General features: G+C 37.9%; 2 protein-coding genes and 2 long non-coding RNA genes across 4 annotated transcripts; 1 reads left to right on the forward strand and 3 right to left on the reverse strand.

The window, feature by feature from the left end:
• Positions 1 to 14,494: 14,494 nt before the first annotated feature.
• LOC119082479 lies at positions 14,495 to 33,135 on the reverse strand. The gene is made up of 5 exons (XR_005088647.1): positions 32,930 to 33,135; positions 28,425 to 28,427; positions 27,419 to 27,424; positions 20,037 to 20,039; positions 14,495 to 14,505 (listed from the first exon to the last, which is right to left on the reverse strand). It is a non-coding gene; the product is annotated as an uncharacterized LOC119082479 (long non-coding RNA).
• LOC119082480 lies at positions 26,657 to 27,117 on the forward strand. The gene is made up of 2 exons (XR_005088648.1): positions 26,657 to 26,839; positions 26,910 to 27,117. It is a non-coding gene; the product is annotated as an uncharacterized LOC119082480 (long non-coding RNA).
• Positions 30,805 to 32,306, reverse strand: LOC119082478 (odorant receptor 2a-like). The gene is made up of 4 exons (XM_037191998.1): positions 31,503 to 32,306; positions 31,243 to 31,342; positions 30,916 to 31,179; positions 30,805 to 30,858 (listed from the first exon to the last, which is right to left on the reverse strand). The coding sequence occupies exons 1-4, from the start codon at positions 32,240 to 32,242 to the stop codon at positions 30,805 to 30,807; spliced, it is 1,158 nt and encodes a 385-aa protein (XP_037047893.1). The 5' UTR covers positions 32,243 to 32,306.
• Positions 33,136 to 40,166: 7,031 nt separating the features above from the next.
• On the reverse strand, positions 40,167 to 41,709 carry LOC119082477. Its single transcript, XM_037191997.1, has 3 exons — positions 41,568 to 41,709; positions 41,103 to 41,511; positions 40,167 to 41,042 (listed from the first exon to the last, which is right to left on the reverse strand). Exons 1-3 carry the CDS (start codon positions 41,648 to 41,650, stop codon positions 40,194 to 40,196), a joined length of 1,341 nt encoding a protein of 446 aa, XP_037047892.1. The 5' UTR covers positions 41,651 to 41,709; the 3' UTR covers positions 40,167 to 40,193.
• Between the last annotated feature and the right edge of the window lie 29,649 nt (positions 41,710 to 71,358).

Below are 71,358 nucleotides of genomic sequence, written 5' to 3' on the forward strand. Positions count from 1 at the left end.
AATCGACTTTTTATTATATTATTAATTCGGTGTATTTACCATTTACGCTAGTGTACATATTGTACCTTAGTCATGCGGAAATTTTTTTCAAATTTTTCTCTCATTTCTACAATCGTATTGCAGGAGGTATGTACAATTTTGCTTATCAGCTGAGGACAACATGACATGACCAATGTACATGTTATTAACTTGCCTCGATTTGAAGGATTCTCATGTGAGCTCAAGACCTATTTGTTAGGTCATAACGATTTTAATTTTATTATTTTTGATTATCTAGAGCTTAATTACATGTTTCATTATTGTTGTGAAATTACTCCTAATAGAAAACTTTAACTACGACTGATTACGCACGAGCATTGTGAATTTTTACTTCCTAATTGTTGTTTTTTTTTCAATTTTAATTATGAATCTCGCAATATCCATCCTTCACCCTCACCCTTGCTTTAGTTAAATTTAATTTGTTTCGATTCGTTTATTGAATTTTTATATTTTTTGTTCAGTTGATTTTTTTAAAAAGTTTTTTTTCGTAGCTCTTTCGAATTGACTTCGTCACACTAGTACTACGCAGATGTTTTTGTATTTGTAATCACTTTAAACTGAAATAAATGAAATGAAATGAAATGTACAATGTACATTGTACGGATGAGATGTAGTATGGGAGTCTCACACATAAATTATGATCGTTAGACCATTCGTAGTGGGAATTGAAGCTGAAGAGTGAAACAAACGCTTGGTACGGTTTTATGATCATTTACTCAATATCAAGGTTGCACTAGCGTCGCTAGTCATTAGCGACTATTAGCGTCGTAGCGCCGCTATTTTCTCTTGTCGCTTAGCGCTCGGTAGAATGTCATTAGCGAAAAATTTTCCGCTGATCGCTAATCACTTCGCTAATGAAAAATAGAACTTTCTAGAATTGAACAATTTAACATTGAAATTAGAATAGACCCTTTAAGTTGAAAAAAAGACTAGATGGTCTGGAGGATGAATTGACAGCTGACAGCTGTAATCGGTTCGGTTTTGATTACTTTCGTTCACTTTAATTGAATAAAATGTGAAAAGTGAACGAAAGTGATTGAAAAGTCATCCTGAAATTGGTCATTTATCCATAAAATACAATACAGTTATACGCAGTAGTGCCGCTCCTGAAAGGCTTCCCAATTTTTCGAAATTCGTTCAGAGAACCGATCGCTGTCAATTAAGAAATGAGAGCTTTGCAGATTCGTAATCATAAAATCTAATAAATTTTCCTCAAAAAATGATTGAACAATGTTCAATCAAAGTTCATCAAAAACAATAATTAAAAAATTATTGAGATTTCATCATGTTCAGCATGATCAAAAATGTTAAAAAATTTAAAAAATCGATGAGATCTTATAGCGAAACATTAGCGATCGCTATTAGCGCCGCTAGCGCGCTAACTTTTTCGGTTAGCGAATAAGTTTAGCGACGCTAACATTTTTCGAAATTAGCGTTTTAGCGTCGCTAATAAAAATCGTTAGCGATCGCAACCTTGCTCAATATGATGCCACAAACAGTCAAAAATCAACAATTTAATCTCTCCAAAGCCACGAATATTGGTAAAATTTAGTGTCAAATCAGCAAGTAATCGAAATGGTGAATGTTTGTTGTGAAATACGCAATTTAACTCAAAAATCCCTTCGGGTAAAACGATAAATTAGAATCGACTTCTGTACACAAAATATTAACAAAATGTGAAAAATTCACAGTTCGTGCTCAAAATAGTTCACATCTGTACTCGAACTGTGTATCATTTGTTCACATGTTCTTGATTTCTGTGCACATTTTGAGTTGTGTACACAGAATGTGAACACTCTGTACGCCTGACTTTTTCCGTGTACAGAATGTGAACACTCTGTACACCTGAATTTCCTTGTAACAGAATGTGAACACTGTGCTCTGGAATTTTAGTGGACAGAATCTTCATTTTTTTGGCCAGGTGGATTGCTCAAAAGACTTCACAACTAGCAGTGGTGTGGTGCGTGTAGGGTCGAATAGTATTCACTACGAGCATTGCGGCTATTCGAACGCGAGGAAGAATAGTCTTCCTGTGAGGTGTGAAGATTGGCTAGCGACCACGCGGTCGAATAGTCCCTCTGAAAGAAAAACCAAGACTCACAGCTCTACTTCTAGCATTCTTAGCATGAACATAAGAAATAGTCGGAGGGCCTATGCAAGCAAATTGGCCTTGCATTTCTTTCGTAACGACAGAAATCATGATTTCTTGGTGTGAATAAAAACACATGCAATCGTACACGCATGCATATTTTCAGGCTTTTTGACGTTGGAAAAATGAGTGTTCGTGCTAGAAGCAGCGCTATGCAGAACTCATTTATTAACATGAAAAGATTCACAAATTAACATCCAACAGCGTGGCGGGCGCTTTATAAAATCTACAAAATTAGATCGCCAAACATCAAGTCATATGTGAAAGAGTGATATAGGACAAAGTTGAATATTCGTGGGACAAAAAAACCTGTGTTGGTCACATTGATTTTGAGCTAGTTAGATGCCAAAGTTGTATGAACGGCGCTTCAGCGTTGCGCTGTAGCACTTTATCGTCTCATACATCTCTTACGTCTAACTAGCTCAAAATCAGTGTGACCAACATGTAAAATTCCGGCTCATGTTTTTCTTCTACATTTCGTATATATCTCTCAAATCTCTCATTCATGTAATGATCAAATCGATCGTGCGTCGTATACGAAATTTGATGTTATTCCAAATTACTTCGCAAACAAAAGTAACTGCACTCATAATCCAACCGCACCACACAAGTGTCGGCACAGCGAATTCATCATTCACATTCAATTTGTTATGGTTTCTGTTTTGGATATTTCTGTTCACTAGACTTTTCACCAACAGATCTCTCTCTTCTTTGATCCATTTATCGATTAGTCCTGCACCATTCAATTGATGAATTATGTCATCTATGGGTTCAACGAAAGGAACGTTCGATTTCAATTCAAAATTTGTCGGATATCTACCGAAAGGAATCTCACTTAACAAGTGATAAGCTTTAAAGCCCAACCGTTTCTGTGCTTCTAAGAATGATTGAGTATGATAATTGGACATGAAAAATGCTATGGAGTTGTTAAATTTAAATTGTTCCTGTGACAGATGAGTCAATGTCACCCCATGAATTTTATCACTCCATCCGCCGAAATTTGTCGAGTCTTCCAACAACATAACTAATCAATCTTTCCATTGGTTTTCATTTGTTAAAATTGGAACTGTGGACGTGTACAGATCTTTCAGTGAATTAATTTGAGGTTGGTAAATTGGCCACGTCATGTAGCTTTGAAACACCGATAAAATACCGTTTACGACAATCAGCCCTGTGAAAGTCAAAGGTACAACGACAAAAACGTCGGCACGGCTAAGGTCTCGATATCTGATGGCTGAATTGTCGTTGATTAAAAGGTTGATGACGTCGGCGATGCATTGAAAAAACAAAATTTTCTTTTTGTTCAAATAGCCGGAAAGGATTAGCAGAAATGACGAGGCCAAAATCAAAATGGAAGTGTACACGAGGAGATGCGTCCATGTGTCATTTTTCAAATACGTCACGAAATCAGAGTAGGGCTGGGAATGAGGAACTAACGCTGCCAACGTTGTTTGTCGATACGGATACAATTGTTTTGGCGAAAATTGTGTCATAAATCGACTATGAAGTAATATGTCTGCGTTTGCAAATCCGGATTTTATAAATTCTGCTTCTGTCATTTGTACCAGTCTCTCCGATGCATTAAAGAAACGACGAACAATACCCCAAAGCATGTGTTCATCAATAGTGTAGCTAAAGCCGCTAAACCATAATAATCGAAGTGGATTTTGGCGGTAATTCGGTTTTTTGTCGGTGAAGTAGATTCGGAGATGATCGCTTGTTGTCACATTTATAAACTCGAATCCCATGAACGGATTGTATTTCAACACGTTGAAGACAGGTTCCTCATCCTCAACGCTGAAGTAAAATGCGCTGAAAATGTTAACAACGCCAATACTCCAGCTCCAGCGGAATAGTTCGTCTACGACATCCAACGAATCGATATGGTCGGTGAGAAACACGCCAATTCTTACCCTGGTACCAATATCTAGAATGGCCCTAACTTCAGCCGACAATTGCGAGTCATTTCCAATTTTTGCACGCTCTGCGACCACAATTAGAAATGTATTTTTACTGCACCTTGATGCTTCCTGGTTTGTGACATTAAAATTGATTTCCGCAAAGTCGTCGTTAAAAACGTACACTGACTGAGGTGTAAAGCTGTTCACTCTTTCTTTGGATCTCGATGACGACGGCAGAGGAAACCAATCGTCGAGCTCAGTTGACGATCCCAATGAAAAAATGTTGTGATCGAAGCCATAAAAATCGTTTAATCGATTGATCAGATGTCCACCATCATGGCACCAAGCATACGTCGATAGAAGGGTAACAATTACAATTGGTGTTAGCATCACTGAATTCATGCTGTTGAACAGCATATCGAATAATATTGTTTGATAAGCGTGAATGTTGAATAGCACGTGTCACGGTACTTATGACTATCAAATGAATGACGCCTGAGTGATTAAACAAATTGTTTTGTTGAATAAATATTGGTAATAAATAACGAGTAGAATCCGTGGCCCTGACGACATAAAAATTTACCACAATAGGGGTCTTCGACCAAGGTTCTGCAAGAACAGGTTAAGAGCCACGAAGCCGGGTGACACCGAAATTGATAAACGCACGCAGTAGTGTGTGAAATCAACTTGAAGAAAATGTTTTTTAGGAAAATTCGGAATTTTGTTTTTGTTAAGTTGCCTTTTTCATGTAAGCTTCGTAGCCGCTGACGCAATTTGCGTTTCACCGACCGAATGTTCAGCTCAGAGTTGACTTAGCTTGTTCTTTCAGAACCTTGTCTTCGACCCCTGAGTATTTAAATGATTTGAGAGGATAACAATCTAAAGTTACTTAACAGAGCATAGACGCATTTCTCTTACCCAAACTAATTTCACGTTAGGAGAAGAAGATATCTGTTACCGGAGTACGGTGGTGGCCTGACGGCCGATCGAACAACCCATAGTTGTATCCATCGGCTCCTTCTTCACAACTGAAAATATGTTATCGCACGTGTACTAGCATTGAGTAACACACAATCAGAGGATATCGTGGTGTAATAGAACACAAAATGAACTACGTTGTAGGGCGAGGAGTGACCGACTTCCATTTTCCGATTTTGAAGTAGGTGACTCCTCGTTGTAGGGTGCACTTGAATAAACATCATAAAAAAACCGCAAACATTTCAGAAAGCAGTCACACAAATCTCCAGTCAGGTATCACAAAGAACTCGAAAGGCTTTGAGTCAAATTTAACACCGTTTAAGAAATCTCTTTGGACGTTGGACTTTGGACAAGCTTTGACTTACCTTAGAACCGTCGATACCAAATTCACTGAACGCACCGACTCCACCCCACACACACACTCTGATGTATAAAAAGGTTACTGTCGAAACAGTGGTGGAAACCGTTCGCTATTTCAGTGTTAGTTTCTTTCTTAGCAAAATGAAAATCTTTCGAGAACCTACGGAATTGCATAAATCAACAACGTAATTTAGAGACCTGTGCGAAATAATGAAAATGGTTTCGATCGCATGGAAGATGGTCATGCTAAACACACCTCAATGTACATAAATATCTATTAATTTCATAAAATTTAGTGCTCATTAAAGTATACCTTAGCACTAGATGTCATAGAATGATAGAATTTATTAGCCAGCCTTTTATTATTAATTCAGTTTATTTACGATTTCAGGATTATTTTAGTATCAATTGAATTTGTCCCTTATGTGTTAGTGAGCCGCAGATTTTCATTGATTTACTCACACACATTCAATTAGAGTGACCAATGATTCATTTTATTTTGAAAAAAAAAACAGGCCGTCAGAACAGTCGGAGCGTTTGCTCGTAGTGCGTCCGTAACCCTCATCCGTCCGTAGCCCTAAAATTATTGCCCACCTAGCCCATGTGCGACATATGCAATTTAAATGAAAGTAATCATCTTAAAAATTGCGAAATAAAAAAGTTTATGAAATTCGGTTGCCCGGAGCGAGAGCTAGGTCCCTTGGAGTCCAATTTTTTTTTTGTAGATATTGAATTTGAAAGTTTCGATTTTTATTTGAAGATATGACCGCTCCAGCTCCATCCATTCTGAATTTGAAGAATTTTGTTACTTTGAAACCAAACTTTTTAGTTTCTCGATGGATTTGAAATTTTCAGGACAGCTCAATAACTTTCATAAAAGTCGACAATTTACGAGCTATGAGCGTTTTAAGCGTAAGCTATGTGAACGTATATCTCGGAAAATATAGCATAATAGAAAGTTCGTTAAAGTTGAAGAATTTTAGATTCTAGCCGACACATGATTCAGAATTTTCAGAAGATAATCCAATAGATCAGTGTCAAATAGCGGTTTCTTCTCTCAAAAAGTGTCAAATGAATTGTCAATTTCACAAAGTACATCCGTTATCCCTAAAAATTACCTTTGTGATAAACGTAAGCTTTCTCAACGTGATGATTGGCGTTGATAACAGTCTGACATTTTCAGACTAGTCCACCAAAATGTTTGTGTATTAATATTAGAGGTGAGTGGGCTGCCCACGTCCATGGGCATGCCCACGGGACATGGGCATGGGCATTTTTCAATTTCGTGGGCATAGGGCGCAGAATGGGCACTTTTCAAAAATGTGTGAGCCCACAAACTTAAGTCTTAAGTGTAGTCAAGATTTTCCGTACGATGTAATATTCATCAAGAAATTTTAAAACGGCTTTCACACATAAAATCGTGTTTCCAACTCATCAATTTACTAGAATTTTGCACGAACGATGTGCTGTCAACCTCAGTTTCGCCTCAGATTGACAATTTTCAAATTTTTTGCGAAAATTTCCGATGTGGGCCTTGGGCATGAGCTGGGCTATGGGCATGTTTTTTAAAATTCTTGGTCATTGGCTGCGCCGTGAGCATGTTTTTTTTTAAATTATTGGGCTTTGGGCAGGGCGGGCATAAAAATTAGGTATGCCCACTCACCTCTAATTAATATTCTCAACTGTTACAAACCACAAGTCTTAAGGCTTTTCAAGCGACACTCTTTTACAAGTTATTAAGGAGAATTAAAGCTAGCGCTTCTTAACAAATTTTGAGAAAGCTTTCTGTCTAGCAGAGCGATCTCATTTTTTGCAGTTCCTCTATTCTGCTATGCGATTTTTAGTACGTGAGAGACTTCCATACCGACAATCTTACGACTGAGTGCATCATTTTGCTTATGACGAAAATGAGGACGAAAATGCCAATATGGTTCGCTGAATCGTAAATTGTACGAAAAATTGTACTTGATGGATGTACGTATTGGACACAAATTATATACGTCCTAGATGTACATTTTGCGTTTTTTCTTTGTAGTGTTGCTCAGGCAAGTTGTGGTGTTGCTGTAGTCTCCAAGACTGACTTTCAGCGGCGCCATTCAAGCGTACATCGGCAGGTCGATCTAACGACATGCAATATAGACCATTTGTAGTCGGAATTGCAGCTGAAGAGTGAAACAAACGCTTGGTATGGTTTTATGATAATTTACTCAATATGATGCTACAAACAGTCAAAAATCAACAATTGAATCTCTCCAAAGCCACGAACATTGGTAAAATTTAGTGTCAAATCAGCAAGAAATCGAAATGGTGAATGTTTGTTGTGAAATACGCAATTTAACTCCGAAATTGATCAACAGTCCTCACAACTAGCAGTGGTGCGGTGCCGTGTGGTCGAATAGTCTTCACTAACGAGCATTGCCTGTTCGACCGCGCGGTAGAATAGTCATCCCGAAAAAAAACAACTCATTTATTAACATGAAAAGACTTTTCCAAATTAACATCAATAGCGTCACGCTTTACAAAATCTAAAAAATTCGATCGCCAAACATTAAAACGAAAACGGCGGATAACGCGCTCATTTCTACTTCGTACACGCAATTTGATTTTATTCCAAATTACTTCGCAAACAAAAGTAACTGCACTCACAATCCAACCGCACCACACCAGTGTCGGCACAGCAAGTTCATCATTCACATTCAAGTTGTTATGGTTTCTTTTTTGGATATTTTTATTCACTAGTCTCTTCATATTGAGATCATTCTGTTGTTGGAACCATTTATCGAATAGTCCTGCACCATTCAATCGATGAATTATGTCATCTATGGGTTCAACGAAAGGAAAGTTCGATTTCAATCCAAAATACAACGGATATCTACCGAAAGGAATCTCACTTAACAAGTGATAAGCTTTGAAGCCCAACCGTTTCTGTGCTTCTAAGAATGCTTGGGCCGCCCAATTGTGCATGAGAAATGCTACCGAATTGTTAAATTCATTTAGTTCCAGTGAGAACTGATCCGGTGGCACCTCATGAATTTTATCAATCCATCCACCAAAATTCGTCGAGTCTTCCAATTCCATCACTAACCAATCTTTCCATCCGTTTTCATTTGCTAAAATTGGAACTGTGGATGTGTACAGATCTTTCAGTGAATTAATTTGAGGTTGGTAAATTGGCCACGTCATGTAGCTCTGAAACACCGATAGAATACCGTTCACCACAATCAAACCTGTGAAAGTCAAAGGTACAACGACGAAAACGTCGGCACGGCTAAGATTTCGATATCGGATGGCTGAATTGTCGTTGATTAAAAGATTGATGACGTCGACGACGCATTGAAAAAATAAAATTTTCTTTTTGTTCAAATAGCCAGAAAGGATCAACAGAAATAACGAGACCAAAATCAAAATGGAAGTGTACACGAGGAGTTGCGTCCACGTGTCATTTTTCAAATACGTCACGAAATCAGAGTATGGCTGAGAATGAGGTACTAACGCTGCCAACGTTTGTTGTCGATATGGATACAATCGTTTTGGCGAAAATTTTGTCATAATTATACTAGTTAGTACTATGTCTGCGTTTGCAAATCCGGATTTCAGAAATTCTGCTTCTGTCCTTCCTACCACTCGAATCGATGCCTTAAAAAAACGACGAACAATAGCCCAAAACTCGATTTCATAGATAGTGCAGTTCAAGTCGCTAAACCACAAAAATCGAAGTGGATTTTGGCGGTAATTCGGTCTTTTGTCGGTGAAGTAGATTCGGAGATGTTGGCTTCTTGTCACATTTATCAACTCGAATGCCGTGAACGGATTGTATTTGAAAACGTTGAAGACAGGTTCCTCATCCTCAACGCTGAAGTAAAATGCGCTGAAAATGTTCACAACGCCAATACTCCAGCTCCAACGGAATACTTCGTCTACGACATCCAACGAATCGATATGGTCAGTGAGAAACACGCCTATTCTTACCCTGATATCAATATCACGAATGGCCATGACCCTTCGTCGGATAAGCGAGTTATTTCCCATTTCTGCACGCTCTGCGACCACTATTACAAATGTATTTTTACTGCACTTTGATGCTACCCGTTCTGTGACGTTAGCATTGCTTTCTGCAAAGTCATCGTTAAAAACGTACACTGTCTGAGGTGTAACAGTGTTCACTCTGGTGTCGGATCTCGATGACGACGACGGCACAGGAAACCAATCGTCGAGCTCAGTTGACGATCCCATGAAAAACATGTTGTGATCGAAACCGTAAAAATCGTTTAATCGATCGATTAGATGCAGACCATCATGGCACCATGCACACGTCGATAGAAGGGTAACAATTATAATTGGTGGTAACATCACTGAACTCATGCTGTTGAACAGCATATCGAATAATATTGTTTGACAAACGTGAATGTTGTCACGGTGCCTACTTATGACTATCAAATAAATGACGCCTGACTGATTATACAAATTGTTTTGTTGAATAAATAAAACCTATTGCTCTAAATAAAGAACTAGTAGAACCCGTGACCCCGAGCTCACATTAGGAGAAGGAGATATCTGTTTCGGAGAACGATAACGTCCTGACGGCAGTATCGTATACAGCTATCATTCAGTTGTTGGCTCCTTTTTCACAACTTATAATTTGTATCACACGTGTTTACGGGTTAGGGTTGACTACCATAAAATCAGAGGAAATCGTGGTGTTTATAGAATAGAACATGAAAGGAATTACGTTGTAAGGTAAGAAGAAACTTTCACTTGAAGAAACATCATAAACAAAAACCACAAACATCTCAGAAAGCATACCGTGCAGACACACAAATCTCCAGTCAAGTAGCACAAAAAAACTCGAATAGCCTTGAGTCAAACTTAACCATCGTATAAGAAATCTCTTCGGACGTTGAACGATAAAAGCTTTAACTTACCTTAGAATCTTCGGCATCAAGTTCACTGAACGCACCGACCCCACTAACACCGATATGTAAAAACTTACTGTCGAAGTGGTGGTAACACTTCGCTTAGTTTAGTAGCCATGGAAGTGCCCGTGTCCATGAAAGGTGCACGAGATGTCTTAAGTGATTTGGATAGCTCTTGGTGCACTGAAATAGAAAATTTCGTGTGCCAAGCTGAAATCCTGTCAGTTTGGAGTTAATCTGGAAGGGAGATAGAGCCTCCGGAACGGAAGGGACTCAGGCTACTCGCGCAGAGAATGACTGGTGTTATATTCTGTAGTATTTTTTGATAACTTGTATTCATTGTTTTTTTAATTTTTTTCAAATTATTTGAATTGTTCAATAATTTCTGTGTGAATAGTACGAAGTGACTAATCGCTACTTGTCGTCGTTAGCTGACACACGACAATGCCAATGGTTCACTGAACGAAAAATTGTACGTGACAATGTACATTGTACCTATGAGCTGTAGTATTGGAGTCTCACACATAAATTCTGATCGTCCTAGATGTACATTTTGCGTTTTTTCCTTGTAGTGTTGCTCAGGCAAGTTGTGGTGTTGCTCTAGTCTCCAAGACTGACGTTGAACGACGCCATCCATACATCAGCAGGTCTAAATTCTAACGACATGCAATGGAGATCATTTGTATTCGGAATTGAAGCTGAAGAGTGAAACAAACGCTTGGTACGGTTTTATGATAATTTACTCAATATGATGCCACAAACACTCAACAATCAACAATTGAATCTCTCCAAAGCCACGGACATTGGTAAAATCTAGTATCAAATCAGCAAGAAACCGAAATAGTGAATGTTTGTTGTTATACGTGCATCGTAATTTAACTCCAAAATTGCTCAATAGTCCTCACAACTAGCAGTGGTGCCACACGGTAATATGAAGAGTGTCTTATCAAAAACGATTAAGTCCACTTTTATCAGAATTTTTATTAATAGTAGCATGACCACCGTTCCAATCACTCTAAAATTTTGAAGAAAGCTTCTTGGTGAATTGTTATGGATAACTGTAGGATTTGGAAAGAATTTTTGAAGTGGAAACGCTGTTTTGGAGGGAAATAGCACCATACAGTGGTTCCTGAATGCTGAAATCGAATATTTTATATGCTTCATTTAGTACCTCTCACTGTTTTACTGAATTTTTATTATTGCTGAGGTTATCAAAGCTGAAATTCCACCTTTCTGAAGTTTCTCGAACTGATACCTTGGATATCTGTTGATGTCACAGAGGAATCTAGAGATTTCATCAGCTTCCATCAGGTTTTTGTTACTTTTGAGAAGATTTTAGTCATTCTTTAGACAGACAAGGTTGAGTTCCTAAATTTAAGACATGCCTGGGACTGATACCTGGGATTTACTGGTGAAATCTAGAGATTTCACCAGCTTCCATGGGGTTTTTGTCACTTTTAAGAAGATTTTAGTCATTCTTGAGACAGCCAAGGTTGAGTTCCTAAATTATAGACATGCCTGGAAATGATAACTGGGAGGTACTGGTGAAATCTAGAGATTTTATCAGCTTCCATCGGGTTTTTGTCACTTTTAAGAAGATTTTAGTCATTCTTGAGACAGCTGAGGTTGAGTTCCTAAATTTAAGACATGTCTGGGACTGATACCTGGGATTTACTGGTGAAATCTAGAGATTTTATCAGCTTCCATCGGGTTTTTGTCACTTTCTAGAAGATTTTAGTCATTCTTGAGACAGCCGAGGCTGAGTTCTTAAATTATAGACATGCCTGGGACTGATACCTGGGATTTACTGGTCAAATCTAGAGATTTTATCAGCTTCCATCGGGTTTTTATCACTTTTAAAAAGATTTTAGTCATTCTTGAGACAGTCGAGGTTGAGTTCCTAAATTATAGACATGCCTGGGACTGATACGTGGAATTTACTGGTGAAATCTAGTGATTTCATCAGCTCCCAAAAAGATTTTTGTCACTTCTAAGAAGATTTTAGTCATTGTTGAGATACTAAATTTTAGACGTGTCTGGGACTGATACGTGTGATTTACTGGTGAAATCTTGAAATTTCATCAGCTTCCATCGGGTTTCTGTCACTTTTGAATAGATTTTAATTATTTGTGACGCATCTAAGGTTGTTTTTAAAAGTTTTCTGTGAATGGGACTGATTTTACTAATTTCGTTCGAATTTTTCGTCATTCGTAGGATTTCTGAGGACTGTCAGTTATGAGTTCCTAATTTTTTACAAGTTGCTTACTGGAAGAAAATAGATTTTGAAACAACGTCCTCCAATTTTTTCTCGTTTTCGTCTACTTTTCATTAACGATAAAATTAGTGAAGTAATAGATTTTCAAATTACAAAAGAAGGAAGCTAAAATCATGCTAAAATTTATTTTTTCAAGTTCAGTCTTACAAGTTCAGTCATCGGCAATTTTATAAATATAAATTTAATCACATAAATTCCTTCACATACAAAATCAGTCTTCGGAACTTCTTCAAATTCTTAAAATTCTTCAAAAAAAATTGAACGATTCAATCGCTCTTAATTATTGTATGAAAATAGACGGAAGTAGCAAACAATATCAATAAAAAAGCATTAACCATCCACTATAAACAGTTACAAAAAATAGGTCTCTTCGTCCTCCTCACAACAACAACAACAACATGACTCTTCAAAATTATCACAATCAACTTCCTCAGTTTGCTGTTTACCAGCGGGCTTATAATTTGATTTAAAAAATTGTTTGAAATACCGTAGCCTATCGTCGGATTTCCAGTCCACACCGAACCGATTACTCAGCAACGAGTAAATATCGGCCAGCTTTGCTTCATTGATTACGACCTTCTCTTTAACCGGTTCAGGTGAGGATGTTAAACGCATTCCTAAAAGTTCATCAAATGGCTGTAAAATCTTGGACGAATTAAGAACGAAACTAAAATCACAAACCTTTTTTACACACTGGCTGGTAGTCTGAGGATGAGTGTCGATAATTCTTATCAGCTTTGATGTCAACAGCCTTAGAATCAAATGTTGACCGTTTGATTTTGAATAATTTGGTTTTGCTTATTTTGAACGGTAGCATTGCGGTGCTCTTGAAGCGTTCGGCGGTATACGTTTTCCAATCAAACACTTGCCAATCTTTCCCCAAATGAACAATTGTTTCGTGTTTTTCGATGATTTCGTGGTATTCAGTTGGCGTCAAGATCTCTTCTTCTTTTCGGATGTCTTTTTCTATGCGACCAAAAACTCTGTCTGGTGGTAGAAAGCTATGTCCCGTTACTGGGAACACTAGCTGGACTCGTTGGATAGATTTCGGAGCTTTATTCACAAGCCACCACGACACCATACAAAGCATTTGCACGTTTTTGTTTTGTCCGCCACATCCATCGAATAGCAATCTAACAACTAGAATGCCCCCGAAGTCTGTGTTCGTTAATTTGTGGAAAACTGCACTAGCAATCTCATTGCTCCCCTTTTTCGACTGTTCTTCTGTCCAAGTGTATGCGAAATTCACCGTCATGTCATCGTCAACATATTCAGCCAACGTAAAATTGTAAAGGTTCATCTGTCTGGAAAAATAAGCTGCTTGGTCGGGTATTTTTGGTAGGGCTTGATTCTGTTGGCAATCGCCAGCAATCGATTTTATGTGTGGCTTCCGTTCCTTCAGCAGCTTGTAAAATTCCTTCGATCGCAATTTATGAATTCTGAGCCGGCTACGAATTAGTTGTTTTCTAGACGGATCTGTCTCCACGAGTAGAAGATGTTTGTAACGCAGACAGAATGAACAGACATCCGTCCGTGGAGTACCGAAAGCCAAATTGAAATTGTTTCGGAATATTTTCTTGAAGAAACCGTACTTCACTCGATTTGGCTCTTCGTTGTTCGAATTGTAAATATTGCACAAATTCTTGATAGATTTCAGCTCGTGTGGCAAATAGAGCTTGCGCGACTTATTTCTGCCGTAGTGACTTTCTCTTGCCTTCAGTTTCTTGATAAAGTCTATGACTGCAGTTCGGTTCGGTCCGTATTTCTTCAATTTGTGATCTCCGCCTCTCGATTCAATTTTCGCATCGCCAGTTTTGTGATAGAATTTCAACAATTCGGTCAGTCGCCAGAGTCCGACACCAAGCACAGTTGAAAAAGCTGATTTGCACACTTGAACTCGTTTAGCAGACTTTAATCGAAGAAAGTATTTTCCGTTTACAGACCGCTGTGCCTTTGACCCGTCTCGTGGACGACGACGATTAACTGGATCTGTAACTACTTGCGACAGTATGTACATGTTTTGGTCACGAGTGTTCGTACGTTTGGCATATATCTGTCTAATCAGTTCAACATCGCCAATTTGTACCTCACTGCACTTGTACGGTCCTCGTTTGTGAACACATTTCGGCACTGATGTATTGGACTTCTGCACATAAATATCGCGTTTCAATTTTCGTTGAACATTTCGCTTCCATTTCGATGGATCTTCACATTTCTTTGGCTCTGATCTATCTCCGATTTCAACGAATCCATCTTCATCGTCATCGATGGGCAATTCATTCGTTGTCCCAATTTTTTTGCATTTCGAGACACAACGGTTGGATTTTTTCTTTGAAGCATCATCCAGCACAGCGTTGACCTTGGCGAGTAGTTTTTGTTTCTTGTTAACGACTGCTGCTAAAGATGGTACTTTAGAAGCTTCTTCACGATGGCTTCGAGTATTAGGTCGAGCTGCAGACATTTCTTTCAAAACTATGTTTCTCACAGTGATTTATTCAAACTGACGCTTCACTAGCTTAAACCAATTTTGTTGACATTACTTGGGCCATTGTTCTATTTTTTTTGTATAGGACGCAACCACCACAAAGCTACGAACGTCTGCATTTTTGTATTTTATACTAATGAGACACAGTAGTGGTGGTGTCTATTCAAAGAATCTGAGAAATCATAGACGGAATAGTTATTTATGAAAATTCGGTTAGGCACTAATCAACCGACGTCCTGAAACAGCAATTATCACAGAGCTGTTTGTACTGTACGCGCAACAGTGGCAGCAAAATATTTACTTTTCGTCACTGAGTTGTGAAATTGATCCTATTCGTCAAGCATTTTTTGGTGAAAAATTTAAATGCAGAATTTAAATTAAATTTCTATTGAAACTAACAATCGTAATAAATGCTAGGCCGGCCGATTTTTACTCGTTGCTGAGCAATTGGTTCGATCGGGAAGGAAATCTAGAATTCCATTCTTCATCAAACATTTTTTTTAAAAGTCGGTTTAAATTTACTCCTGCTATCGTGTGAACAAAGAGCACACAAATATTGCATTTAACGTTTTTAATCACATTTCCATACATTTTTCAACACAGCGGTCGTGTTACGTACAGTGTAATTTTCTGTTGTAAGACCCATAACTTACAGTCAAGAAAAAAATTAGAAGCGATAAAATCGTTCAATTTTTTAAGAATTTTAAGAGTCTTAACAAGTTGAACTTGTCAAGTTCTGATATGACTGAATTTGAAAAAATAAATTTTGAATTGATTTTATCTTCATTTTTTGTAATTTAAAAATCTATTACTTCACTAATATTATCTAATGAAATCTCAACGAGAAGTAAACGAAAACGAGAAAAATGTTGGAGGACATTACTTCAGAATTTATCTTCTTGCTATGCCGAACTACGTTGCAGTGCCTTGGTATGCTGCAGTGTCTTGCTATGCTGCAGTGTCTCGCTATGCTGCAGTGTCTCGCTATGCTGCAGTGTCTCGTTGTGCTGCAGTGTCTCGTTGTCTGCAGTGTTTAGCTGTGCAGCAGTGTCATGCTATGCTGCAATGTCTTGTTACGTACAACGTCACACTATGCCTTGTCTTTGCTGCTATGCAAAGTTACGTTTGTTAATTATACGTATTCGTTTCCCGTACACTATTTACATTCAATAAACGCGACTAAGCCCATAATCTGTCGAAATAGTTTTTATTAATGTTTAGGTCTAATATGCACATAAAACAATTAAATCCCGTGGATGATGCTACTTTGATTACTTTAACAGTTAATTCCATTCTCATAGAACTTTTAAAATATAAAAACTTTACCTTAGATAAAGTGAAAAATAATTAAAATTTTGTCAGAAATAGAAAAAAATCTGATGGAAGTCAATAAAATCTGTAGATTTCACCAGTAAATCCCAGATATAATTTAGGAACTCAACCTCGGCTGTCTCAAGAGTGACTAAAATCTTCTCGAAAGTGACAAAAACTCGATGGAAGCTGATGAAATCTCTAGATTTTACCAGTAAATCCCAGGTATCATTCTCAGGCATGTCTATAATTTAAGAACTAAACCTCGGCTGTCTCAAGAATGACTAAAATCTTCTAGAAAGTGACAAAAACCCGATGGAAGCTGATAAAATCACTAGATTTCACCAGTAAATCCCAGGTATCAGTCCCAGGCATGTCTATAATTTAAGAACTCAGCCTCGGCTGTCTCAAGAATGACTAAAATCTTCTAGAAAGTGACAAAAACCCGATGGAAGCTGATAAAATCTCTAGATTTCACCAGTAAATCCCAGGTATCAGTCCCAGGCATGTCTAAAATTTAGGAACTCAACCTCGGCTGTCTTAAGAATGACTAAAATCTTCTCGAAAGTGACAAAAACTCGATGGAAGCTGATGAAATCTCTAGATTTCACCAGTAAATCCCAGGTATCAGTCCCAGACATGTCTAAAATTTAGGAACTCAACCTCGACTGTCTCAAGAATGACTAAAAACTTCTTAAAAGTGACAAAAACCCGATGGAAGCTGATGAAATCTCTAGATTTCACCAGTAAATCCCAGGTATCATTCCCAGGCATGTCTTAAATTTAGGAACTCAACCTTGGCTGTCTCAAGAATGACTAAAATCTTCTCAAAAGTGACAAAAACGTGATGGAAGCTGATGAAATCTCTAGGTTCCCCTGTGACATCAACAGATATCCAAGGTATCAGTTCGAGAAACTTCAGAAAGGTGGAATTTCATCTTTGATAACCTCAGCAATAATAAAAATTCAGTAAAACAGTGAGAGATACTAGATGAAGCATATAAAATATTCGATTTCAGCATTCAGGAACCACTGTCTGGTGCTATTTCCCTCCAAAACAGCGTTTCCACTTCAAAAATTCTTTCCAAATCCTACAGTTATCCATAGCAATGCACCAAGAAGCTTTCTTCAAAGTTTTAGAGTGATTGGAACGGTGGTGATGCTACTATTAATAAAAATTCTGATAAAAGTGGACTTAATCGTTTTTGATAAAACACTCTTCATTATGGTCTTCACAGTGAGGATTGGCTAATCGACCTCGCGGTCGAATAGTTACTCCGAAAGGAAAACCAAGAAACACAGCTTCTAGCATGAACATAAGAAATACTCGGATGCAATCAAATCTCGTAAAGATAGCAGTCATGATTTATTGGTGTGAATAAAACACATGCAATCGTATAGTCATTTTGACGTTGGAAAAATGAGTGTTCGTGCTAGAAGCAGTGCTATGCCATAACTCATTTATTAACATCAAAAGACTTTCCCAAATTAACATTCAGCGTGGGGTTTTATAAAATCTAAAAAATTTGATCGCCAAACATCAAAACGAAAACGTCGGATAACGCGCTCATTTCTACTTCGTACACGCAACTTGATTTTATTCCAAATTACTTCGCAAACAAAAGTAACTGCACTCATAATCCATCCGCACCACACAAGTGTCGGCACAGGAAATTCATCATTTACTTCCAATTTGTTATGGTTTCTGTTTTGGATATTTTTATTCACTATAATTTTCACCGACAGATCACTCTCCTCTTTGAACCATTTATCGATTAGTCCTGCACCATTCAATCGATGAATTATGTCCTCTATGGGTGTAACGAAAGGAAAATTCGATTTCAATTGAAAGTTTGTCGGATATCTACCGAAAGGAACATCACTTAACAAGTGATAAGCTTTTAAGTCCAACCGTTTCTGTGCTTCTAAGAGATTTTGAGCATCATTATTTGGAATAAAACTTGCTACGGAATTGTTAAAATTATCTTGTTCCAGTATGAGCTGCTCCGTTGCCACTTCATGCATTCTATCAATCCATCCACCAAAATTCGTCGAGTCTTCCAGTTCCATCACTAAAAAATCTTTCCCTCCGTTTTCATTTGCTAAAATTGGTACTGTGGACTTGTACAGATCTGTCACTGAATTAATTTGAGGTTGGTAAATTGGCCACGTCATGTAGCTTTGAAACACCGACAGAATACCGTTCACCACAATCAGACCTGTGAAAGTCAAAGGTACAACGACAAAAACGTCGGCACGGCTAAGATCTCGATATCTGATTGCTGCATTGTCGTTCAGTAAAAGATTGATGACGTCGACGACGCATTGAAAAAATAAAATTTTCTTTTTGGTCAAGTAGCCAGAAAGGATCAACAGAAATGACGAGACCAAAATCAAAATGGAAGTGTACACGAGGAGTTGCGTCCACGTGTCATTTTTCAAATACGTCACAAAATCAGAGTATGGCTGGGATTGAGGAACTAACGCTACCAACGTTTGTTGTCGATGTGGATACAATCGTTTTGGCGAAAACTGTGACATAATTGTACCATGTCCTAATACGTCTGCGTGTGAAATTCTGGGCATCTCAAATTCTGACGCTTTTATTTGCATCAGTTCAGCCGATGCATTAAAGAAACGACAAACAATACGCCAAAACTCGACTTCATCAATAGTTTGAGGCGAGTCGGTAAACCGTATTAATCGAAGTGGATTTTGGCGGTAATTCGGTCTTTTGTCGGTGAAGTAGATTCGGAGATGTTCGTTACTTGTCACATTTATCAACTCGAATGCCGTGAACGGATTGTATTTGAACACGTTGAAGACAGGTTCCTCATCCTCAACGCTGAAGTAAAATGCGCTGAAAATGTTCACAACACCAATACTCCAGCTCCAACGGAATACTTCGTCAACGACATCCAACGAATCGATGTGGTCAGTGAGAAACACGCCTATTCTTACCCTGGTATCAATATCTCGAATGGCCATAACTTCAGCCAACAATTGCGAGTGATTACCAATTTCTGCACGCTCTGCGACCACAATTAGAAATGTATTTTTACTGAACTTTGATGCTACCCGTTCTGTGACATAAAAATTGCTTTCTGCAAAGTCGTCGTTAAAAACGTACACTGTCTGAGGTGTAAAACTGTCCACTCTGGTGTCAGATCTCGGTGACGACGACGGAACAGGAAACCAATCGTCGAGCTCAGTTGACGATCCCATGAAAAACATGTTGTGATCGAAACCGTAAAAATCGTTTAATCGATTGATTAGATGTACACCGTCACGGCACCATGCATACGTCGATAGAAGGGTAACAATTATAATTGGTGTTAGCATCACTGAATTCATGCTGTTGAACAGCATATCGAATAATGATTGTTTAATAAAAATGAATGTTGTCACGGTACCTACTTATGACTATCAGATGGATGACGCCTGACTGATTATGCAATTTGTTTTGTTAAATAAATAAAACTTATTGGTCTAAATAAATAACTAGTAGAACCCGTAGCGCCAACGCCACAAAAATTGACCTGGTCCACTATCGGGATCTTCGTACCCTGAGTATTTAAATGATTTGAGCGGATAACAACGCATAGTTACTTAACAGAGCTAGGACCCCCTTCTCTTACTCTTACCCAACCTAATTTCACGTTAGGAGAAAAAGATATCTGTCACCGGAGTATGATGGATTGATGGAGTCCTGACGACAATATCGACCAACCCATCCCAATCCCTCTTCACAACTGATAAAGTCTTATCTCTCGTAAACTAGCGTTCAGTAACTTAAAATCAGAGGAAATCGTGGTGTTATAGAACACGAAAGGAAGTACGTATGTGCAGTCACACAAATCTCAAGTCAGGTATCAGAAAATACTCGAATGCACTTAACAAAATTAACGAATTATCACATTTTCGTTTTCAACAGATTCTACATAATTTCTAGATCCACAATTTGACAGTCTCGATATTGAATGGTTTTTTAGTTTTTATTATAATATAACAGCTGTCAGAATCTGTGGGACTAGTAATATCAGATCCCACATAAAACAAAAATGTGATAATTTGTAATTTTTGATAATTGTAGCTTTGAGTCAAACTTCACCATCGTATAAGAAATCTCTTCGAACGTAGAACGATGCAAGCTTTAACTTACCTTAGAATCGTCGACACCACGTTCACTATACACACCGACCCCACACACACGGCGATATGTAAAAAACCTTCTGTCGAAACACTTCGCTATTACAGTCTTACTTTCTTTCTGAGCAAAATGAAAATATTCCACACTCGAGGATCTACGGAATCGCATAAATCATCATCGTAATATAGAAACCTGTGCGAAATAGTGAAAGTGGTTTCTATCGTGTGGAAGCACACCTCGATTTCGGAGTGACAATATCTTTGCGATAGAAACCAGCGTACAGCACTCTGTTACATAAATATCTATTAATTACTCAAAATTTAGTGCTGAGTAAAGTACCTGAGCACTAGATGTCATAAAATGTTCAGCGCTTGAAATCGATTTTTTATTATTAATTCAAATCATTTCAGGATTATTTTAGTATCAATTGAATTTGTGCCGTATGGGTTAGTAAGCCGCATATTTTCATTGATTTACTTAAATACATTCAATAAGGTTGACTAATGATTCTTTTTACACAAATCATTGAGGGTAGAGTATTCCCTACTTTAAGAAAAGAAGCAAACGAAGAAATGCTTTTGGGTACGATGTTTCTATCAATCGCCAGCACAATCCGATATGTGTACAAACACGCCTTTTCATGTATAAAGCTTCACAAGATCACGACGAAATTTAGGGAATGGGCGGAGACAGGGTGATACCATATCACCAAAGTTATTCCCGCCTGGAGAGTGTTTTAAAGAAGTTAGACTGGAGTCAAATCAGGCCATAAGTTTGAGGAATTAATTCCCAAAATTCCCAAAATTCCCAAAAATTCCCAAAATTCCCAAAAATTCTCAAAATTCCCAAAATTCCCAAAAATTCCCAAAATTACCATAAATTCCCAAAAATTCCCAAAATTCCCAAAAATTATTAAAATTTCTGATGAGATCAGGATCAAAATGTAGTATTATTTATACAAGAATAGGTGATTTGTATGGTTGAATGGTTACGTACCAGCAGATTCAGATATGAAATACTTCCTGACAAGCGATCAGTGAACTAAGACAGCAACGTATGTATTCGGAATTCGAGCTTTAAAATTTTGAAAATATTTGCAGTCTTCAAATTTATTTCATAAATTCATAACAGTTCACACATAACATAGTTATGAAAAAAATAACACAACGAAAGATCTTCTCACGATTCCACATTCGATTCCACGATTCCATTCGCTACACACACATAGTTCATTTAAAAATTTCACGTTTAATTGTGTATGTGGACGTTTCATTAACTTTGTTGCTTCGATTTCCGGTTTAACGTCTTCGCTGACGTCGCAAAGGATATCGTTTTGTACCTATTGTACATAATTCAACGTTATTCATGTATATATTGATATTTCGGGCAACGTTCAAAGTTCTTAATTTACCCTTTGTAGAATATGTTTGAGATGTTTGGCCAACATCTTTTTGATCGTGACGGTCAAAATCTACCACGCTGTTCGTTTTGCGATCGTTATCATTGGGCTCATGTCTGAAATCAGATATGTCGCCAACGCTACTATGTAAACTTGCAATACTCATGTTATCGTCAGTATTTTCGTTGTGGTCACTTTTATCACGATTATCGGCAACATGCACATCGTTACTGTAGCAATGGGTCTGGTGCATATGATTTGTTAATGCCGTGTATATTGCCATTTCGGTGGTCGAACGCGTCCTGTCGTTTTATTTTTTTTAATACGATAGTTGCTGTAGCCCTTAAAAGTGTTTTTGTAGACACGTTGACAGCTGGCAACCGGACATTTCATTTCACAGGACAGTGAGCCATCCTCATTTTCTTTATACGAATTTGGAATAACATTGAACTCCAATCCTTGCGCAATGATCTAAAACACATATTTTCGAAATGATATGTTTTATTTATTGAAACTGTTGTACCTCACTGAAATTGGGCTTATTACGTAGCCAAGAAGATATTCTATTAATCAGAGAAGTTATGTGCTTTCCACCGTCTTCACCTGAATAAATTTCGAGAAATTATAATCTTAATTTTGGTTGCTACGCTGACAAACATGGTGTACTTTGTTGGTTTTGGCTCGGTTTCTCTGCCGAAGCGATTTGAATATCCAATGGCTGAACGCCGATCAACGGTGGATCAGATTGATCTATCGAAGCCGCTGTCTGAACATTGGTTAGTTGAACGACGGTTAACGGTCGATCAACTTGTACTATTGACGCAGTCGGCTGCACATTGTTCGTTGGTGGGTCTAATGATGATTGGTAAATAGTACTGCAGTACTCAGTCATAGCACTAATTAAGGCCTTTTGACCGCTAACAAGTATAAAATGTCGCTGATTTTTTGTGAACAAACCCAAATAATCATTTCTTGTTGAACTTTGTTCTATCATTGTATCATTAAAGATTTGTCTCATAAAAGTTTCGATGTCACGTATTGAGTTTTCATTCAAACGACTAAGTGCAACAACACTCGAATAACAATTTAATTTTAAAATGTTCACAATCTGTTTCGGAATTTTAAATTTGATGCATTTCTCCAACTGATTAAAGAACTCACTTTCAGAACACAACATTAAAGAAGCATCACCCATTTTGAAAAATGCACAATAAACTGATAAAAATACAACGAAATTCGATCATTTATATTTTGACTATGCTAAATCTAGCAACGTTAATACATTCATTAGAACAAAAACTGAAAATTAAGCATGTAACTTTCACAGGTGAACAATTGTTTTTACAAATATAATAGAATCATGATGTTATTGCTATTTTTGCTCGCGTTATGCATTTTTCGAACACATATAGCTGGACCGAATATTGTCGACCTAATAGAAGATACAGCCGATTTGTTTTATCACCAACGAATATTTGGTTTGCGAATGGTATCTAGGTAAGGTAACTGATTGAAATTTGACCTAATTTGACAAATCTCAACTTTGAACTTGAATTTCTCAGCGATTTTGGAACTATGTTACATGGAAACACTTTCATTTTAAAGATTTATCTTTTGTTTACTTAATTAATATAAATTTTATTAATTATTGCCGATTTCGTCTAACGAAGTTAATGAATTAATAAAAATGCAGAGTTGACCTATATGAATCGTGAATGGTCCTATTTCACATTTAAACACATTGAATCGTGAGTTGTCCTATCTATACAAAAGTCATAGGACATATCACGATTTATTGAATGTTGAGTTGACCTATAATTTTTTCTCCATACAAATTTACACGGACAACTTAAGATCACTTGTCCACTAGGTCAACTTTCAATCAGTTACCTTATATTAAGGAAAGAAAAAGTGGTAATACACAGTCCTCATGCCGACTGATAGCAGCCGATATAATTCAAATGTATTACCTATTGTATAAGGCTTGCAGGTTTTAAATATTTTTCGATTTTACTTTGTGCTGCTGTTTCGGATTTTTGAAATGTAATTTCAGATGTGATTATCAAATTTGTAATGAATAGAACGGAATTAAGTTTCCGTTAAATGTAAATATGAAATGTTTCGAATATGTTAGTCGACTTGTTAGCATCCAAGTCTGTGGTCGGTGGTAAATAAGAACGGTCATAGACTTACGCGTCGCAGTGTACCGTTTTGTATAGTTTAGACCGGTAACTAAAATATTGAAAATGAGTGAACATTCGCTGATGTTCTGCAATGAAGACGAGTTTTGTGCAATGTTAGAGTCTCATGTTAAGTTTAAAATCCCTAACCAAATACGAAATCTTTTACAGTTGAATGGTTATTGTAGTGCAGTGGCATTGAGTCGTTTCAGTGAGAGCTCCATTCGTGACATTGAGACATTTACTGATTCAATGATGAAGCCTAACTCGTCCAAACGCGATTATTTAGGTGTATTTGAGAACGATCAACGAAATTTTATAATAGTTAGTGGCCAAAAAGCGTTATTGACAGTCATGTCTGAATATTGTCGTCCACTGTATTCGCAACTAATTCATCCATCGTCGACACTCGTTGAACCATCAAATTCTCAAATTATTCCATCGACGTCGACATCACAAGTACTTGCTGTTGAACCGAATGACAAAAGTCGCGATGAGTTGTTTCGTTTAATTGGATCATACATCATTACAGTTTTCAACGATGCGAAAAAAATTACACCGACAGCCTGGTCTTGGCCAGCTCGTGAAGTGGCTGCTCAAAAATCTCTAAGTTTTAAATGCGATGGAAATCCTTTGCCTGATTACAATTTTCGTTATTTAACACCTGAAAACCACGCCGAATTTTTAGACTGCATCGTGAAAGTCGACTTGAAACGTCTAACGGAATGTATTTGCGACTCACTTGCTGTATCCGTGAGGTTATATGGCTCCGTAGACGACTACCAAAATCACAATGTATACGTAATGGTCCACACTGTGACAAGGCATGGACAATTATGCACATATTTTATCGGATTTCTTGTTCCGGAAGGTGGCAATGCTGATCAATACGTGCAGTGTTTGAAGGATGTCACAACACAAAACACACTTAATTGGGATACGTTTTTCCGGATGGTGACGTCACTTGTCACAGATGGTGAAAATTTGAACACTGGACGGTTTAATGGTCTTTGGACACAATTACAACAGGAACGAAGATTAAGTGGCTCAGATTTACCGTTATTTGCTATTTGGTGTGTGGCGCACAGAATAAATCTAGCATTTAAATCTATATGTTCCATTAGCGTCATAGCAATTTTAATTAAAGATTGCACAGATCTTTCAACATTTTTTCGTAGATCCGGTAAGCGCACAAAAAAATTGAAGAAAGCTGCAGCATTCAATCATCTTGCCGTTCCATTAAGATTTCCGAAATATTTTGCCATACGTTGGGTTGAGTTTGTTTATAATTTATTCAACGTTACTTTACGTAATTGGCGAGCAACAATAGGCAACGTCAGATTTTCTTAACGCTAAATGCCACACACTAACGCTAACGCTAAATCCGTACGCTAATGGCAAATGCCGACGATAAAGGCAACATTAACGAGTTAGCCGACGCCATGTTGCTTTTAAATTTAACATCTGTGAGGCCAGCAATATCAGGCACTTTTTCATCTCTGAATATATCAGCAATCGCTGTTTGAAATTTAAAAATTAATTCATTGCCATAATTCTAAGGTCCATTAATATGAGATTCGCCTTTTATTTGCAAGAAATTTACTGAAATTAAAAATTTATTTATGAAATATGGATACGTGGTCCGCCATTTTGATGTAAGATTAAAGAAATCAAATGCAGTGCAATATGAAATAGAATCAATTCGAATTGGAATCAAAAATGGCCGACCATGTATCCATATTTCATAAATAAATTTTTAATTTCAGTAAATTTCTTGCAAATAAAAGGCGAATCTCATATTAATGGACCTTAGAATTATGGCAATGAATTAATTTTTAAATTTCAAACAGCGATTGCTGATATATTCAGAGATGAAAAAGTGCCTGATATTGCTGGCCCCACAGATGTTAAATTTAAAAGCAACATGGCATCGGCTAACTCGTTAATGTTGCCTTTATCGTCGGCATTTGCCATTAGCGTACGGCATTTAGCGTTAAGAAAATCTGACGTTCTCTAATGTCCTATTTTCATTCGGAACGTATGACGCCTTTCATAAATCAGTGGTTATCGTTTGATCGGCTTCACTGTTTGGCTTTCTTAGCTGATATATTAAATGTGTTAAAACGATACCAGAAAATGTGCCAATCAGATTCTATTAGCATTTTTGATGTTATGGAAATTGAAAAGAAAATGATAAATGAACTTGAAAAATTTGAAATTGGACCTGTTACCGATGGATGGGAAGCATTGCTCCTCGAGAGCTCGGTGAAAGAACAACACACTTATTCGTTCCATGGATACTCACTTCCATCAAGTACCCGCAATTCAAGATTGAAATTTCTAACTATGACTAGACAATTCATTGTCCGAAAATTGATTGGACACTTAAAACTACGATTTGATGCAGACAACCCGTTACGAAACGGTCAAACCATTCATGAAAATCTGTGAATCAGTGCCTATCGTCGAACTTAAATATTGTCACTCATATCTCATACCAGAGATGGACCAAAGTGGATTCGTATCGGAATATTTGGAATTAGCTGGAATTCTGAGATCCGAGGGATCATGTGACGATCCATCAATCATCTTGAGGAACATTATTGCAACGTTTCCTAATCAATTCCATACAATCAAATCCGCTCTGGCACGAATTCTGGCTGCGAAGCCCCACTCTGCTGATGTCGAAAGGTTGATAAGTAAGAATCGATTACGAAGGTCCATAAATTGTTTCTCGTTGTGTTAATTTTTACCATCATTATACTTAAGATGTGTACAACAAACTCATGGATCAAAATCGACCGTTATCACCACACACCATACGACATTATCTTTATGTTTTTACAAACATGGGCACCCTTAACGACTTTGACCCGTCATCAGCCGTTGAGCACTGGTTTTCTCAGAAAAAGCGGCGGCCTAAAAGAAGCGATGAACATCGTCGACAAGAATGGTACAACGGTGTGTTCGAAGAAGCGAAAACAAACAAGCATAGACAACGAAATGTTAAAATTCAATTTTAGCGTATAAGATGATGACAACCAAATACAAGTTTTGTGTGAGATTTATTTTAGAGGCATTGAAAACGTATTTTTGTCCTATTTTTCATGAAGAAATTTTCGAAACTGTCAAATGAAGTTAGAACTTTTTCTATTAAAAATCGCGACTGCTGCATCTGTCAATGAAAACTTGGACCAAAACACGTTTTCAATGCCTCGTTTGTTTTGAGCATAAGAGTCTTTTGATTGTAGTTCAGGTAGTTCTTACATCAGAAACACTAGAAACTAAAACCCTTACAGAATTCCCAAAAATTCCCAAATATTCCCAAAATTCCCAAAAATTCACAAAATTCCCAAAAATTCTCAAAATTCCCAAAAATTCCAAAAAATCCCAAAAATTCCCAAAATTCCCAAAAATTCCCAAAATTCCCAAATTAATTCCCCAATCTTAGGGCCTGAGTCAAATGGGAATGAAGATGAATGGACACTACTTGAGCCATATCCGTTTCGCTGATGACAGGCCCAGTACATGTTACAACAAATGAAGAGGCAAGCAGAATTGGCATTAGCATGTTGAACGGCCAGCGCCATCCTTTGAATCAAATAACTTGTAGCGAGTTTTTCATGTTATTTTGTTAGCAATTTTTTTTAATCAAATCCAAATTGCTTCAGTTGCAATTGGAACAAATATGAATTGGCTCATCAAATCGGAGTAGTGACGAAATTTACGATCATCTGCTTGCTTCGCTGCCCAACCCAATTCAAGTACCGTTCTGTTCACATAGGTGTCTGCGCAGGTGTAATCCCATAAAAGTGATTTTCAGGCTCACGTTTGCATGACCGTTCGCTGCATGACAAACCGTGGCTACCGTAATTTCTCAACTTTAGCCGCGTAAACACATATATGAGGCTGTACTATTGAGGAGACGGTAAACATTGTAGCCAAACGACAGATTCTTTCGATGAATTCGCCAAAAAACGTGCCTTGTCTATTGTCGTATTCAGTTTAAAACGAATGACATTTCATTTCATTTCATTTATTGTTCATAATAATAAAACATAACCAAGGCTGTATACTTTGGGGAGGTCACGCAGATACAGATACGCGGGTTACACACCACAGTTGATGATAAAATGGCCGATTTCATACAAAAATTCACTTACTCTGATGATTCTCGTCGTCTTGATGATGTGGTGAATTTTTTGTATATGTAAAGTCATCAGAAGTGGTGTGTTCCCGCGTATCTAATAAAATGGCGGTCTAAGTGACCTCCCCAAAGTATACAGCCTTGAACATAACGAGTGACCTGCGTAGCTCCAGTTTGTAAACAATTCTAAGGAGCTACTTTAACGGAAAAGTCATCTGGTCCAGCCGCTGATTTGAACACGGGACCTCTCGAATCAAGAGTCTCGAGGGCTCTAGCGCCAAAGCCCCGGGTTCAGAGAAAATGGTATTTACTTAGAACGCTTCTAAGTTGTATAGCATGGTAGATTGAAAACGCTTAAAATTGAAGGTTTCGCATTGCCAGAACCTGGGAATACAATATAAGCTAAAAAAATTATTGATTTGAGGCAATTCGACTTTCGCCAGATGTTGTATTTGACTGAACGCGGTCTATTTAGCATATTTAAAGTTTAATTTACATTTTTGCACATTTTCATCAAATTTTGTGGCGAGATTAAAGTCTCAAAATCACCATCGGGGAACTTTGACAATCAGTCACGAACTCAAAAAATATTTTTTCATGTGTCGGGGCCGAAAATGAGGGAGTTTCGAGATTTTTCTCGGGTTTTCGATCCCTTACATGAAAAATTTTTTGAGTATCTGTTTTGGACGATTGATTTTAGGCACTTTCGCATGTAGCCCTCACTTCGTTCGGGCTACAACTCGCGAAATTGCCTAAAAACAATCGTCCAAAACAGATACACAAAGTACTATTGTATGCTTGCTAAGAGGACCGAAAGTAAAGAAATGTCAATTCAAGGGGCGAAAGCGAAAGCTTTCGGCCCGCGAATTGACAGCTTTACTTTCGGTCAAACAAACTTAATACGTAACTCTTTCGGCCTACCCAATCGATACGTAAATAACTATTTAGACTCGATCTTTTTTGTAAAATAATCTGTGAAGCCTGGAGGCCATGTTGACTCAAATTTTTATGTATACACTGAGCCCACCGTAAAAAATCGATATATGTGACATGGACCGAAAACGACGAAATTTTCGAAAATCGATCTGGCGGCAGCACAAAATTAAAAGTTGTAATTTTTTTTTCTTCCATAAAATGAACAGATGGACCGGCTGAGTGGATTTCCGGCTGAGCCATAAAAGAACTAACACATTTTGTAAAAACCGCTACACCCTACTCACCATCCATTACTTTTTTTTTGTTCGATTTGAGGTTAGCTTTGTGAAAATGACAACTTATTTGACAGCTCAAACGACATGGGACAAGTGGGTTGGCCTGTAGAGGTGCTTTTTTTTCACTAGTACTTCATTCTCTGCGGCTTATTTTCATGTGAACCAACTTCACGTTTGTCATTACAGAACAAATGTCCAAGGTTCTGAAAGAACGGGTTAAGACAACTCTGAGCTGATCACAAAGGCGGTGACACACAATTGCGTAAACGACTGCGAAGTTTATATGTAAAATGGAACTTAACAAAAACAAAATTCTGAATTTTCGAGAAAAATATTTTCTTCAGTTGATTTCTCACACTATCTGTTTATTAAATTTGGTGTCAACCGCCTTCGTGGTTGTCTTAACCTGTTCTTTCAGAAAATTGCAAATGTCACCATATGAAGTGGGTTCACATGAAAATATGTGCAGTGACAGCAGTAATTTAATGACAGAATGTACTAAAATATGGGAAACACCTTTTAAGTTGATAAAAAGACTAGATGGTCTGGACAATGAAAGTGTAAAACAGGTATGGTCTATTGTTCGCCCGGAGGACATAAAAATTTGATTTTCGTACTTAAACGCACTCATTTTCATATTATTTTGACATAAAATGTGAGTGCGTTTAAGACGAATTCACCGATCGACCATACCTGTTCTAGACTTTCATTGGGTCTGGAGTGATGAATTGACAGCTGACAGCGGCAATCGGTTCGTTTTTCATTGATTGTGTTCACTTTAGTTGAATAAAAGTGAAAAGTGAACGATATTGACCAAAAGCGAACCGATCACAGCTGTCAACTGTCAATTCATCCTTCCGGACCATATAGTCTTTCTTTCAACTTAAAATGTCTATTACATTTCTTCTTAGTTCACGGGTCACAAACGACATTTTTTGTGCTTAAAAACTGAAATGAGACGAAACCACAAAAACATAAACAAAGAAATTACTCTCCAACCATTTCAACAATATGAGAATGGCCGAGAAGGTTATTTTTTGTCCGCAAAGATCTCTCTTTGAGAGGTAAGAAAACATTGAGTTTTTCGATCCTTGCTGATGGTAAAGTGATCTTTTGGACGGATAAAATGCAATCAAGTGAAATCTATTACTACACATGTATCTTGCGTAAGGAGTGTACTACTACTACATCTATTAATGTGCACTCCGTTTTCATTTGCCGCGCCATTTAGAAAGTGCATCATGCAATCCGCTCTTTAAACTGTTTTATACTGCTCAGCCAGACCGTCTGCTCCCCTGTTCCATTTTTAATGTTTAGTGTTTTTCAAAATGTTGAACAGGCTGTAAGACATATTCAAAATCTGCAATAAAAATGCTAAATTGACTAAACCGAACAACACCAACGAAGCAACGCCTACCTCAGTAAATGTTTCCAGAGTTAATGGGTACAATTTACCGATTAGCATCTCATGCGATCGCTTCAAATATTCACCAAAAAAAATCATGCACTTCTTAGTCGAATGCGGTTGCTCGATCCATTTGCATTCAAATAAACTGTAACTGAGGTAACTACTTGACAACATAATCTCATTGCCGAAGTACGTTATCATAAACAGGTCAGAAATGTTGTAAAAAAACGCATAGATATGAATAACGCGTTCCACAAAGGTGTCACTGACGTCCTGGAAATTAATCGACAATTTCAATAATTTTCAAAAATTTGTGCGAATTAGTGTTGATCATACGAATGCTAAGCAATAAGTTGAACCACAAATACAGAGGGCGCTGGTGGCGAATTGTAATAGAAAAAGTTTAGATAAAAATGACTCCAATTCGTCGATTATTCTTTTAAAAAAATGCAAATTTTTTAACAGGTTGACACAACGTTGTTCCGGAGCGTTCATATACGACGTTTGCGTTTGGGGAGAAAGGGTGTCTATGAAAATGGACAAGGGTAGTTGATCGTTTAAAATCACGTCATTTATGAACGCTCCCTTTGACATACTCTCTTAGATGTTGATGAGCTTCAATCGTCGCCAATAACCTCTGATGGAAAATGATGTGTCGTTGCTTCTCCGTCATCTTTAGCGAAGCGCCACCTGTGATTCCTCCCAAGTTCCTTATTTCCATACATAGGATTTTATATCTTAAAGAGCAATGCAGTAATAAATACCAAATGAAGACGGAAAACGTTAACCCCAGCAAGGTAACCAAATTTTCGGTAGTGAAAAAAAGATGAGCCATCCAAAAGCCAATTTCACTATTTTTATAATCCAATGGAAACGCAATTTTCATGAGCAGTGACTTCGTATTTCCAATAAACGGGAAAGTAGAACACACACACGAGCCGACAATAGTAGCACATGCAAACACAATCACAAATTTGATGAATGTGTCAACTTTTTCATTGAAAAATGTGAACGCTTCATCAGTTCGTATTGAGAAGACACACAGTCGCTTTAGCATTCCCATAATTTGCTGCTGTTTCCAAAGCAACATCCAAACTTTAACAGCCAAAACTACGACAATAATACCTGCTTCCGCTAAGAAAATACTTTCGTCTGCTGTTTCGTTCGTTATAATTCCAACCGCGAATGAAATCGGAAATAGAGCGTAATAGCAAAAATAGAACGACTTCAGACCCAGTTGACTTGCTGTAGGTCGGTCTTCTCCATGCCAAAAGCCCATGCGACGAAAGACAGAGATCGTTCGATCGATCACTTTATGAATTCCAGTTGAATGCATCCTTCAATTTTATGTACGTCCAGTGTGTTGCGCAGGAAACGGTTCTCGGGATATTGAACACGGTCATTCATTTCCTTTTGAGTGCAACACCAATAATTTCCTTTGCCATAGGTAAATTTGAATGAATTATAAATCAACCGCAGTGGCGGATGCCACTCGAAAATTCAGTGCCGTATTAACACGATGGGCTTTAGGGGATGAACGGGGTGCTGGAAAGTTATTACTGGATCATAGTAATGCTATACAGCGGCTCACTTAGGATAAACAACTTTTGTCCATATTTAAAAAACAAAAAAATCGCTTACGACCAACGCACTTCAAGCAAAAAAGAACATAGTCGACATCTGCTTAATAGACTACTATTTTGTATGAAATGTCCTTTTTCAGTGATTGTGCTGCTGTTTGACACACTGTCAAGCTTCAGTACCCTATTTAGAGTACAACTCACGCTTGACATGCGTTGCTGCGACGCATCTATGTCATTTCTTATGTGGAAATTCTTTGTATCCACGGTTTCCTTAATACCGGCAAATTAGACTTCAAATTCCTGATTCCTCTTTTATTTCTGTTCACGAAACCAGTTTCACCTGGTTTTGGTGAATATCGGAAAATCTATCTTAGATACCGCTCAGCATATCTCGTTTAGTAACAAAATACGACTTACAAAAGCCATTTAGAGGTAATAACCAAAGTATATAAACACTGAAGGTAGCGCAGATCCGCAAAAACACGCGAATCCCTACTTTGAGGTGAATTTATTGTATATCAATACAAATGCGTACAACATGCTGTAAATATATGTATTGGCGTTATACGAAATTCACCTTAAAGTCGGGATCCGTATTTCTTGCTATTCCCTGAGGGACTGCGCTACCTTCAGTGTTTATATACTTTGGTAATAAATTTCAATTTCGTTTATTCACCGCCGAAATATATCAGCTGTATACAAATTTTACAAGTTTTACAAACATTAAATTACTAGTCAAAACTTTGAAAAATTAAAACATCGACTCGGGAAGTCAGTCCTTATAGTCAAAGTGAACACATAAACATTAATCCAATCAACTTAAAAGTTCGTCATCTACAACCTCGTCATCTTCCTTCAGTTTTTCCTTCACTTTCGCTTTAAATTCATTACGACTTAACACCATAAGACCACTATACTTGTTCACTAGTCTGATTATTTTTGCCATCGGTTGATTATATCCATAATTCCTCTCGTATAGAACTTCAGCCAGTGGTCTCTCATTCCTGAACGATCGATGCTGATGTCTTCTGATGAATCTCGCCTCAATATTCACATCATTGATTCTTTTGTTATACAAGTCGTAGGCCATTAGAGCATTTGCGATCTTTCTGCGTGTAGATAATTTGTCAAGTCCAATTTTCTTACATCGCTCTTCGTATGGTTCCAGTCTGTACGGCGGAATGCGGTTTGTGTCTCCCAAAGCATACATAACAAACGTTTTTGGACTGACTCGATGTCATTGCTGTAGTTCTGTTGGTACGGGTCCCAAATAACTGACGCAAATTCCAGTTTTGACCTTACGTATGCATTATACAGCACCACCAATGCTCTTGTGCCAAACTGTCCTTTTGATACAGACTTAATAAAACCCATTGACTGTCTCGCTCTGGTTATACTTCTTTCCATGTGTGCGATAAGCGTAAACTTCACATCGACCGGGATGCCAAGATCTCGAACTTCCTGCTTTCTTTCAACGACATGATCCCCCATAAAGTACGTAACGTAATGCGGATCGTTGATTCGTGCTATTGTGATGACTTCGCATTTCTCCAGGTTAAACGGAAGCCTGTTCCTTTCGCTCCATCTCAAAACGTTGTCAATGTCAGCTTGGAGTTGTCTTGAATCAGCCGACGAACCAACTTCCATTAACAATTTTATGTCATCCGCAAATAGAAGTGGAAGTGCAAATGACACACACTCCACAATGTCATTAACACCAATCAAGAACAATGTTGGGCCAAGAATACTTCCAGCAGGAACCCCTGAAGTTGCTGTATAAGTCCTAGATTTGACATCACCAATGACAACATAGAACAGCCGGCCAACAAGAAATTCAAAAAGCCACCTGGCGGTTCTTTTTCCAATGCCAAACCATTTCATTTTTTTAATGAAGATTCGATGCCAAAGTTTGTCAAATGCATTTTTAAAGTCACCATAGAAGATGTCGAGTTGTTTCCTTCTTGATAATGCTTCGTGTGCCACAATGGAGAGATTTAACAAGTTTGTTTCTACCGAACGTCTCGGTCTGAAGCCGTGTTGCGCATTTGAAATGTTCGGATTAATTCTATCCAAAAGCTTCAGCTGAATCGCGTACTCATAAACTTTTAACACCACTGAACTGATTGCTGTTATACGGTAGTTTTTCACATCATCCTTCCTGCCTTTTTTCTTGTAAACCGGAACCACTTTTGAAATCTTAAGCTTCGAAGGAATTTTTCCCAGTTCCATCGACTTTTGGTGCAAAATCCAAAGCGGCCACACTAACGCGTCCATACATTTTTTTACAAATAACGGTGCAATATCATCGGGACCACTGGTACTTTTGGGATCTAATTTTTCAATCGCATTTTCAATATCACCCATTGTCAGTTCCACTTCCCATGTATCGTCAGCTTCTACACCATACTCCTCATCAAAAACTAGCGGTTCTTCGTCCTTTGTATACAGTCCTTCAAAATAATAATCAAAATAACATGGTCGACGTAAAAGTTTTATTCAAAATCAATCCAGCCAATTTTACCTATCTCAATTCCATCTGCTTGCCCGAAAAATGGTTAAACTTTGCTAGGAAGATAGCATTCTACAAAGACTCTACGTCCTCATGGATGAGGGAAAGATGGCCGTTTCTGCTGCAGAAATAAGCTGAAGCCTATTTGAGGAACGTTATGGCACAATTTTATTGATCGACTAATATTCTTTTCTTGTTCTTGTCCATTCACGAAACTTTTCTTTATTAAAAGCGAAAAAAAGGCTGCAAAGAAACCATCAAGGAAAATAATGTTGAAAGTTGAAAAGTCCCCTTTACATTGTAATTATCCTTAACCCTCGCTTCGCTCGCGGTTACTTATTATCTTTTTTTTCTTCAATTTTACATGAATATAACGAAATAATTATTTACGACCGTCGGTCGTCGACCGAAAGAAGAAGAAGAAGAATAAATGAACGGTGCTGTTATTGGGACATCGACACCAAATGTAATTGTTAATTGAACACGTTAATACGGCTCTGCACAAATTAAGGAACTCTATTTAAGCCACGCAATACACCTACCGAGTGAAGCTTAATTTTCCTTTAAACTTTCGTTGCTCTAATTCTCGCGTATAGGTTTCTTCCGAGGCCGTTGAAAATGTAAATCGTCATCCACTGTGAATGACGGTTGGTTGTTTTCGGCAATGAAAGTATAAACCAGGTATGGTCTGTTCATACAAACCGGAGGACATGGCGATTTCATATAAACAAACTCACCTCTCATGAGAGGTTTGTTTATATGAAATCGCCAAGTCCTCAGCTCCATACAAAGTTTGGCATTTGACCATACCTTGTGTTGACGTTCATTGGTTTTCGGCCTGTCAAAATTCGTTTTTAACCATACGATGGAAGAATCAGTAATTCTTCGTTAAGTTTAGCGGTGAATTGTCAAAATTTTCACAATGAACTTCACCGGGCATAATTGTTCGCACTCCTATACAACCAGCCAGTGAAATGAAATTTTGACACAAAATGTATGGGCTATCTGTCAAAATTTTCAGCTCGTGTGGAAAAATGTATGAGAATTTCGTTTCACCGCCCTGTTTGTATACTGGACTTGAAAATGAGGCGAGTTGACGCAGTCTCAGAAAGAATTTCGCCCTTCCATTTTAAATTTCGATCGCACTTACGCCACGAATACGTTGAAGCGAAAAAAAAAATGGCTGAAAGCACACAAATTTTCTGTTCAGTCTTCGCTTCGCGGCTATTTGCTAGTGGTACCAATAGACGCCAATACTTCGTGGGAAATTTTACGGCACTACATGCTAATAGTCGCCAATATAGACGGGTCCATCGACATGTATCGACTCACTATCTCCTTATCCTTATATTGGTAACTCTTGGTGTATTGTCTCTGCGTCTATTGTTGACTATTGACGTATATTTACTTCTTTTGGTGTCTCTATTGGTGACTTGGCGGTTGTTTTTGTAGTATATTTCCTGAACATAAACGGTAGGGATGGTTACTTTTGTGGGATCGGTAAAAATTCTAATGGCCAAGGGGTAAACCAAACGGCCACATGCAAACTTAATGCGATTTTTTGACAGAAATTTATAAGTTGGAAGATGAAAACACGTTTACAACCAAAATCAAATTAAAATAGTTATTTTCATGTGTCGGGGCCGAAAATGAGGGAGTTTTGAGATTTTTCTCGAGTTTTCAACCACTTACGTGAAAATAGTTGTTTGTGTATCTGTTTTTGACGATTGATTTTAGGCAATTTCGCGAGTTGTAGCCCGCGAGAAAAATTCCCTAATTTTTGTTCAAGGCATGAAAATTATTTGGAAACTTTTCTTCATTTCCATATCGGATGCTGGCACAAAAGATACGAAACTATTAGCCAAAGAAATTTCGATTTTTTCATGTTGAAAATTTTGTAAAATCTGGCCTCGACAAAACGTGATGACATACGAAACCTCGACCAGCAAACTTTTTCATTTTCTTTTCTGTAGTTTAGATGAAATGTTGATTGCAGGTAAAAAAAAGGAAAAGGAATTTTTCTGCAGTGGTCCATTTCTGATACAACACAATCGATCACCCCTAAAACAGTCTATATTAACTGCGCTCGTCATCCATTACAATAATACTCAGAGAGATAATTCTGCCAGCCAGGTTTCATGAAAATCCAACCGTTTTATCGTTGTTATGTTGGATTTGAAAACCATTCTTCTTGTCCGACGCTCCGAGAGAGCATTGCTTGAATTACATTCTAAAATCAATATGAAACATTCCGACTTGCCATCAAAAATTCATAGAAAAATATGGCAAACAAAGAAAACCCTCATTGGGTTGGCAAGTCTATAAATTTAAAAATAAACAAAATCAATCAACGATTTTTTTCAGTGACAAACGTGTTCTATGTGATTTATTTCGTTAAACACTTTATCAATAAATAATTCAATTATTTCTTTTTTCTTTCGCTCATGAATAAATAATGATCAGTCAAAAAAACCCTTAAAGGGTAAATGTGACGCAAGTCCTATATCTTACTTACAAAATAACTAATATCGCTGACGCAAACGTTTTATCAACAAATTTATCAACCCAAAAAATTTGTGAAAGAAAATTTTACAACAAGAAATTTGCGTCACAAGTGGCAGATGATTTGGTTTTCTTCCGTTTGAATTCTTTCAGTACATTTTTCAACCATTCTCCTAATAATATGTTCCTCAACATCGGCCACTTGTGACGCAAATTTTTTGGGTCAATTTTTGTTGATGAAACTTTTGCGTACGGCGCACAATGCGTCACCCTCAGCGATATCAGTTATTTTGTAAATAAGATAAAGGACTTGTGTCACATTTACCCTTTAAGGGTTTTTTTTGACTGATATCACCACTTTTGTAAGTATGTCGTTTCGACAACATCAAAAAACCTTATGGAAGTTAAAAAAATTCTAGAGAAATCAGTCTGAATCCCACAATTTAGGAACCAACTTTGGTACACTTCACTTATATCGATGGAAGTTAGGAAGTTTCAGAGGAATCATCTGTTATCCCCAATTCCAATTTAGAAACCAGCCTTGAAAAACCTCACTTATATCGAAACACATAGCTAACGCCGACCCGTACGAAACACCTATTCGTATCAAAAGCCTTTAATGTGAAACACTTATTTCTCTTACTTCATTTTCTTCTCTGCTGAAAAACTATTCTCCCTTTAAAATCATTTACATTATCCACTCTTTGCCTTGTTATCATATACAACTAAATTGCCGGAGGCAATATAGATAGACAGCCCCGTACGAAGTCAACTTTCATAAATTCCTATTTAAACAGCTATATACCGCTATATTTAACTATCTTTCACTATGAATAAACATTTCACAGATAAATATATGCTATTATATAGCTCTATATGCCTGTATATAGCTCAATATAGGTGAATATAGATATATGTAGATGTCCATATATGGAATGCCTGAAACACCCCACACACATACCAAATTATTTCCTTGTTAACAGAAACACTCTAAGTACCATTTTTCCCACTTTATATCACTTTTATAAAAATCCAATATGGCCACCGGCAGTCATTTTGTTAGGAGACCGGAAATTTTACCGACGCTTTACATTCGTTAATACCTTTCAAACAAAAAAAAATTCATGAAATTCGGTCAAAATTTACTCGAGATATTGACAAAATACTCCACGTTCACTGTACGGCCGAGTAGCCAGATAAGAGCTCACTCCAAGAGACCTAGCTCACGCTCCGGAGAACATAATTTCATAAAAAAATTTTCCCTGATTGGTACGGTCAATACCTATCTAATAAAGCTAAAACAGACGAAATATGTTCAAATGTGGCCGACCTACAAGCAAAAACTGCTTGCCGCCCTGTGCCTGTTCCACACCAAGGGGTCTAACTCACGAGTCGGTCATCCGATTTCCATAAACTTTTTTTTTGTCGATCGGTATTGTAAATACCTTTTATTTGACGTATCACTTACAAGTTTACCGTTTAAATGTCCGGAGATATCTTCGAAAAACCGTAAAGCACTTATTGGGCCACAGCTCGGGAGGGGTCGATCCAAAATCACTCATCTTCGAACTTAGCCTGTCTTTTGACATTACCAAACGGGGAAAAAAAAAAGAATTTTCAAAATCGGATGCGTTTTACTCAAGTTATCGTGCAGACAGACAGACGGACAGACGGACATTTTTTTTTCGCGGATTTGCATCTCTAGACAACCACAATAGGTTTCCCCTTACTCAGGGAGTCCAATTCGACGTGTTACAAACGTATGCGTAAACCTATAAGACCCCAGTACTTCGTACGGGTCTAATAACCCAAATCCATAAAAAAAACCGATGGAAGTTAGAGGGTGCCAGAGGAATCATCTGTCATCACAAAATTTAGGAACCAACATAGTGGAAGTTAATACTTAATGTTCCACACAATTTCCAACAAGAAATACATCCCACAACATTCACTACATTACCATCCATATCATGCAACAAAATATACAACACACAAACACATACAAATTGGCTTTTCTATGGCATTTGTATGGAGACTTTGGGGAACTCCAGCTCCCAAGATATGAGCATTTTCCAACTTTTGAAAATTCCATTATTATTTTTGGGCCAATATTTGCCTATAACCAAAATTTCTGGAAAATCTATAGAAACGTTTAGGAGTTGCTGGATCCACTTTTCCATAGGAACTAACTTACGTAGGCGATTTGCATTGCATTATCTGAAAATTCGAGATTTTGCTTTTTTTCATACAAACATCAATATTTCGAAGTTCAAAATCTCGGCCAATTTTGAAGCTGCAGTAACGTGTAATAGCTCGTTGAAATCGTATAGATTCCTAGATGCCAGATATCTTAGTTTGGGGGGCATTAGAGCCAAGGGGAGAAGTCAAAAAGTTGTTGCAAATATGCTCCACCGTCCCCCAAAAAAAATTAAAACATTTTTGGTAGTGGACCTGCGTCACGCCCGCCTACTAACGTGCGGGCATGATATATGCAATGCACCGATATTGGTAGAAAGAGTGGTGGAGCACATAGTGGGGAAAAAACATTGGATCAATTCACGTCGTAAGTGCGGTAGATTGCGGAACCATCGAGGAGTAGAACGTCTGCTAATCACTCTTCCATTTGCAAAGAAAAAACAATTCTTTCGAACAACAAATGCTCCGAATTTATTAATTTTTTCGTTGTAGATATGTTACTCTGGTTCCGATCTGGCCACAGTGTCGTTATTCACATTCAATCGACCGCGAACGCCAACTGTAGCCACCATCGAACCCTTCACTCGTACAATAACACGATCGTTTTTGATTTCAAGAATCGTTCCATCAAAGCCCGAACTCTCAAGTTGTTTCCGGATCATGTCGCCAGTAGCTGGCACATCTTGAACAATATCTTCGAATACGGTTATCCTTTTCGTCTTGCCGGTAATTACGGCTCTCGCTGTGTAATCCATACGCAGATCTTTTATGTGATCGTACCACGCCGATATTTTTACCGTACTGTTTGGCGGTACACTGACCTCATAGGACATTTTGAACGTTTTGTCTTCGCCACTTTTCCAATTTTCGTTCGCACCAAATCCCACTTCGAAAGTGTTCTCGATTTCACCTTCTGCCAGAAATGGTATTCCCACTTTGCCCTTGACCTTCAAAGCGTTTTTTATTGACTGCGACAGACCCCAGGAAAACTCATTTCTCACTGTCTGCGACACTTCAACCGTTCGCCTTACACTTGCCGTACTGGGGTTGTTTATCGTGTATTCGTCCATCAGCGCCTTTTGACTTGTATGCTTGGCCAGTTCGTCTGCAATTGGTCGAACAAACTGAAAATCGTCCATGTGCAATTCCATTGCGATGGTAGGGACAAATGTGTATGGATAACCTGCGTCGAAACCAGGTTTCACCCACAGATACGCACGATGATTGGAAAGTTCGTGTTGGGCCAATGTGTAACCGTCAATTTCAAGTTGCACGCGATTCTTATTTTTCGGATCGGCCAGAATATTCCATGTGTGAACGTCGGGCATTTCTTCACCATCAGAAAACTAGGTAATTGTTACAATTGAAAAATTATACAAAAAAAATTACAGGAAACTCAATTTTACCGGTTGCCTGAAACGTTTCATTCTAAAAGCAAAATCGTCCACAGCTACCCATAGCGTGCCAGCACTATGCAAACGTTCGAGCGTGAATCCCGATCCAATATTCCTGATTGCAATGTTTCCGTTGGTCGTCTTCTCATTCGGTTTTGGTTTTTCAATAATCCACTCAGAATTCGTATTGTTGTACCATTTCTGATCGTCGTTGTTACACGCAAGACTAACTCCTCTGTTCTTATCGTCAGGAGTGTCCTGAAATACTTCCCAAAACCAAGTCACAAAACAGCCGGGCTTCGTGTCGTCGAGCCATCGGTACGGTAAATTGTAAAACAGATTCGTTCCAGCAACCTGATCCAATGGCTTTAGCTGTGCCGATGGACTTTCCAAAGTTCCATTGAGACGATCCGCAGCGGTTCTGGGAAATTGACACGATTTTGTAGCGGTTAACTGATATAAATCAAAAACACTTACGCTTCCGGTGAATTAGCGCAGACTAGCGTTAGGCACACAGCTAGTAAACTGATGGTGAGTAATGACGATGTCATTTTACGCATTTCATAAAGCAAAAAAAAAACAACAAAATTAATGAATCTAATCTACTGTCTTACTTGAATGACAGTTTCGAACTGAGCACTGAATCACTGCTGTGCCTTTTATATATTCTGGAATTACTAAACAATCATGACCTCACGAGGCCTTCTTCCTCAGTTATCAGGAGCTGTATACTCTGTTGCATTATATCAGACAAACGAATCAAAATATTTTGTTCGTATAATGCAATCAGTTGGCGTTTCACTTCTTTAAAACTTGTTAACTTGTTGAAACTATGTGCCGGCTGGCTGATAACATGAAGGTTTATTTAGAGATTCCAAGGTTTCATGTTCCATACGGCGGGGTTATGGGGATCGCTTTTTTCACTAATTCACAAAAACATTTAGTAACTTTTACTTAATTCTAGTACAAACTGTTAACCAACGGAAATTGTTCTAAATTGTGACGCAATTTGGTTTTAATGTAAACGCTGGTTGTTAAGTTAAATTACTGCGTATCAGAACTTTCAGAGTCACTCTGTCTGATATGGATACTTTTGATAGGAAAGAACTTGCGTCAATCTTGCCGCACACATCTACTCTCAAAACTCTGAGCTTTACCGTAGAAACCAGTACTCTCGCTGCCATAGTCTCAACAATAAGCCAAAACCATAAAATTGAAACACTTGTTCAACTACTCGTCCTTTTCGCGAATGCCGCACCGTTCTACTCTCAAAACTCTGAAACTTTGTCGTAGAAACCAATACTCTAGCTGCAGTCCAAAGATGAGCCCAAAACCTTAAAATCGAAATACTTTTCCAATTGGCCTACATTTTTCCAGGATAAGTTCTACTTGCTTGAGCCACCTAATATGCAAACCAAAACTCTAGCTTGGGAACAGCGGAGCATGTATAAAGCAACTTTTTGACTTCCTTCCCCTTGGCTCCTAAATGCATATTCGGAATTTAGGCATCCGTACGAGTTCAACGAGCTATCATCCTATCATACGTTACTGCAGCTTCAAAATTGGCCGAGATATTGAACTTCGAAATATTGACGTTTGTATGAAAAAAAGCAAAATATCGAATTTTCAGATAATTACAAATCGCCTTTTACTTTACGAGCGATGGTGAGACGCCACACAAATTTTCATACATTTCAAGGGGCGGCTCTATGAACGAAACATCTTTTGAGGTTATGCTGAAAACAAACGAGGCATTCAAAATATGTTTTGGTCCTTGTTTTCATGACGAAATTGTCTCAACTGTCAAATAAAGTTAGAAATTCTCTATCAAAAATTTCGATTGCTGCATTTGTCAATGAAAACTAGGACCAAAACACGTTTTCAATGTCTCGTTTGTTTTCAGCCTAAGGCAACTCATTTGACACTTTTTGAGAGAAGAAACCGGTATTTGACACTGATCTATTGTACGAAAAATCATATGTGTGATGTATGTACATGGTATACATAGATGTATGATCGTCCTGGATGAACATTCTGCGTTTTTGATTTGTTGTGTTTCTCGGGTCTCCATGACTGACGTTGAACGGTGCCATCCAAGTGTACATCGGCAGGTCGATCTGACGACATGCAATGTACATCATTTGTGGCGAAATTGTAGCTGAAGAGTGAAATAAACGCTTGGTACGGTTTTATGATAATTTACATAAAAAAGGAGCACCAAACAGTCAACAATCAAGAATTGAATCTCTGCAAAGCCACGAACATTGGTAAAACTTAGTGTCAAATCAGCAAGAAACCGAAATGGTGAATGTTTGTTGTTACGTTCAACGCAATTTAACTCTAAAATTGCTCAATGGTCCTTACAACTAGCAGTGGTGCGGTGTGATGTTAGAATAGTCTTCAACGAGCATTGGCTTTTCGACCGCGCACTTATACTTGAAGGCATTTGGACGTTTGAAAAATGAGTGTTCGTGTTAGAAGCAGTGCTATGCAAGAACTCATTTATTAAAACAAGTTGCCGGTTAATGTGACTTTTCAACTTTAGGCACACCAAAAATTGCTAAGGGAGTCAAGGACTACCTCCAAATAAATTTCTAAAAATCAAAAATTTGACTTTTGATTTTTAGAAATTTATTTGGAGGTATTCCTCGACTGCGTTAGCACTTTCAGTCATGCCTAAATTGCCTGCTCGAGCATTATCCCCTACGTGTTCATGAAAAGACTGTCACGAATTAACATCCAATAGCGTGGCGCTTTATAAAATCTAAAAAATTAGATCGCCAAACATCAATTAATATATGAAAGAGTGATACATAGGACAAAGTTGAATATTCGTGGGACAAAGAAACCTGTGTTGGTCACATTGATTTTGAGCTAGTAAATACCAAATTTGTATGAACGGACTGCAGTGTTGCGCTGAAGCACTTCATCGTGTCATGCAATCCACGCGTTTGATGGAGCGCAGCATAAAACATAGCTAACGCCGACCCGTACGAAACACCTATTCGTATCAAAAGCCTTTAATGTGAAACTCTTCATTTCTCTTACTTCATTTTCTTCTCTGCTGAAAAACTATTCTCCCTTTAAAATCACTTACATTATCCACTCTTTGCCTTGTTATCATATACAATTAAATTGCCGGAGGCAATATAGACAGCCCCGTACGAAGTCAAATTTTATAAATTCCTATTTAAACAGCTATATTGACCTATATTTCACTGTAAATAAACATTTCACAGAGGAATATGCTATTATATAGCTCTATATGCCTGTATATAGCTCAATATAGCTGTATATAGGTGTATATAGATGTCCATATATGGAATCCCTGAAACCCCTCACACTTAACACATTATTTCCATGTTAACAGAAACTCTCTAAGTACCATTTTTCCCACTTTATATCACTTTTAATAAAATCCAATATGGCCGCCGGCAGCCATTTTGTTAGGAAACCGAAAATAGTACCGACGCTTTACATTCGTTAATACCTTTCAAACAAAAAAAAATCATGAAATTCGGTCAAAATTTACTCGAGATATTGACAAAATACTCCACGTTCACTGTACGGCCGAGATAAGAGCTCACTCCAAGAGACCTAGCTCACGCTCCGGAGAACATAATTTCATAAACTTTTTTTTCCCTGATTGGTACGGTCAATACCTATCTAATAAAGCTAAAACGAACGAAATATGTTCAAATTTGGCCGACCTACAAGCAAAAACTGTGTGCCTGTTTCACACCAAGGGGTCTAACTCACAAGTCGGTCATCCGATTTCCATAAACTTTTTTTTTTGTCAATCGGTATTGTAAATATCTTTCATTCGATGTATCATTTACGAGTATAGCGTTTAAATGTCCGGAGATATCTTCGAAAAACCGTAAAGCACTTATTGGGCCCCAGCTCAGGAGGGGTCGATCCAAAATCACTCATCTTCGAAATTAGCCTGTCTTTTGATATTACCAAACGGGGAAAAAAAGAATTTTCAAAATCGGATGCGTTTTACTCAAGTTATCGTGCAGACAGACGGACGGACGGACAGACGGACATTTTTTTTCTTGCTGATTTGGCATCTCTGGACAACCACAATAGGTTTCCCCTTACTCAGGGAGTCCAATTCGACGTGTTACAAACGTATGCGTAAACCTATAAGACCCCAGTACTTCGTACGGGTCTAAAAAGCGGTCGAATCCGATATTTCATTTTTTTTTAATGGGAATCAAACGTTGATATCTGCCCTGTTTTTAAAGAATAAGAGCCAGATTTTGCTAGTTATGCGCCTTTTATGGAATTTTATCGATTGGCAAACTCATCTGTGTAAAAATATGCAAAATAGCAAAATATGGCTCTTATTCTTTAAAAACAGCATAAAAATCGAAGTGGATTTTGGTGAATTCGGTCTTTTGTCGTTGAAATAGGTTCGGAGATGTTGGCTTCTTGTCACATTTATCAACTCGAATGCCGTGAACGGATTGTATTTGAAAACGTTGAAGACAGGTTCCTCATCTTCAACGCTGAAGTAAAATGCGCTGAAAATGTTCACAGCGCCAATACTCCAGCTCCAACGGAATAGTTCGTCTACGACATCCAACGAATCGATGTGGTCAGTGAGAAACACGCCTATTCTTACCCTGATATCGATATCGCGAACGGCCATAACTTCAGCCAACAATTGCGATCCATTTCCAATTTCTGCACGCTCTGCGACCACAATTAGAAATGTATTTTTACTGCACTTTGATGCTACTCGTTCTGTGACGTTAAGGTTGCTTTCCGCAAAGTCGTCGTTAAAAACGTACACTGACTGAGGTGTAAAGCTGTCCACTCTGGTTTCGGATCTTGATGTGACGACGACGGCACAGGAAACCAATCGTCGAGCTCAGTAGACGATCCCATGAAAAACATGTGATCGAAGTTGTAGTAAAAATCGTTTAATCGATTGATTAGATGTACGCCATGATGGCACAGAAAAGTTCGGGTGCCAAGCTGAAATCCTGTCAGTTTGGAGTTAATCTGGAAGGGAGATGGAGCCTCCGGAACGGAAGGGACTCAGGCTACTCGCGCAGAGAATGACTGGTGTTCTATTCGTTGTTTTTGTAATTTTTTTTCAAATTATTTGAATTGTTCAATAATTTTAGTTTGAATAGTACGTAGTGACTAATCGCTAAGAGATATTACCAGGTGCGAGATATTACCTTTTGATGCTCATCAAAATGTACAGCCTTTGATTGACACAATACTTTTGTTATTTTCGGACAATGGTACAGAACATGTAAGATATCTGTGCTTGCCCTGTATCTCCTGGACAGTAACTATCCAATAAACCCAGACACATGTATGTCCATAGCCTGTAGCGGCAGTAAATCACCGACAAAAACACCCCTTTTTTTTGGTGAAAATTCCCTATTGGCTAAAAGAATATTAAAATTAAACGACTACGGCTTTAGACTATTGGGGCCAAGGAGTATCTGGGCGTGTAAACAAAGCGTCGCTAAAAAATAGCTCAGACGGAGCCTGGTACACTTTCAAAAAAAAACCCTAAGACAAAATATCGACGATGTGATGTCGTAAGTGCAGCTGTTATAACATGGTATACCAGCCACAAGACTTAAGCCTTTTCAAGATTCCATAGTACTTAGCGATATGAATTAACGAGACCCTTTTACAAGTTACTACGAAGAATTATAGCTAGCTACATCCAACGCACTGTCTAGCACCGAAGAGACTTTGACGTCACTCAAATAAAGGACTGAACCCTTCGAAGCAGACTTTGACGTCACTCAAATCGGTCAAAGTTGGCCATTCTTTTTCATACAATGGCTATCAAAAAATTTAAAAAAATAGTCAACAGGTGTGTTTTTGGCCTTCTAATTGAGTGATGTCAAAGTCAGCTTCGGTGCTTGACAGTGCTTTGCTACATCCTAAATTTTGAGAAAGCTTTCTTCCTGGCAAAGCGAACTCATTTTTTACAGTACCTCTATTCAGCGATGTGATTTTTAGCTAGTTGTACAATGCATACCGATGTACATTTGGGACGATCATGATTTACATGTGAGACTTCCATACCTACAATTTTACGTATAGCAGTAGGTACAATTTTAGTAGGGCTCACTAGCTGCATTTTGGTGCATTTTGGTATAAAAGCGTGAATTTTTGACCATTGATAAATATACATTTGGGGAATCAAAAACGATTAGGAGACTTTGAAAAAGTGACCTCTGGCGCCATCTACATCCGGTTGAAGTTTTCGATGCAGAGGTAACTTTGATGAATTTCTGTGTAGCGGGAATCGAAGCTACGCAGGTGATATTGGTCTCAAACGAAAGCTGAGGGTTCAAAGTTTTTTTTGGTGCAAAAAAATTTCACGAATTTTCCGATTTTCCCGCAGCTTTTCCGAATTTTCAGAAAAATGATATTTTAAAACTGAAAGTTAAGTAATTTTTAAAATTGATTCAAAAAAGTTTTTTTTTCTTCGCTATTATCGTTGCACGTTCAGTTTCCAAACTTTTAACGATGAAAAAGTTTTTGGATGTTCCGCAGCAGTGGTAAATAGTTTCAGTTACCATTGAAAATTTGAACCCTTTTGCATGGCGAATTTTTTTCGGTGAAATTTTTTTTTCGTAAATTTAATGAGACTAGTACTGGGAATGCTAGGCATGATCTAAAAACAAAATAAAACCAGTTTTCCGATTTAAAAAAAAATATTAAGTTTCCGAAATCTGCTAAAATCTGTAAATTTTCCTCCTTCGGCGAACTTTGACAGACTCTAAAAAATCCATAAACGTTTAAAATCAAATATAATTTACGAAATTAAACTGATGTTCACTTCAACTTAGAATTATTTGGTTAGTTGTTGAATTCAAATTCTTAATCAAATTCGATTAGAATTCTCCTAGCTATTTTTCCAAAACAATAATTCAGCTCAAGTTACAAGTATTTTCAATTTAATTTCCTTTAAATTTGCTTCACATTACAAGGTAACGGTACCAACGAGCTCGATAGAAAAACTGACAAATGTTCCTGTAGGAAGAAAGCCTTTTATAGCGACCAACTAAACATAAATCGTAGAGCAAAAATTCGGAATATTGTCCTGTGCTATTGTATGGGGACATGATTGACATGATGCTCGAAAAATATTCGAATGCTTGATAAAAACATTCTCAATGGTCAAATGTGTCAGAATTAACAGATGAGTTTTCTTTAAGTAAAAAAGAAACAATTGTTTTTCGTCTATGTTTAATGAACTCGTAAGTTCGTGCAACTTGTCCTCGAACTTGTCGCTCATTCCTCAGTACCGACCTCTGTTAACAATTGTTTCAATCGCTGACGAGCGCATTGAGCTTAATTATGGTTATCCATAGGTTTTGTAGTGTGGTGCACTACACTGGTGTAAAATGTAGTGTCAAATCGGCAAGACATGGAAATGTTTGTTGTTTCGTTCTTCGACGAATAGTCCTCCCAAATAGCAGTAATTATTCGTTCGCTAGGTCGAACAGTCTTCACTGTGAGGATTGGCGCCTTCGAAAAGTCACTCCGAAGGAAAAAGCTAGAACCACAGCTCTGCTTCTAGCGTTCTTAGCATGAACAGAAGAAACATTCGGAGGCTTATGCAAGTCCATTTCTTTCGTAACGACAGGAGTCATGATTTCGTGGTGTGAATAAAAACACGTACAAGCAAACACATTTGAAAATTTGGAGGCTTTTTGACGTTTGAGAAATTAGTGTTCGTGCTGCAAGAACTCATTTCAGGAATTAACATTAAATAGCGTGGCGCTTTATAAAATCTAAAAAATTTGATCGCCAATCATCAAGTCGACAGTGCGTGGGATAACGCGCTCATTTCTACTTCGTACACGCAATTTGATTTTATTCCAAATTACTTCGCAAACAAAAGTAACTGCACTCATAATCCATCCGCACCACACAAGTGTCGGCACAGCAAATTCAACATTCACATTCAAATTGTTATGGTTTCTGTTTTGGACATTTTTATTCACTAGACTTTTCACCGACTCTTCTTTGAACCATTTATCGATTAGTCCTGCACCATTCAATCGATGAATTATGTCCTCTATGGGTTCAACGAAAGGAAAGTTCGATTTCAATCCAAAATACAACGGATATCTACCGAAAGGAATCTCACTTAACAAGTGATAAGCTTTGAAGCCCAACCGCTTCTGTGCTTCTATGAATACTTGAGCCTGGAAATTGAGCATGAAAACTGCTACAGAATTGTTAAATTCATTTAGTTCCAGTAAGAACTGATCCGGTGGCACCTCATGAATTTTATCAAACCATCCCCATAAATTGGTCACTTTTTTCAATGACGTCACTAAAAAATCTTTGTCTCCGTTTTCATTTGCTAAAATTGGAACTGTGGATGTGTACAGTTCTTTCAGCGAATTAATTTGAGGTTGGTAAACTGGCCACGTCATGTAGCTTCGGAACACCGATAAAATACCGTTTACGACAATCAGCCCTGTGAAAGTCAAAGGTACAACGACGAAAATGTCGGCACGGCTAAGATTTCGATATCTGATGGCTGAATTGTCGTTCATTAAAAGATTGATGACGTCGGCGATGCATTGAAAAAATAAAATTTTCTTTTTGTTCAAATAGCCAGAAAGGATTAACAGAAATGACGAGGCCAAAATCAAAATGGAAGTGTACACGAGGAGATGCGTCCATGTGTCATTTTTCAAATACGTCACGAAATCAGAGTATGGCTGGGAATAAGGAACTAACGCTGCCACCATTGTTTGATGATGCGGATATAATCGTTTTGGCGAAAATTCTGTCATGATTTGTTTATATACGAATATGTCTGCTTCTGAAAATTTGAAATCAGAAAGATCTGCGTATGTCATTCCTTCCAGTTCAGCCGATGCATTGAAGAAACGACAAGCAATAACCCAAAACTCGACTTCATCAATAGTGGCGTTAACGTCGCTACTAAATAAAAATCGAAGTGGATTTTGGCGGTAATTCGGTCTTTTGTCGGTGAAATAAGTTCGGAGATGTTGGCTTCTTGTAACATTTATCAACTCGAATCCCATGAACGGATTGTATTTGAACACGTTGAAGACAGGTTCCTCATCCCCAACGCTGAAGTAAAATGCGCTGAAAATGTTCACAACGCCAATACTCCAGCTCCAACGGAATAGTTCGTCTACGACATCCAACGAATCGATGTGGCCAGTGAGAAACACGCCTACTCTTACCCTGGTACCGATATTGCGAATGGCCATAACTTGAGCTCGGATAACTTCCGAGTCATTTCCAATTTCTGAACGCTCTGCGACCACAATTAGAAATGTATTTTTACTGAACTTTGATGCTTCCTGTTCTGTGTCGTCAAAACTGCTTTCTGCAAAGTCGTCGTTAAAAACGTACACTGTCTGAGGAGTAACAGTGTTCACTCTGGTGTCGGATCTCGGTGACGACGAAGGAACAGGAAACCAATCGTCGAGCTCAGTTGACGATCCCATGAAAAACGTGTTGTGATCGAAACCGTAAAAATCGTTTAATCGATTGATTAGATGTACACCGTCATGGCACCAAGCACACGTCGATAGAAGGGTAACAATTATAATTGGTGGTAGCATCACTGAATTCATGCTGTTGAACCGCATATCGAATAATATTGTTTGATAAACGTAAATGTTGTCACGGTACTTGTGACCGTCAAATGATTGACGCCTGACTGATTAATCAAATTGTTTTGTTGAATAAATAAAACCTATTGGTCTAAATAAATGACTAGTAGAGCCCGTGACCCCGAGGTCACGCCATAGAGGTAGACTACCGTCACGCTAGAAGAAGGAGATATCTGTTTCGGAGAACGTTTATGGTCTGACGGCAGTATCGAACAACCCATTATCAGTTGTTCTATCGGCTCCATCTTCACAATTGATAACTTCCCAGACCAGAGAGCCGCCGATTTTCAGCCGGCCAAAAACGGCGGCTGACGGCTAAAACGCCCTAAATAGCAGTGCTACCAAATGTGATCCACGCAACCTAACACATCGACAGATGACTGAAAATTAGCAGGAATGATGGTTCTTTGAAAATACTTTTAAGTGGAGTGGAGTACAAGTGAAATTTATTCATTTGAATGTCTCAAAGTTAGTGTTGCCAATAGAATTTCACTTTTAGTCCACTCCACTCAAACGTATTTTCAAAGAACTATCCGCCCACCCTGAGCAGAGCAAAAAACCGGTTTTTCTTCAATTTCACCATATAAAAATATTTTTATCGTACTTTTGCCCACTCTGAGAGATCCAGCCAGCTACGGCCCTGCTTCCTGCCAATTTTCAGTCTTTTGCCGATATGTGATTCTACGCTTCGACGAATTTCGGCAACCTTAAATCGCCTCCAAGGGGGTTACTATTGAAAAAAAACTTATTTTTTCATCTAGGAGAACCACTTGAGAGGGTAACACCTGACAAATTCAGACTTCCGTGTTTGAGACACACTGAAATGAAAAAAACTTTACACATGTACTCTACATTATAGTCTTTAATACTTCAGCGTTTGTTAAAAAATATGCAAGAAAATGTATACTACACTACTACAGCCGCCGCCAGCCGACTTTTTTACCGGCGGCTAAGCCCAGTCGCTGCCACCTCTCTTAGAACGGCTAAGCCGACTCAGCCGCCGGCCACCAGATCTTTTGGGACGGCTAGCCGCCGCCAACGATTTTTCCTCGGCTCTCTGGTCTGTAACTTCCTATCTCACGTGAACTAGCGCTGAGTAACATAAAATCAGAGGAAATTTATGGTGGTATAGAACACGAAAGGAACTACGTTGTAGAAACACAAAGAGAAAACCACATCTCAGAAAGCTTACCATGTAGTCACACAAATCTCCAGTCAAGTGTCACAAAAAACTCGAAGAGCTTTGAGTCAAACTTATATTGCGAAATCTCTTCGGACGTTGAAAGATACAAGCTTTAACTTACCTTAGAATCGACGTCACCGCAACACACACACGCAGACTGATATATCTCGAAATAGTGGTGGAAACACTTCGCTATTATAGCTATAATCCAGTAGCCATGGACAGGGTTCGAAAAAATTTGATTTGATTTGGGAAAAAGTTGATGATCAACAAAAGTTGATGATCAACAAAAGTTGATGATCAACAAAAGTTGATGATCAACAAAAGTTGATGATCAACAAAAGTTGATGATCAAAGACAAAGCACCTTGCAGGGTAATAGAGGTTTTTACACGTCAAATAGAGTAGTTTTAGCCATTAGCAGCCTTAATAGTAATTTTGCAATGACATTATGAAAAAAAAGGTATGGAAATATTCGCATACTTCGATTAAAGTACTACTCTATTTTTTTCTATTACCCTGCTAGGTGCTTTGTCAAAGATGTTTACACACTTATTGTATGATAAACAATCAAAACACATTCTTAACAATGTGTTTACTTCATTCATACGTGTTATGTGCGCGTAGATGACGTTAACGTAGAAATGCACTGTGTGTATATGTATAGGTTGTCTTTGGATTGTATACAATACAAACTGTTTTTGTTTGTACACCAGCTGATCATATTCAGCTGGTGCTCATTCTGCACATAAGAAACTTTTAGCAATTGTATCATTTTAAACGAATTGAGTTGAAATTTCAATTAAAAAATTTTGATTTTTTTTGTTCGAAATCACGATGATCAACGAAAAAAAATCAAATTGATTTGATAATCACGCTTTTTTCTTTGATGATCAAGATTGATCTGATTTCCGAAAATTGATTTTGATTTTCGAACCTGAGAATTCAATTTCTGAAACCACAGAAGTTTTTTCAAATTTGTTGGTCAACTAGGTTGGTCCAAAAATGTGGTCAAAGTGAAGAAATATTTTGAAACATCTACTTTTTCACTGTTTTTATCACATTTCAGATGGAAACAATGATTTTATATTTAGATAATGTTCTACAATATTGTTGACCGGAAAATTCTCTATTTTTCGAATGTCTGAAGGCATCTGAAGGTTACAGGGTGGCCATCTGAACAATGGTTAGGTCAAGATTCCGTAGTAGTTAGCGATAGGAATTGCTTACAAGTTTCTACGAATACTTAAAGCTAGCGCTTCATCTCAAATTTCTTTCTTCCTTGCGTCGCGATCTCATTTTTTGCAGTTCCTCCTATTCAGCGATGCTTTTTTAGTTAGCAATGCATACCGATGTACATTTGGGACGATCATAATTATTTACATGTGAGACTTCCATACCTACAGTCTTACGTATTCAGAAGGTACAATTCACGATTGAATGCATCATTTTGCTTATCGTCGTTAGCTGAGAGACGACAATGCCAGTGGTTCACTGAGTCGTAAATTGTACAAAAAATTGTACGTGATTCTGGTCGTCCTAGATGTCTCCATGACTGACGTTGAACGGTTGAACGGTGCCATCCAAGCGTACAACTTTCAGAACCTTGGGTCTAACGACATGCAATGTAGACCATTTGTGGTCGGAATTGAAGCTGAAGAGTGAAACAAACGTTTGATACGGTTTTTTGATAATTTACTCAAAATGGTGCCACAAACAGTCAATAATTGAAGCCACGAACACTGGTAAAATTAAGTGTCAAAATTTTTTAGCAAAAAACAAAGGTTATGTGGGTTATGTCGTCTGTGGATGAAATCGTCGTGGTTCGGGTTGTCAAAGTTTGCGTTTCCAGTTACGCTGTAGCACTTCATCGTCTCATACATCTACATAACTAGCTCAAAATCAGTGTGACCAAGACGTAAAATTCCGGCGCATGTTTTTCTTCTACATGCCGTATATATCTGTCATTCATATATGATCAAATCGACCGTGCGTCGTACACGCAACTTGATTTTATTCCAAATTACTTCGCAAACAAAAGTAACTGTACTCATAATCCAACCGCACCACACAAGTGTCGGCACAGCAAATTCATCATTCACATCCAATTTATTTTGGTTTCTGTTTTGGATATAGTTATCCACTAGTCTTTTCACCGAGAGATCATTCTCTTCTTGGACCCATTTATCGATTAGTCCTGCACTATTCAATCGATGAATTATGTCATCTATGGGTTCAACGAAAGGAAAATTCGATTTCAATTCAAAATTTTTTGGATATACAGCGAAAAGCGTCTCACTTAACAAGTGATAAGCTTTAAAGCCCAACCGTTTTTGTGCTTCTAATAAATTTTGGGCATAATCATTTGGAATGAAAACGGCTATGGAATTGTTAAATGTATTTGCTTCCAGTGAGAGCTGATCCGGTGTCACCTCATCAATTCTATAAATCCATCCACCAAAATTCGTCGAGGCTTCCAATCACCTAGCGAACCAATCTTTCCATAGGTTTTCATTTGCTATAATTGGAACTGTGGACGTGTACAGATCTTTCCCTGAATTAATTTGAGGTTGGTAAATTGGCCACGTCATGTAGCTTTGAAACACCGATAAAATACCGTTTACGACAATCAGACCTGTGAAAGTCAAAGGTACAACGACAAAAACGTCGGCACGGCTAAGGTCTCGATATCTGATTGCTGAATTGTCGTTCACTAAAAGATTGATGACGTCGACGATGCATTGAAAAAATAAAATTTTCTTTTTGTTCAAATAGCCAGAAAGGATCAACAGAAATGACGAGGCCAAAATCAAAATGGAAGTGTACGCGAGGAGATGCATCCACGTGTCATTTTTCAAATACGTCACGAAATCCGAGTAGGGCTGGGAATGAGGAACTAACGCTGCAAACGTTGTTTGTTGGTGTGGATACAATTGTTTTGGCAAGAATCGTTCCATGATTATTGTACTATGTCCTACTACGTCTGCGTTTGCAAATCCGGATTTTATAAATTCTGCTTCTGTCATTCGTATCAGTCCATCCGATGCATTAAAGAAACGACGAACAATACCCCAAAACTCGACTTCATCAGTAGTGCAGTTCATGTCGCTGTACCATAAAAGCCGAAGTGGATTTTGGCGGTAATTCGGTCTTTTGTCGGTGAAATAGATTCGGAGATGTTCGTATCTTGTAACATTTATCAACTCGAATCCCATGAACGGATTGTATTTGAACACGTTGAAGACAGGTTCCTCATCCTCAACGCTGAAATAAAATGCGCTGAAAATGTTCACAACGCCAATACTCCAACTCCAACGGAATAGTTCGTCTACGACATCCAACGAATCGATATGGTCGGTGAGAAACACGCCAATTCTTACCCTGGTCAAGACCCTGGTACCAATATCTTGAATGGATCGAATTTGAGCCAACAATTGCGATCCATTTCCAATTTCTACACGTTCTGCGACCACAATTATAAATGTATTCTTACTGCATGGGTCGTATCGTTCTGTCATGTCAAAATTTCCGTTCAAAACGTACACTGTCTGAGGTGTAAAACTGTCCACTCTGGTGTCGGATCTCGATGACGACGAGGGAACAGGAAACCAATCGTCGAGCTCAGTTGACGATCCCATGAAAAACATGTTGTGATCGAAACCGTAAAAATCGTTTAATCGATCGATTAGATGTAGACCATCATGACACCATGCATACATCGATAGAAGGGTAACAATTATAATTGGTGTTAGCATCACCGAATTCATGCTATTGAACAGCATATCGAATAATATTGTTTGATAAACGTGAATGTTGTCACTGTCCTTATGACTATCAAATGAATGACGCCTGACTGATTCTACAAATTGTTTGGTTGAATAAATAAAACCTATTGGTCTAAATAAATGACTAGTAGAACCCGTGGCCCCGAGGCCAAAAAAATTGACCACATTCGGGGTCTTCGACCCCACAGTATTTAAATGATTTGAGCTATGATGCCCTTCTCTTACCCAAACTAATTTCACATTACGAGATATCTGTTTCGGAGAGCGATTATGGTCTGACGGTCTGACATCGAACAACCCATCATCAGTTGTTCTATCGGCTCCCTCTTCACAACTGATAACTTCTTATCTCACGTGAACTAGCGTAACATAAAATCAGAGGAAATCGTGATGTTATAGAATAGAACACGAAAGGAACTACGGTTACTTTACAGTCACAAAAACTCGAATAGCTTTGAGTCAAACTTAACACAATACAAGAATCTCTTCGAACGTTGAGCGATACAAGCTTTAACTTACCTTAGAATCGTCGACACCAAGTTCACTGAACGCACCGACCCCACACACACTGATATGTAAAAAAGTTACTGTCGAAACAGTGGGGGAAACACTTCGCTATTACAGTCCAGTAGCCCGTGTCCATGAAAGGGGCACGAGATGTCTTGGATAGCTTTTGGTTCCCAGAAAAAGAAAAGTTCGGGTGCCAAGCTGAAATGCTGTCAGTTTTCGAGGAAAAGAGGGGGAAGTCTGGAGTGCACTATTGCAGTTTTCGACCATTTTCGAACACCGAACAAAATATTTCGCATTTTTTTATGGATGATATCGATACAGAATTCAATTTTCTAAACCCTAGAAATTTTTTCAACAACATATGGTGGTCCAAAAATGTGGTCAAAGGGAAGAAATATTTTGAAACATCTACTTTTTCACTGTTTTTATCACATTTCAGATGGAAACAATGATTTTATGTTTAGATAATGTTCTACAATATTGTTGACCGGAAAATTCTCTATTTTTCGAATGTCTAAAGGCACCTGAAGGTTACAGGGTGGCCCTCTAAACAATGGTTAAGTCGCGTCTGTAGAGAAATAACCATTTTTAACCGAATTTGTCGCAGAAATGTTGCAGAATGATGATGGAATTATGATATTTGTTAATTGTAACAGGGTATTCAGAGTATTTAAGAAAGAAGAGGAAAATATTTGAAAAATGACAAGTTGCTGTCAGTGCGGCCACTATTTTGGTATATATTGACATTTAGAAGCAAGCAAAATTCCAAGTTCACTCATTCGATAAGTTATCGAACACCTAACAATCAGAAATATGGCTACAAGCATTTGGACAATAAAGAGTGGATTAAAATATTCGTGGAAGGCAGAAGAAGTTTTTTTTTAAATAAAAAAACTTTTTATTGAAAACTTTGATTTGATTACAAGAAGAAGAAGGTCAAGAAATGTAAGTTAGTTATTAGGAAAATTGTGATTGTACGTCCTGAGAACTTAGTACAAGGCTTAGTCCAATACAAAATGAGCTTAGTGTGATGTCATTCTTGAATGTTTAAGCACCTCAGGCAACTTAGTAATCTGAAAAATATCCGAACTGACAGGATTTCAGCTTGGCACCTGAACTTTTCTTTTTCCATGTACCATGAGCGATCCAAATCACCCAAGACATCCCGTGCACCTTTCATGCACACGGGCACTTTAATGGCCACTGCACTAAGTCTAAGTTTCTTTCTGAGCAAATAGCTATTTTCACAATAAGGTAGTAAATGGGATTGTTTTGCGCATTAGATGTGAGATGTGCAACACATCGTGTGTGCAAAACCCCCATTTACTACCGTGTTAGGAACAAGGTTTTATCTCCTGTAATGTCATAATCACCATAAAAAACAAATTTAAAAAATCAAACTGAAACATAAACACGGCATGACGCCGTAACTCATTCATATTCCCCACAAATAAAACACACATCTAGTATACTGTCAAGAATTTGTCAATTTTCAGTGAATAAATGAGAAATTATCGAAGTTTTCCGTGAATAAATGTGAAATTATCGAAGTTAGCCGTGCGCAAATGACCATTTATCGAAATTTTCAGTTAATAAACGTACGTTCTGTGAATGACGTGTTTAAATCTAGCCCATTTTGATTCTAAAAGTGACACTCAAATAGACCGCGTGCGATTTTGAGAAAAAAGTTTCATATTTCAATAAAAAGAAGATTTACCATGAAAACCATTAAAAAAAATATTTAAATTTTTTTATAGAAATTATTTAAAAATATTGTTGCCATCCCGATGCCATCCCACTTATTAGAATCTTAGTAAGAATCCAATTAGAATGAATTAGAATGGTTCGGATATCCTTTTAGTCTCATTCAAATTACAGCTTTTAAAGTGAGATATAAAGTAAAGCAGACATTTTTCAGATATTCTGTTTACACTTTTGTTCTACAGAATAATAATCTACATCAATTAAAAATAAATTATTTATACTGCACACGGTCTATTGTGAATATTATGACATTACAGGAGATAAATGAAAATTTCCACACTCGAGGACCTAAAACCTGTGCGAAATAATGAAATTGGTTTCGATCGCATGAGAGGGAGATTGACATGCTAAACACACCTCGATTTCGTAGTGACACATATCTTGTTGCGATAAAAACCAGCGTACTTTAGCACTAGAAGCACTAGATGTCAAAAAATGGAAGCGCTTGGAATTCATTATTAATTCAGGAAATTTACCATTTTAGTGTCATCAATTGAATTTGTCCTTTATGGGTTAGTGAGCCGCGCATTTTCATTGATTAGGATGATTAATGATTCATTTTATTTTGTACACAAATCATGGACGGAACGGTAGAGGAGTCCGTGGCGCTAGCCCCTACTTAAGGAACAAGAAATTAAACGAAGAAATGTTTTTGGGTGCGACACCACTATGTATTAACATTTTCATTTTTTGCAATTACAAACTCCAACCCTTAGGCCTTTTCAAGATTCCATAGTATTTAGCTATAAGAATTAGCGAGACACGTTCAAGTTACTACGAAGACTTAAAGCTAGCGCTTCATCATACATTTTGAGAAATCTTTCTTCCTAGCAAGGCTATCTCATTTTTTACAGTTACTCTAACTCAGCAATGCGATTTTCAGTTATTTGTATACCTAAGAGTATACCTAGAGAGGAAATTTCGAACAATATTACGTAAAATATGTAGTCCCAACATGAAATACGAAATGTATGTGTGTTTGCCCTCTTAATTAAGAGGGTAAATTGAACTATCAAAAGCGAAATAACGTCAACGCATAAATGGATGGCCGACGCTATTCGCAGATTTCGCGAATAGTCTTTCTTGATGACTAATGACAGAATCTGCGAATAGTGTTTCCTGGTGACTAATCGCAGAATCTGCGAATAGTCCCCAAGAAACACTATTCGCAGATGGAAAGAGTGGCGTAAGATAAATGTTGTATGTTTTTGCGCCGCGCAAAAGAGTCATAAGAGTCATGATTTCGTGGTGTGGAATAATAACACATGCAATCATAGACGCATACAAATTTGGAGGCTTTTCGACGAAGGAAAAACGAGTGTTCGTGCTAGAAGCAGTGTTTTACATCCAGAACTCATTTATTAACATGAAAAGATTTTCCCAAATAAACATCCAATAGCGTGGCGCTCTAAAAAATCTAAAAAATTCGATCGCCAAACATCAAATCGACCGTGCGTCGGATAACCCGCTCATTTCTACTTCGCATACGCAATTTGATTTTATTCCAAATTACTTCGCAAACAAAAGTAACTGCACTCATAATCCAACCGCACCACAACAGTGTCGGCACAGCAAATTCGTCATTCACATCCAATTTGTTTTGGTTCCGTTTTTGGATATTTTCGTTCACTAGACTTTTCACCGAGAGATCATTCTGTTCTTGGAACCATTTATCGATTAGTCCTGCACTATTCAATCGATGAATTATGTCATCTATGGGTTCAACGAAAGGAAAATTCGATTTCAATTGAAAATTTATCGGATATCTACCGAAAGGAATCTCACTTAACAAGTGATAAGCTTTGAAGCCCAACCGTATCTGTGCTGCCAATAAATTTTGGGCATGATTATTTGGCATGAACATCGCTACAGAATTGTTAAGTTTATATATTTCCAGTGACAACTGATCCCATGTCACCCCATGAATTTTATCAATCCATCCACCAAAATTCGTCGAGTCTTCCAACAACATACCTAACAGATGTTTCCATTCGTTGTCACCTACTAAAATTGGAACTGTGGACGTGTACAGATCTTTCAGTGAATTAATTTGAGGTTGGTAAATTGGCCACGTCATGTAGCTTTGAAACACCGAAAGAATACCGTTCACCACAATCAAACCTGTGAAAGTCAAAGGTACAACGACAAAAACGTCGGCACGGCCAAGATTTCGATATCGGATGGCTGAATTGTCGTTGATTAAAAGATTGATGACGTCGGCGATGCATTGAAAAAATAAAATTTTCTTTTTGTTCAAATAGCCGGAAAGGATCAACAGAAATGACGAGGCCAAAATCAGAATGGAAGTGTACACGAGGAGTTGCGTCCACGTGTCATTTTTCAAATACGTCACGAAATCAGAATATGGCCGGGAATGAGGAACTAACGCGGCCAACATGGTTTGATGATATGGATACAATAGTTTTGGCGAAAATTGTGTCATAATTGTACTATGTCCTACTACGTCTACGTGTGAAATTCCGGATTTATGATATTCTGCGCTTGTCATTTGGACCAGTTCAACCGATGCATTAAAGTAGCGACAAACAATAACCCAAAACATGTGTTCGTCAATAGTGTAGCTAAAGTCGCTAAACCATAATAGTCGAAGTGGATTTTGGCGGTAATTCGGTCTTTTGTCGGTGAAATAGGTTCGGAGATGTTCGCATCTTGTCACATTTATCAACTCGAATGCCGTGAACGGATTGTATTTGAACACGTTGAAGGCAGGTTTCTCATTCTCAAAGCTGAAGTAAAATGCGCAGAAAATGTTCACAACGCCAATGCTCCAGCTCCAGCGGAATAGTTCGTCTACGACATCCAACGAATCGATGTGATCAGTGAGAAACACGCCAATTCTTACCCTGATATCGATATCGCGAACGGCCATAACTTCAGCCAACAATTGCGATCCATTTCCAATTTCTGCACGCTCTGCGACCACAATTAGAAATGTATTTTCACTGCACCTTGATGCTTCCCGTTCTGTGACGTTAAAATTGCTTTCCGCAAAGTCGTCGTTAAAAACGTACACTGTCTGAGGTGTTTCCTCTCTGGTTTCGGATCTTGATGACGACGAAGTAACAGGAAACCAATCGTCGAGCTCAGTTGACGATCCCAGGAGAAACATGTTGTGATCGAAACCGTAAAAATCGTTTAATCGACTGATTAGATGTACACCATGATGGCACCAAGCATACGTCGATAAAAGGGTAACCATTATAATTGGTGTTAGCACCGCTTAACTCATTCTGTTATTGTTTGATCAACGTGAATGTTGTCACTGTACTTATGACTATCAAATGAATGATGGATTATACAAATTGTTTTGTTGAATAAATTAAAACCTATTGACAATAAATAACTAGTAGAACCCGTGGCCCCGAGGCCATAAAAATCGACCTGGTCCATTATCGGGGTCTTCGAAGCCTGAGCATTTGAATGATTTGAGCGAATAACAACGCAAAGTTAATTAACAGAGCTAAGACGCCCGTCTCTTACCCAAACTAATATCACGTTACGAGAACAAGGTATCTGTTCCACAAAAAATAATGAATATAAAACAAACACGACAAAAATACAAGAAACTACTCGAGCAATAGTATTTTGCATAACAAGGGGCGAAAGTAAAAAAATTCAAACGTGTGAAGTTTGCAGCCCGCGCCGCAGGCCCCGAGTGATGCATTAGTTATTTGTGTATCTGTTTTGGACGTTTGATTTTAGGCAATTTCGCGAGTTGTAGCCCCAACGAAGTGAGGGCTACATGCGAAAGTGCCTAAAATCAAACGTCCAAAACAGATACACAAAAAATTTTTCATGTAAGGGGTCGAAAACCAGAGAAAAATCTCGAAACTCCCTCATTTTCGGCCCCGATACATGAAAACTATTTTTTATGCCAAATACTGCGAAAGTTTGTATTTTCGGTCCTCAAATGGTGACCGAAAGTAAAAAAATTCAGGCCTTGGGCCGAAAGTAAATGTCACTGTCATCATTTTACTTTCGCCCCGTGGGCTTGCGTATTTGCGGGCCGAAAGTAAATATCACTGTCATCATTTTACTTTCGGTCCTCATATGTCTCGAAAACACATGTTCACTTGATTGAAAGTACGCATTGAGTGTAGTGTTGTGTTGACGATAGCCAAATGTTTTGTGAGCAAGTGAATGTATGTTTACAGTAATTTCATTTGTTAAATTGTTTTTATTTTTATACCAGGGGGTGCCGGCCCCTGGACCCCCGCGTTTTTCGGCATTTTGGTGTTTCTACAGCAAATTTTGTTGATGACTCAACAGTTTAATTAAAATTATGTTTTGTTTCGGACCGAAAATACAAATCTTCCGCATTCAATGCATTCAAAACATTCAATGCTTCAGCGTAAATGAAAGAAATTTTTTATATTTTGTAATTACTTTTTAGAACCTATTTTTATGTCGTCAACTCCATTGTTTTCTTCGAATTTTATTTCCCGTTTTCAATTTGTGCAAAGTAAAGTCCATTTCCACCAAGCAATCTACGTAGCCTCACTATAAAAAAAAACTTGAATTTGACAACACGCTTGGAAACGCGTAAAAAATAAAAATCAAAAACGAGGTGAAACTGCGCCAACAAATCGTGTCCAATCTATTTGCTATTAGTGACTACTGGCGCGCTATTTTCTTCTAGTTGCGCATAATATCCTTCTATTGGCGCCAATAGCAAATAGCACCTGTCCCGGTTGCGATTCACTTGTCAAACGGGAAACACATGAACAAAATCCTGAAATCTATTTCGGAGTGTCACGTATCTTTGCGATAAAAACCAGCGTACAGGAGGCTGCTGCACTACAGCACTCTGTTACATAAATATCTATTAATTACTTAATATTTAGTGCTTTAGCACCAGATGTCATCGAATTTATTATTCAGCGCTTTGAATCGATTTTTGATTGTCTACCATTTTAGTCAATGGACATTTCTATACATTTATTGATTGCAGTATCGTCAATTGAATTTGTCCCTTATACGTATTATGGGTTAATGAGTCGCAGATTTTCGTTGATTTACTTACATACATTCAGACTAATGATTCATTTTATTTTGTACACAAATCATGGAGGGTAGAGGAGTCCCCACTTTCAGAAAAAAGCAAACGACGAAATGCTTTTGGGTGCGATGTTTCTAAATATCGCCAACACAATCCGATATGTGTACAAACACGCTACTTCATGTATAAAGTGTCCATTCCACTCAACAAAAAGTACTCCGTGAGAGAGCCGTAAGAGAGCGAGCTGTCAAATAAACAAAGCAAAAATTGAAAATATTCAATTTTGACTCTCACTTTGAGTACTTTTTTGGTAAGAGGAAACTAAGCATAAAGCTTCACAATATCACGACGAAATTCAGGGTCTTCCGAGGTTAACAATTTGTCCCACGAAATGCACATAAATTGCCATCGGGAAATGGGCCCATCACACCGAATGTGCCTCGACTTTCGAACATTTAATGTCTATTTTTTCACACTAGCGGGATATTTTTCTCATTTTTTTGGTGCAAATTCGTCACACGAAATGTACACCAAATGAATTCAATTGATGTGGTCAAGTAATCTACACTTTAACTGGTCCTGAAACTGATCCAAACTTATTGTACATTAAGAGTACATTAAATCACCCAAAACCACTTACAGTGGAGGTGTGACGCAAGTCCTGTTCGACACGCAAAAAGATATGCGTCACAAATGGCAGCTGATGAGGAAAGTACGCGAAAGTTTGATCAACAAAAGTTTTACGCGAAAAAATTTCGGAAGAAAATTATAAAAAAAAGGTTCAAAAAGTGGCAGATGATTCGGCTTTTTTTCCGTTTGAATTCCATTTGTTTGATATAAATTATTTCAAATACATTTCGTATTTGATGTTGGGACCACATAATGTTACGTAATTTTGTTTGAAGTTTCCTCTTTAGGTATAATTACTCTTATCATTCCAAAAATTACTCTTAGGCTTATCGCCGTTAGCTGAGGGACGACCATGCCAATGGTTAACTGAGTCAGAAATTGTACGAAAAATTGTATGTGATAGATGTACATGGTACGTATGAGATGTTGTATTTTGGAGTCTCTGTCTCACACATAAATTATGATCGTCCTAGATGAACTGAACATTCTGCGTTTTTTATTTGTGGTGTTGCTCGAGTCTCAATGACTGACGTTGAACGGATCCAAGCGTACATCGGCAGCCGATCTTACGACATGTAGACATGTTGTACGACATGTTGTAGTCGGAATTGAAGCTGAAGAGTGAAACAAACGCTTGGTCCGATTCTATGATAATTTACTCAAAATGGTGCAATCAACAATCAACAATTGAATCTATCCAAAGCCACGGACATTGGTAAAATCTAGTGTTAAATCAGCAAGAAATCGAAATGGTGAATGTTTGTTGTAAAATAAATACGTTCAACGCAATTTAGCTCCAAAATTGCTCAATAGTCATCACTACTAGCATTGGCTATTCGACCGCGTGGAAGAATAGTCTTCACTGTGAGGTGTGAGGATAGCTATTCGACCGCGCGGTAGAATAGTCACTCCGAAGGAAAAACCAAGAACCACAGCTCTGCTTCTAGCATTCTTAGCATGAATGAAGGAAAAACATAAGAAATATTCTGAGGCTTATGCATTCGTGGTGTGGAATAAAAACACATGAAATAGTACACGCATACATATTTGCAGTCATTTTTACGTTGGAAAAATGAGTGTTCGTGCTAGAAGCAGTGCTATGCCATAAATCATTTATTAACACGAAAAGACTTTCCCAAATTAACATTCAGTAGCGTGGCGTTTTATAAAATCTAAAAAATTTGATCGCTGCTCATCACATCGACCGTGCGTTGGATAACGCGCTCATTTCTACTTCGCATACGCAATTTGATTTTATTCCAAATTACTTCGCAAACAAAAGTAACTGCACTCATAATCCAACCGCACCACACAAGTGTCGGCACAGCAAATTCATCATTCACATCCAAGTTGTTGTGGTTTCTTTTTTGGACATTTTTATTCACTAGACTTTTCACCGTGACATCATTCTGGTCTTTGACCCATTTATCGATTAGTCCTGCATCATTCAATCGATGAATTATGTCCTCTATGGGTTCAACGAAAGGAAAATTCGATTTCAATTCAAAATTTATCGGATATCTACCGAAAGGAATCTCACTTAACAAGTGATAAGCTTCTAAGCCCAACCGTTTCTGTGCTTCTAAGAGTCGTTGGGCCTGCCAATTGAAAACGAAAAATGCTACAGAATTGTTAAATGTAGCTACTACCAGATCGATCTGATCCAATGTCACCCCATGAATTCTATCAATCCATCCACCAAAATTCGTCGAGTCTTCCAGTTCCATCACTAAAAAATCTTTCAATACGTTTTCATTTGCTAAAATTGGAACTGTGGACGTGTACAGATCTGTCACTGAATTAATTTGAGGTTGGTAAATTGGCCACGTCATGTAGCTTCGGAACACCGATAAAATACCGTTGACCACAATCAGACCTGTGAAAGTCAAAGGTACAACGACAAAAACGTCGGCACGGCTAAGATTTCGATATCTGATTCCTGCATTGTCGTTCAGTAAAAGATTGATGACGTCGACGATGCATTGAAAAAACAAAATTTTCTTTTTGTTCAAATAGCTAGAAAGGATCAACAGAAATGACGAGACCAAAATCAAAATGGAAGTGTACACGAGAAGATGAGTCCATGTGTCATTTTTCAAATACGTCACGAAATCAGAGTATGGCTGGGAATGAGGAACTATCGCTTCAAACTTTAATTGTTGATGTGGATACAACGTTTTTGGTGAAACTTTTATCATAATTCGACTATGTCCTACTATGTCTGCGTGTGAATTTCCGGATTTCACAAATTCAGCGTATGTCATTTGAATCAGTCTCTCCGTTGCATTAAAGAAACGACGAACAATAACCCAAAACTCGACTTCATCAATAGTGTGACGCAAGTCGTTAAACCATAATAGTCGAAGTGGATTTTGGCGGTAATTCGGTCTTTTGTCGGTGAAATAGGTTCGGAGATGTTGGCTTCTTGTCACATTTATCAACTCGAATGCCGTGAAGGGATTGTATTTGAACACGTTGAAGACAGGTTCCTCATCCACAACGCTGAAGTAAAACGCGCTGAAAATGTTCACAACACCAATACTCCAGCTCCAACGGAATACTTCGTCAACGACATCCAACGAATCGATGTGGTCAGTGAGAAACACGCCTATTCTTACCCTGATATCAATATCGCTAATGGCCCTAACTTCAGCCAACAATTGCGACTCATTTCCAATTTCTACACGCGCTGCGACCACAATTAGAAATGTATTTTTACTGCACCTTGATGCTTCCCATCCTGTGACGTTAAAATTGCTTTCCGCAAAGTCGTCGTTAAAAACGTACACTGTCTGAGGTGTTTCCTCTCTGGTTTCGGATCTTGATGACGACGAAGTAACAGGAAACCAATCGTCGAGCTCAGTTGACGATCCCATGAAGAACATGTTGTGATCGAAACCGTAAAAATCGTTTAATCGATCGATTAGATGTAGACCGTCATGGCACCATGCATACATCGATAGAAGGGTAACAATTATAATTGGTGTTAGCATCACTGAATTCATGCTGTTGAACACCATATCGAATAATGATTGTTTAATAAAAATGAATGTTGTCACGGTACCTACTTATGACTATCAGATGGATGACGCCTGACTGATTATTCAAATTGTTTAGTTGAATAAATAAAACCTATTGGTAATAGGCAGTAGAGGCAGAGGCCATAAAAATTGATCATGAGTATTTAAATGATTTGAGTAACGCAAAGCTACTTAATGGAGCTAGGATGCCCTCCTCTTACCCAATTTAATTTCACGTTAGGAGAAGAAGAAGAAGACATCTGTTACCGGAGGACGATAGTGGCCCGACGGCAGTTTCGCACAACCCATCATCACATCATTTCACAACTGATAATTTGTTATCTCACGTGAACTAGCGTTGAGGAGGAACATACAATCAGAGTATATCGCGGTGCTATGGAACACGAAAGGAACTACGTTGTACGTTACACTTGAAAAAACATCATAAAAAGCACAAACATCTCAGAAAACATACCGTGAATTCACACAAATCTCAAGCATCACAAAAAACTTGAAAAGCTTTGAGTCAAACTTAACCATCGCAAAAGAAATCTCTTTGGTAGAAAGTTGGTAGAAATGTGTTGTTATCCATAGAGTATATAGTGTTCAAAGAGAATGTCAAAAATTAACTGGTTTTTTCCTAGTTAACTGGACTTTTACATACAAATTTTGACGTATCACCCAACGGAACCAGTTAATTTTTCTCTCTTTTACGCTCTTTGAACACTGTATTATGATGAAAGAGAAAGATATTGTTGACAAGTACCCCAAGGCAAGTTATAATAAACTGGTCTTCGGTCCTCTCGCTCTAAACGTAACACGAAAATATTATATTCACCCGAAAGTAGGATTCCATGAGTTTTTGTGGATTTGCATTACCTTCAGTATATTTATATACTTTGTGAAACATGCAAAATATGACATAAAATAAAAACCTGATTACACTGTGCTTGCAAAATATTTGACATTTTGGTAATTTTATGTCATATTCGAGGACCTACGGAATCCAAGCCATTAGTCGTATAAATTTATACGTCAGAGAGAGCTTTTTTCTCCTTTGTTACGATCTGTCAGTTTTTCTATTTTGCGATTTAGTAAATGAAAACTAAAATTGAGATATTTTTGCTGTTTTAAGTGGTTTTTCACATTTTTTTGGACCAAAATGTTTAGAAATGTGTTTGGAATCGATTGGCATTAACAGATCGTGTGAAAATATTTTTTTCTATTTTATCATTTTGTTAATGTTAATCGATTCCAAACATATTTTAAAACATTTTGGTCCAAAAAAATATGAAAAACCACTTAAAACAGCAAAAATATCTCAATTTTAGTTTTCATTTCCATACTAAATCGCAAAATAGAAAAACTGACAGATCGTAACAAAGGAGAAAAAAGCTCTCTCTGACGTATGAATTTATACGACTAATGGCGTGGATTGCATAAATCAACATCGTAATTTAGAAACTTATGCGAAATAATGACAGTGGTTTCTATCGCATATGGTAGATTGACATGCTAAACATCTATCGCATATGGTAGATTGGACACGCTAAACTTAACTCGATTTCGGAGTGACTTATATCTTTTTGCGATGAAAAACAGCGTACAGCTCAATGTTACGTAAATATCTATTAATTACATAAAATTTAGTGCTCAGTAAAGTACTTTAGCACTAGATGTCATAAGATTTATTAGTCAGCGCTTGGAATCGACCTTTTATTATTACTTCGGTATATTTATGGATTATTTTAGTATCAATTGAATTTGTCCCTTATGGGTTACTGAGGCGCGGATTTTCATTGATTTACTTTACATTAATTAGGTCGACTAACAATGATTCATTTTATTTTGTACACAAATTCAACGTTTATCGTATACAAAATAAAAACGAACAAAATAAAATGTCGTTCGGTTTAACCAACTTAGGTAATTGATTACACAATACACACCCTTAAACGAATTACTGGAGTATCCGGAACAAGTCCAACGTTCTTTCATGTTTGAAAAATGCACACTCAATGTTGAGTAGTACTTTTGTGATAAGACACTGTCTCTAGTTCACAATGCTGCGTCTGATCATGGCATTCTGTTTGCTTCTGTTAGCAGCATGCGTCGTTCAGTCTCGTCATCTTTCAAAAGGTCTAAACTGAACCTGAATGCCGCAGTTGTCATGGTAGAGGAGAAGTTCAGTGACTGTGCGATCAGTTGCGGTAATGAGTTAAACAGTGCCTTGTCTCAGATAATCAATGACTGCACGACTACTGTCAATGTTACATCGAATCATCGCATAAATAAAACGCACATTGATCGTGATCTAATTTTGAGTATACGAGAGAGAGACCGCTTGGCATCGTTACAGAAATGTTTGCCACGTAACAGCATCATTGATCAGCTCTATTAAAACATGGTCGCCTCGGTCAAAGACCGCAACTTTCAATTGAAATCTGAGTATGAAACCAATAGACTTGAGGCTGCGGCTGGTGACGACCGGAAGACTTGGAGGATATACAAAGAAATCATATTCAACCAGTATAAAAGCAAGACCGACTCTGCTATCGAGATTAATGGTGTGCCTGTAGCCGATGATGTTAATTCATGCAATGCTGTCAACGACTATTTTTGCTCAGCTGGAGAAAATCTTGCCACTTCGGTCATCTCTGTTCATGGATACTCTACTACCGACATCGACAGTTTATATCCAGAACACGCCTCCAATACTTGGGATTTCCAACATGTAACTGCTGAGCAAGTTTCTGATGTCATTACAAGTCTACCGAACAAGAAATCGACTAGTTATGACAACGTGCCCGTTACAAACTGTTTAAATCATCGCTCGCCACAATCGTTTTGATAGTTGTCTCATGCTTCAATACGATGATTTCGTGCTCGGAATTTCCAAGCGAGTTGCTGAGAGGACGGTTGAAACTGATCCATAAATCAGGTAGCTGTGACATAGACAACTTCAGAGGGCTGACTATTCTACCTTCGTTATCAAAGATTTCGAAGAGCTGCTACTACGGCAACTCTACGATTACCTTGAGAGTTTGAATTTCTTCGTCGGCAATCAATTTGGTTTCCTAAAGAATTCGAGTTGTCAGAGTGCAGCTCTTCAACTTGTTGATATCATCAAATCAAATTGCAAGGACAAATTCGTAGCAGCTACATTCATCGATCTCCGGAAAGCGTTTGACACAGTCGACAGTAAACGCTTGATATTGAAATTTAAGAGGCTGGGTCTGTCCGATAACGCTTGTAAATTGATGAAATCATATCTTACGAATCGGTGCACAGCAACTTCAATTGGTGAGAAAAGGAGCAACTTTAAGAGAATCAATATCGGAGTTGCGCAGGGTTCGAAGCTCGGCCGATCCATTTCATCATTTATATAAACGACCTGCTGAAGGTGAATTTCATTGGGCAATTAATTCTCTATGCAGACGATGCCGTTTTGGTTTATTCCTCAGACAGCCCTTGCGACCTTCAATCAGCAATGCAACATGATGCAAATTTGCTGAACGATTGGCTAACGAGGAATGTTCTTTCTCTAAACAAAAAGAAAACGTGCTTCATGGTCTTTGGTCGCGCCAGGAATTTGTCCGAATTGACTGTTTGTCTTTGATGGATCCACGATTGGTCGTGTTACTTCGTTCAAGTACCTTGGTCTCATAATTGACGACGGCTTGACTTTCCACGTTCACGTAAACCACGTGAAGAAGCAAGTGACGCCGTTTGTGTCCTCATGTGGCGGAAGAGCAAATTCATTCCATTAGAAAAACGTAAGCAGCTTTACAATGCCTTCGTTCAGTCCCACCTGCTGTATATGCTGCCCATCTACAGCGATTGCGCACAGTTTAAATTATTGGAGCTACAGACTCTTCAAAACCGACTTTATCGGCTCAACAGGCTCACGTCCACCACTTTCCTGTACAGCACCGGAATTTTACCTGTAACTGCACTAGTGGAGGTCGAGCGAATTTTCATGATTCATAGACTATCGCATTCGATTACGAAAAACAATTTCCGTTTTGTAACAAATGCAGAGGTTCATGGACGGTCCACAAGGAGGAATTCAAGGATTCACGTTTTCAATCCGCATGCAAATGGACTTCAAACCGGTGCAACGCAGCACTTGCCTCCGCGATTGACGATTACAAAGAGCTAGACAGCGGGCTCAGAAATGTCACCTCGCTCTCTAAATCTTTTAAAGTGATGAGCGAAAGCGATCAGTTTTGTGTGATATCACCGTACTTTTCTTGAACTGATCTCGGTTTGCCGAGGTGTGATTTGAACTTTTGATGTTGTTTTTTCTCACAGCAAATTTATTTGCTGTTTGTGATATGTTACTGTGTTTATTTTATTTTATTGTCGTATTAAGCTTAAATTATCTACTTTGTTAGACGAATTTGACACCAAATGATTTGATCTTGAATTAAGACGAATGAGTTGGACTATTTTATTTGAAGGAAAATTTAGACGATTTTTGTTGAATGTTTTTAAGACGAATTTCGTTGTTAAATAGTGCTCCACTCAGAAATTAACCGGAGCGATAAGGATTCTTTCTTTTTTTGAATAAAGAGTTATTTATTAAAAAAAAAAAAAAGACAGGTTTTGTCATTTCGCAAATAGAGACCTCCTTTAAGTCCCCGACAATTTTTGTGATGACAATTTTTGTGATGTCACAAATAATTTGTGACAACACAA

The sequence above is a fragment of the Bradysia coprophila genome, unplaced genomic scaffold (genome assembly GCF_014529535.1).
Source record: "Bradysia coprophila strain Holo2 unplaced genomic scaffold, BU_Bcop_v1 contig_446, whole genome shotgun sequence".
In the NCBI taxonomy this organism is placed as follows: domain Eukaryota; kingdom Metazoa; phylum Arthropoda; class Insecta; order Diptera; family Sciaridae; genus Bradysia; species Bradysia coprophila.

Bases quoted from the DNA above. Each gene is read 5' to 3' on its own strand.
- LOC119082478 (XM_037191998.1), bottom strand. From the start codon at position 32,242: ATGCATTCAACTGGAATTCATAAAGTGATCGATCGAACGATCTCTGTC. The intron at 31,180-31,242 runs GTATGATCAACA...ATTAATTTCCAG, and splicing joins CAACTTATTGCTTAGCATTC to GACGTCAGTGACACCTTTGT. The intron at 30,859-30,915 runs GTAGGCGTTGCT...TTTTTATTGCAG, and splicing joins CTCTGGAAACATTTACTGAG to ATTTTGAATATGTCTTACAG.
- LOC119082477 (XM_037191997.1), bottom strand. From the start codon at position 41,650: ATGCGTAAAATGACATCGTCATTACTCACCATCAGTTTACTAGCTGTG. The intron at 41,512-41,567 runs GTAAGTGTTTTT...TCAATTTCCCAG, and splicing joins TGCGCTAATTCACCGGAAGC to AACCGCTGCGGATCGTCTCA. The intron at 41,043-41,102 runs GTAAAATTGAGT...ACAATTACCTAG, and splicing joins TGAAACGTTTCAGGCAACCG to TTTTCTGATGGTGAAGAAAT.